At 50.6% G+C, this 70,115-nt stretch overlaps 1 protein-coding gene across 4 annotated transcripts; it reads left to right on the top strand.

Annotated features, from left to right (window-relative positions):
• The first annotated feature begins 15,334 nt into the window (after positions 1 to 15,334).
• Rps6ka1 (ribosomal protein S6 kinase A1) lies at positions 15,335 to 55,885 on the top strand. Of its 4 annotated transcripts, none has more exons than XM_085838868.1 (22): positions 15,335 to 15,508; positions 22,796 to 22,840; positions 31,819 to 31,935; positions 32,178 to 32,259; positions 34,256 to 34,336; positions 34,489 to 34,568; positions 36,237 to 36,343; positions 37,064 to 37,101; positions 37,754 to 37,896; positions 38,254 to 38,324; positions 38,572 to 38,660; positions 39,618 to 39,682; positions 39,938 to 40,040; positions 42,116 to 42,246; positions 42,899 to 43,024; positions 43,215 to 43,304; positions 43,827 to 43,985; positions 52,224 to 52,385; positions 52,536 to 52,612; positions 52,732 to 52,849; positions 54,518 to 54,655; positions 55,004 to 55,885. In XM_085838868.1, exons 4-22 carry the CDS (start codon positions 32,229 to 32,231, stop codon positions 55,124 to 55,126), a joined length of 1,932 nt encoding a protein of 643 aa, XP_085694994.1. In that variant the 5' UTR covers positions 15,335 to 15,508; positions 22,796 to 22,840; positions 31,819 to 31,935; positions 32,178 to 32,228; the 3' UTR covers positions 55,127 to 55,885. The 4 variants fall into 4 exon arrangements, with proteins under 4 accessions (XP_085694994.1, XP_085694992.1, XP_085694993.1 ...); XM_085838866.1 differs by lacking the exon at positions 15,335 to 15,508 and adding an exon at positions 15,688 to 15,908; XM_085838867.1 differs by lacking the exons at positions 15,335 to 15,508; positions 22,796 to 22,840 and adding an exon at positions 29,076 to 29,186.
• The last annotated feature ends 14,230 nt before the right edge of the window (positions 55,886 to 70,115 follow it).

A 70,115-nucleotide genomic window follows, 5' to 3' on the forward strand; every position in this document is an offset into this window, starting at 1 on the left:
CAAGACATATAAAAACATATTTATACTTTTGAAACTATTTAGAAACAAAAATGAAATGGCCGCATACATTTGCTCATTTAAACCAAACAAAATTCTTAATTTTTCTAGCTGTAATTTCAAGAGAGGAGCACCTTGTCACCTGATGAATCTAATTATCACAAGCACAGAGATTTTTGTAGAACTTGAGAAGCTGCTGGTCCCTATAAGAGCAGCGTTTATAATCAGCTCCTAGCAGGACTTCTCTAGCCACACTAGATTCCTAACTACAGGTGCAGGGCTCCAAAGACCAATTAATACTGTTTATTTTATTTTATTTTTTACCAAATTATCCCCAGATAGTCGGAGAGTACTGCTTTTCTCAAAACCCATTTTCTCACATCTCAGGTGTAAACTATCTCTAGTCAGGGTATAAAGCACCTATGAGAATTACCTTTGCTTTTCTAGATTTTCACATAGCTCTAAACACATACACAAAAACACATAAAACAGAAACCAACAGATCCAGACACATTCGACCCTTTCTTGTCCTCTACAAGCAGGCAAGAGAATTAGACGATTTTGGAGGGGGAAGCTTCCGCTTCAACAGAACTCGGTCCCTCTGACCGATCCGGAGACGGCCAGGCGTCCCTGGCTCTCCTTACCTCCCAGGGCGTCCCCCAGGGCCACAGCCTGTGGTCCTCCTAGCACGTCTGCCGACCACAGTCCTCCGGTCCTTACGGCCCAAAAGGACAGCTGCAAATACCGACCGCGCGCGCATTTCAGACCCCATCACCCCATCGTCTACAAACACCAGCATCCATTTCTACCTAGACGACCAAAACCAGAGAAGCACACTTGTTCCTCACTCTGCCAGGTGTAAAACCAAGGCACGAGGTGGGACTCGAACCCACGATCTCGCAACCCGAAAATCAAGACACAAATTTCACTCTGCCAGGTGTAAAACCAAGGCACGAGGTGGGACTCGAACCCACGATCTCGCAACCCGAAAACCAAGACACAAATTTTACTCTGCCAGGTGTAAAACCAAGGCACGAGGTGGGACTCGAACCCACGATCTCGCAACCCGAAAATCAAGACACAAATTTCACTCTGCCAGGTGTAAAACCAAGGCACGAGGTGGGACTCGAACCCACGATCTCGCAACCCGAAAACCAAGACACAAATTTCACTCTGCCAGGTGTAAAACCAAGGCACGAGGTGGGACTCGAACCCACAATCTCGCAACCCGAAAACCAAGACACAAATTTAATAAACTCAGATGGATCCGAACTCAGACTTCGCCATGCTTCAGAAACATAGGACAAGACACAAACAACCCAACACAACAAGCACATGTTCCAATGTTCGTTTCAGAAAACAGACACTCAAAACAGAGACACCGGCCGGCACACACACAAGAGGGGATCCCCATACCTCCAAGTCGGTTCTCGGGTGTGAGGGGTGGTCGCGTTTCCCGGCCAACGCACCAAATGAAAGACCCACAACGTGAGGACTCCCCCACGTTCTGACTCAGGAGAGGCGACACCCCAAAATCACCCACAAGAAACGGTCTTGCTGCAACTGCAAGAGGATTTTTATTCGAGAGCGTTCTCGGGCCCATGGTCATACACCACGCAGGGGTAGAGGACCATGGCGCGCCGAGTAGTTGAGTAAGGGGGTATTTAAAGGAAGAAACCACAATTCATGGAGGTGGGGAGGGCGTTGTTGGAAAATACCAAAAATACCAGTTAAGAGTCACAAGGAAGTATAAAGTCACAAGTGTCAGGTTATCTCTCAAGACAGTTTCTAAGAGCCCCTAACAATCTAAGAGCCCCTAAAGATAGCACATTTGCATTGCAGGTTCCAGTAATGGTCAGGGTGCCATTCTTTGAATTGAACCCAGGAAGCGGGTAGGTGGAGGAAGGAATGTCGCTATCTGTTTTATGACCAGTACCTGGAGCACTAAGCCACAAAGGCTACACTCCCAAGCCTGGGCCCAAAAGCCTCGAATTTTGTTTTTACTTTGCTATACTTTTTTAATACTTCTTCACAAACAAACGCCCAAAGAGTGCTGCCTCCTGAGCATCCAGGCCCGTGGCTCTCTCAGCTCTATGTTCTCTTTTTTAAATTTCACCATGATAACACAAATTGTTTCATCCAACAGAAAGATCTCTTTGGGGGCCAGTGAAATGGCTCAGTGGTTAAAGGTGCTTGCCACCAAGCCTGACAGCCTGAGTTTGACCCCTGGAACCCACATGGTAAAAGGGGATAGCCAACTCCCACAACATGTCCTCTGACCATTGTGGCATGCACTTGTGCACCCCTGCCCCAGTAAGAGGGCAAGTGGGGGGCGGGGGGGTAGATCTTAGAAATGACAATGGTTTTAGTAGTGTTGGGGGTTGAAACCAGGGTTGTGTTCATATAGAACACACAAGGCCACCACTGTGAGGTCACCCATGAAGAATGTTGTTTGGTTTTTTGAGACAGGATTTCTGTATGTAGCCCTGGCTATCCTGGAACTCATTGTGTAGACCGGGCTGGCCTTAAACTCACAGGGATTCGGCTGCCTTTGCCTCCCAAAGTGCTAGAATTAAAGGCGGGAGGTACTCTGCCCTGCTCAGAGAAAGGTCAGGTTTTTTTTTTTTTGGTTTGGTTTGGTTTTTTTGTTGTTGTTTTTTGTTTTGTTTTGGTTTTTGGTTTTTTGAGACAGTGTTTCTCTGCATAGCCCTGGTTGTCCTGGAACTCACTCTGTAGACCAGGCTGACTTCGAACTCAGATGTCCGCCTGCCTCTGCCTCCCAAGTGCTGGGATTAAAGGCATGCGCCACCACGCCCTTCAAGAAAGGACAATTTTATCACTAACCTTATTTAGAATTGCCGGAATGTGGAGACAATAAAAGGCCTACCCATTGCCATTACAATGTCTTAAAAGTCTTACAGATAATGCATGCCTCAGTGTTTGTGCAGAGCTAACTGGCCACCACCCTCAGCAGATTCTGCCCTAGGCCACCAGTTTCCAAGCTCTGACTAAGGAGATCCCAGAGGTACCTCCCAAAGCTAACTTTCCAGTTCTGACACCACAGGGCTGGTAGCAAGTCAGCGGCTGATGTAAGTCTTAGTTTCTTCAGAAACAAATCCACAATCCACACCTGCCCCTTCCAGGCAGGGGAATAAAGGCAGTGCCCAGAGATCACCTGCTCACATGGCGGGCAACGACAGTGCCACAAAGGGATAGAGGCAACCCTATCCCTCTCCACAGACTAGATGTGATGGCTTATCCCTATAATTCCATCACTTGAGACATCGAGGCAACAGGACTCTGTCTGGTTTGAAGCCACTCTGGTCTACATAGTAAGTTCTAGACTAGCCTGGGCTAGAGAGTAAGATACTGTCTCAAAAACATCAACAACAAACCCACAAAAGGGTGATGAGTTCTTCTGTCGTCCCCCCCCAAAGCGGCTCCTGAATTCACATTCTGGGATAAGGGAAGGGGATCTGGGTGGATCCTATTAGCTCAGATCCTATTGGCTGGTCACAAGGATGGGATGCTGAGCTGTTAGGTGGCACCTGGTGGGTGGAACATTTCCCTTCCCCGGGGTTGGGGCTCCAAAGAAGCAGCCTGAAAGGAAATACTCCACTCGGACAGGCCTGACCTGCTTGTTTGACTCTCTGTCTCCTTCTCTAAGATCGTAAGTTCCTAGAGCCCGCCACACACTGTTTCCCAAGAGACTGCTTGTAAATATTTCAGACTTCGCAGGCCATATGGTCTCTGTTGCAACTACTTAACGTGGTGAGAAGGAAGCACAGAGGAGCCACAAATGGAGCCACATGGCTGTGTTCCAATAAAACTTTATTTACGCGTGTTCAAATCTGAATTTTGTACAACTGTCATGCATCGTCACTTTTTTTCTTCACTTAAAATTATTTCAAAATGTAAAAAAACCATCAGACTCAGTGGCCTACACCTGTACTCTCAGCGCTCAGGAAGCAGAGGCAGGTGGATGTCTGTGATGAGGCTTGCCTGCTCTAGACAGCCAGTGCTTTCCTAGGTAACAAATGCAAAGACTGAGGCTGGGAAAGGTTATCTTGAATACTCAAGGTCACTTGGCTAAGAGAGATGAGCTAAGAGCTCAGGTGTGCAGCGCTGGACTCCCAAGTATGATCTGTGGCCTGTGGCATTATCTTGCGTACCCATGCATACAGCAGGAAACAGGAGGCTGCAGCTTTTGTGTTTGATTTTATTGGTTTTACTTAGTATTTATTTATTTGGCTGGTCTCTCTGGAACAACCCTGGCTGGCCTGGCAGACCAGGCTGGTGGTTTTATTTATTTATTTATTTATTTATTTTTGGTTTTTCGAGACAGGGTTTCTCTGTGTAGCCCTGGCTGTCCTGGAACTCACTCTGTAGACCAGGCTGGCCTCGAACTCAGAAATCCGCCTGCCTCTGCCTCCCGAGTGCTGGGATTAAAGGCGTGCGCCACCACGCCCGGCTCGGTTTTATTTTATTTTATTTTATTTATTTATTTATTTATTTATTTTTTTTTTTTTGGTTTTTCGAGACAGGGTTTCTCTGTATAGCCCTGGCTGTCCTGGAACTCACTTTGTAGACCAGGCTGGCCTCGAACTCAGAAATCCACCTGCCTCTGCCTCCCGAGTGCTGGGATTAAAGGCGTGCGCCACCACGCCCGGCGGTTTTATTTTTTTTTATTTATTTATTTATTTTTTTTTGGTTTTTCGAGACAGGGTTTCTCTGTGTAGCCCTGGCTGTCCTGGCACTCACTTTGTAGACCAGGCTGGCCTCGAACTCAGAAATCCACCTGCCTCTGCCTCCCGAGTGCTGGGATTAAAGGCGTGCGCCACCACGCCCGGCGGTTTTATTTTTTTTTATTTATTTATTTATTTTTTTTTGGTTTTTCGAGACAGGGTTTCTCTGTGTAGCCCTGGCTGTCCTGGCACTCACTTTGTAGACCAGGCTGGCCTCGAACTCAGAAATCCGCCTGCCTCTGCCTCCCGAGTGCTGGGATTAAAGGCGTGCGCCACCACGCCCGGCTGGTTTTATTTATTTTTAAGATAAGCGTTTCAATGTGGGCTGGAACTCAGAGCCCTGTCTCAGCCTAAGGTGCAGATCCAGGAATGTCACCTGTCCCCTCCTGGAGCTTACTTCTCATGGGGAGGGCAGACAGATGAGCATGCAGTTGGATTACTATCGAGCCAGCAGCCACAGCATTTGGGCTACAGTTACTGTGCCAAGTCATTACAGCGGAGATTCGAGACGCGGATGAAGTGAAGGCATGACACACACCCCCCCACCCCCACCCCCAAAGCTGGGGAAAGAATGTTCCAGACAGAGGGCACAGCAAGGGTAACACGGGAGAGAGCTCACCAGGCATGCATGTGCAGTGAGCAGCAAGGACGGTGGCAGCAGGAGGGCAGAGAGCCAACACAAGTGGCACCGGGAAGATGCAGAGGGAGCATTCGTCCTTCCTGCGGGGCTCTGCAGGCAAAAGCCTGGGTTTTGTTTGACATGTCCTGGAGGAGGTGCAAGTGGGGTGTGATCCTGGCCCTACAGGAGAAGCACTTCTCTCCCCCCCAGCTGCTCCCTCCTTCCCTCCTTCCCAACACTGGGGTGCCTGTGAAATTACAGATGTTGGTTTTCAGGTTTCCAGTCCAGCTACAATACCCGATGTCTGGTTGTGGGCAACCCTCTCTCTCTCTGAGCCTCAATTTTCTTGTGATTTATGTCTTGAGACCTTGGTAGAAGTATCTGATGAGATCTTGCTTGCAAACTTCTCAGTTCCAGACAGGAGACATAGTTGTCCAACCTCAGGTCCCCAGGAGGCTTAGGATGTGGCTCAATGGTGGGGGCATTTGCCTAGCAAGCTCAGGGCCTAGGTTCTATTTCCAGTATAGATGGGGGGGGGGTAGAGGGAAGGAAGAAAAGAAGGGAGGGAAGAGAGGGCAGAAGGAAGGAGGAGGAGGAGGGACAAAGGGAGGAGGAGAGGGAGGGAGTCAGGCAGAAAGGGCGGCCATAAGCCCCCACCCCCTGCTTGTGCTGATTATGATGTAAATGGACAGACTGATCCCTTGGTAAAGGTGCAGTCACTACAGTAACCACCTCCTGCTGTTCCACCTGCTGCCCGCAGACACCAGTGCCAAGACAAGCCTCTACTCAGAGGCCAGGAGACAGTAACACAGAGGAGCCCCCTGGGGCAAGGCCCGTCCACACAAGGACCTCTTCAATGCCACAGCCCACATAACTCAGGCTACCACAGAGAGACCCACACCTAGGCCTCAGCCCGCACTCACTGCTAGAGTTAGTGCTTTGAGAAGGTACAGAGTGATGACCTCACTGTGCCCAGCGTGGCCTCTCACTCATGAGTCATTCGTTTAACAAACACCGCACGCAGCTTCCCAGAACAGCCTGTTCTAACCCTATATTATTACTCGCATTCATATACAGCACTGGCCATCATGGGGCATCTCAGAACATGGGTTAGACATGGGGTTTGGGTTACAAGAGTACCACGGCCATTTCATAGCTGGGCCAGGTGAGACATTACACTCTGAGATGGGGTGTCCTAGAAATGGTTATGCAGACATGATGGTCTGAAAGAGAAGTGTCCCCCAGAGTCCTTGGTATTTTAATGCTTGGCTCCCAGTTGGTGGTCCTGTTTGGGAAGGCTTAGGAGGTGTGGCCTCTCTGAGGGGAGTGTGTCACTTAGTGTGGGTTTTGAGAGCTTAAAAACTTCTGCCAGCCATTTAACTTTGCTCTTTGCTTCCTGCCATGAGACTTAAGCTCTCAGCAACTCCAGGTGCCTTTGCCTCCCGCCTGTTGTCACTCTTCCTTCCTTGGTGGTAATTGTCATGAACTAGAGTGAGGTGGCAGGCCCATGCCAAGGTGTCCCCTGAGAAATCACGCCATGCAACAGACCTGGTATAAAGGAGGTTTGGAGGGGGTGCGGGGGAGGAAGGGGAGTGAGGACCTGGAGAAGATGTAGAGGCAGACAACCAGAAATACAGCCATGAAGAAAAAAATGAGAAAAAGAGGCCAGCCTGGGATAGGTGGGAACAAGGAAAAAGAAAGAGAATCAGTAGGGGGTGGGGGAAGGAGAAGGGGAAGCAAGCAGTCCTTTTTATTTACTGCCTCACCTGGCCCTCACCTGGCTCTCTCCTGTCAGTGGCAGGCAATAACATAAGCCACTACTAGGTCCCTGGGAGGGGCCCAGTAGAATCCCTTGAAAGCCAACAGTCATGGACTCTCATTCCTTTGGAACTATAACCCCCAAATAAACTCATTCTTGTCTAAGTGGCCTCGATTGTACTGTTTTATCACAACAGAAAAGTAACTAAAACAGTAGACTAGGCCAGCCTCGAACTCCCAAGAATTTGCCTCTGCCTTCCAAGTTCTGAAATTAAAGGCATTTAAGGGAGAAGTGGAACCAAGTTTAAGCTGTGTGAGGCTGATGGCTACATGGGTGCTGGGGTTGGGGGCTGTAGTTCACTATAACTCTCTCTTGAATGACTGCTATTTCTACTCCAGGAACAGATGGGAAACTCACCTGACTGACCAAGTGCCCCTAGAGAGCCCATCTGTCCTCTGGGCTTCCCTCTTGCCACATGACACATGGCTCTCCAACACCTCCACAGAATGGAGACATGGGAGGTGAAATGAATTCATCAAAAGTTCAAGGAGGCTGGGCAGTGGTGGCGCACACCTTTAATCCTGGCACTCTGGAGGCAGAGGCAGGCAGATCTCTGAGTTTGAGGGCAGCTTGGTTTCCAGAGGGAGCTCCAGGACAGCCAGGGTTGCACAGAGAAACCCTGCCTGGAAAACCACAGACAATGAACAATGGGGGATGGGAGAGATGGCTCAGCACTTCAGAGCACCTCCTTCCTCTGCAGGTGGCAGCCCACAACCATCTGTCACTCGAGTTCCAGGGAATCTGATGCCCTCTTCCCGGTGTGGGCTTTGAGAGCTTGGTGTGGGTATCTCTACAGGCACCAGACAGAAACACAGTATACGTACCAACATATAGGCAATGTTGTGTGGCGGCATTTTCTTGGGGAAACAAAATACACTCAGCTACTCAACCCAGATAGAGAACCCAGACCAAAGTACAGATGCTACCAAAGTCCAACTTGGTGAACCAGTGAGTTTTATTGGGGTTACTTATAGGAAGATAGGTGAGGAGTTACTTACAGAAATGACTTAAAGACAATCATGTCTCCAAGGTCCACCCCAGCATGGGGGACAGTCCACAAACTCTGGGAAACCGGGAGCTCACTGCACAGCCTGCAGGCAGCTGTTGAGGTTGGACATTGTCCTTCCCGAGAGACTTAACTGGTCTAAGTCTCTCCCAGGCTGCTCTGTGGGGGTCTGCTTCTTCCAAAAGCCAGCTTTTTCTTCGTAGCTTTTCTCCCCAAATATGCATGAGTGTGCACGCATGAGCGTGCACATGTGCGCACTTGCACACACACACAAACACACACACACACATGATATATGTTTGACATTTAGTCTAGGCTCCACCCCACAGTTACCTGGCATTAGACAGGTGTGCCTGACTCACTATAAAAGGGGCTGCTCATCCCCTCCTCTCTCTCTTGCCCCTTCCCTCTCTCCATGTGCTCATGGCCGGCCTCTACTCCTCTACTCTCTGCCTTTCTCTGTCTGTACTACCCTCTCAACTCCCCTCCTCATACCCTGAATAAACTAACTTTCTCTCTCTCTCTCTCTCTCTCTCTCTCTCTCTCTCTCTCTCTCTCTCTATATATATATATATATATATATATATACACACATATATATATACATATATATATATGCACACACATATATGTATGTATGTATGTATTTGGGGGAGGGGAGGCTCTCAGCTTTTATTGTTTACTCTGCCGAAGAGAGCCAAGTGAATCCGGTCAGTTTCTGGAGTTCTTGCAGCTATTCTTTAGTTATTTACCTTCCTGTTTAAGAGCTCCCCTGAAGGATGAAATGTGGTGTTGTTGTTGTTTTGTTTCTTTCTAGTGGTTTGGTTTTGTTTTTTCTGTGTAGCCCTAGCTGCCCTAGAACTTACTCTTTAGACCAGGCTGACCTTGAACCCACAGGGATCCATCACAAGCCTCTACCTCCTGAGTGCTAGGATTAAAAGCATGTACCATTCACATGAAGGTAGCCTACCACTGCACTGGGTTTTTTTGGGTTTGTTTTGTTTTGTTTTGTTTTGTTCTTGGTTTTTCGAGACAGGGTTTCTCTATAGCCCTGGCTGTCCTGGAACTCACTTTGTAGACCAGGCTGGCCTCGAACTCAGAAATCCACCTGCCTCTGCCTCCCAAGTGCTGGGATTAAAAGCGTGCGCCACCATGCCCGGCTGCACTGGGGTTTTGATTCAATAACTTTATTTCTTCTGAGTATCCTTTTAGATTCCCCACCCCCATTCAATTAATTAACCCAGCCCCAGTAGGGCTGTAAGGCAGACTGAAGCCCCATTGTACCTGGTGGTGTCTCCAGTGGCTTTCCAAATTTGCAAAACATTCAGAGGTTAGCATTATATCATCTATGTAACAAACTGACTTCCTGCAGAAGGGCCACATCCCAAACCAGTGCTCTTTAACATGTAGCAGGGTTACAGAGAGAGAGCGTTGTTGAGACTCTCTGAGTCTGTCACCATCTCTCCTCAGTGTCATGGGACCCCAGAGGTTCACAGCTAAGATTAAATGGGACATCAGCATCCATGGACCAGTTCCATTCAGTTCTATCAGCAGCTTCCTCCACAGATCAAGGTTGGGTACAAAGCACGGTTAGGAGGCGCTAAGTTAATTAGCTCCCTACTGTAATCTTTCCTCTGAGCTGCCACACTTCCATATCCTGGAGCTCTTCCATGGATCCTCCCGATAAACTCAGAGGGCCCCACTTAACTTGCTCAGACCTACTTAGGGTCCTGTTCTTCCCAGCCGCACCAGGCTCCTCAGAAATCCACCTTCTCTGCCACCTGAGTGCTGGGATTAAAGGCACAGGCACGTATGACCACCTCCCGGCAAGTCAGATGCATTTCTAATTACACACAATGGAAGCCACTGCTTACCTAGAGTCTTGACTCATCAAGCAGGTGACAGGGCATCCCATATCACACAGACGAAAGAGACTGCCATCCCGGAATTCCTCCCACAGACACTGCTAATCCTGAGGGCGACTTAGTCGCATGTGTCACTGTGGATATTAAAACATGCAACTGCCGTCATAGGACAGAGGCACACTACCACACACCATAGAGGAAAGAAAACATTATTCTATTGGAATTTCCTCTGCGATGCTCTTCTGTCAGGCTTCTCGGCCTCAGGGCACATCTCCGCTACCATGGCCAGGACAACGCACTCACTCACTTCTTTCCAACTCTTCTTTGGTTCTGTCAGGTCTCTCCTTGGGTGCCAATTATGTAGTGTGATGAAACTTTTCCCGGGCTTGGCAGTGGTGGCACATGCCTTTAATCTCAGCATTCAGGAGCCAGAGGCAGGTGGACCCTTGAGTTTGAGGCCAGCCGGATCTAAAGAGCAAGTTCCAGGACGGCCAAGGCTATACAGAGAAACCCTGTCTCAAAACCAACCAACCAACCAACTTTTCCTGGGGAAATGAAACACACTTGTCTCTTCATCCCAGATAGGGAACCCACAAGACACCCAAATACAGATACCAGCAAAGTCTAACTTGGTAAACCACAAGAACTACTGGGATTACTTACAGGAGCAGAAATGACTTAAAGACAAGGGCACCACCAAGCGCCCCCCCCCCGCCCCCGCCCCAGCATGGGGACAGTGCAGCACACTGCAGAGTCTGTAGGCCACTTAACAGGTAAGACAGTGTCCTTTCCAGGAGTCTCTGTTGGTCTAAATCTCTTCCCTGCAGCTTACCTAGTTTCTGCTTCTTCCAGGCTACTGGTCTGGTCTCAGAGTCCTTCTTTTTACAGCTTAGCCAACAGGCAAGCATCGGGCACCTAAAACACAAAGAAACAAATCTTTATATGTTCAAATTATGGGCTGATGAGATGGCTCAGTGGCTAAAGGTGCTTGCTGCCAAGGCTGAATGGAGACCAGAGTAGGACTCCAAGATCCTGATCTCCACCTATTGCTGTTTTTTTGTTTTTGTTTTTGAGACAGGGTTTCACTGTGTAGTTCTGGCTGGCTTTGAACTCGCTATGTAGACCAGATAAATTTTAAGTTGAAAATGTAATCGCTGACTTGGCCCCTAAGTAAGACAATGTTCTGAAGAGGAAGAGCCCTGAGACAGGGAAGGAAGAGAGAGTCTACAGACAAAACCACTGCTACCTCCCTTCCTTTACTGTAGCCCAGTTCCCTGCCAGCAAGGCTGCAGCCCTCAGTGGGTCTTCCTCTGTAAATATCACTTAAATCTGTTTGACATTTGTCACCTGTGTGCAATTTCTTCTGAGCCCTGAGGAGGACGACCAGATTGAACAAGTCAAGACCCAGGATCCCCAGTTCAATTCAGGTGGCAGATAAATGACAGGTAATAATTTAATCAAGTGCACAGCAGAATTCGAAGCGTAGCCCTGAGCAGTCAGAGCTGGCGCATCACAAACTCATCCCAAACAGTTGACTCGGACCATGCTAACCCATGTTCATAATTGCTGCCATCTGGCACCAAGCTGTCCCCAATGTCCTCATCTAGTGCATCAGGTAAAATTGTCCCTGTCTCGTCAGGTTGACATGAATACCACAGAACAGATACAGAAAGATGCTCAAAAGAGCATGTTAGTGCTGTGTTAGCAAGAGCTGCGTTTGTTTGTGTGTATACAGTGTATGTGTGTGCTCACACAAATGTGTGTTCCTGTGTGTGTGTGTGAGCCCACTTTTTTGAGGTCAGGTCTCTCACTGAACCTGGAACTCATCGATTACAGCTGGGCTGAGTGGCCACCTTGCCCTGAGATCCTTTGTCTCTGCTCCTCCGATGTTGGGATTGCAGGAGGCCATCACGACTGCCTGCCTGGCTGCTTCATGGGCTCTGGAGATCTTAACTCCTATCCTCACCCTGGCACTGCTGCTTTATCCACAGTGCCATCTCTCCAACCTCACTCATTCATTCATTCACTCATTCATTTGCGGAGACAAGGTCTCTCTGTGTTACCCTGGCAGTCCTGGAACTCACTATGTACATCAGGCTGGACTTGGAACTCACTAGAATCTGTCTGCCTACTGTCTTCAGAGTGCTGAAATTAAAGGAGGGAATTTTTAAAAAAGATTTATTTATTTATTTATTTAATGCATATGAGTACACTGTAGCTGTCTTCAGACACAGCAGAAGAGGGCATCAGATCCCTTCACAGGTCATTGTGAGCCACCATGTGGTTGCTGAGAATTGAACTCAGGACCTCTAGAAGAGCAGTCAGTGCTCTTAACTGCTGAGCCAGCTCTCCAGCCCAAGGAGGGATTTTTTTTTTTTTTTAAAAAACACTTTAATTTATTTCTGTGTGTGCTTCCAAGTGCACAGGGCACATGTGGAAGTCAGAGGACAATCTGGGGCGTTAGTTTTCTCCCTCTACTCTGTGAATTCTGAAAATCCAACTCACATCTTCATGCTTGGTGGCAGGACCTTTTCCGGGATGAGTGATCTTGCCAGATGTTTTGAGGTGTGGTCTTCTGTAGCACAGGCTAGCGGGGAACTCAGTAAGCTGAGGATCCTTCTGCCTTCCACCTCCCAGGAGCTGCAATTATAGGCATAGATCATCACATCTGGCTGTATTTAGATTTATTTTCTTTTTCTAGGATACAGTCTCACTATATAACCCAGGATGATCTGCCCCAGACTCAAGGTGCTCTCGCCTTAGCCTCCTGAATGCTGGAATTTCAGGCTTGTTGCCACCATGCTGAGAGGACCTGGTGTGCTATTCATAACTCTATATATAGGGTCACAATGACTTTAGTCCTCACTGCAGACCTAAAAGATTGGAGTTATGCCAGGCGTGGTGGCGCACGCCTTTAATCCCAGCACTCGGGAGGCAGAGGCAGGCGGATTTCTGAGTTCGAGGCCAGCCTGGTCTACAAAGTGAGTTCCAGGACAGCCAGGGCTACACAGAGAAACCCTGTCTCGAAAAACCAAAAAAAAAAAAAAAAAAAAAGATTGGAGTTATAATTCCCAATTTTCAGATAAAGAAGCTGAACTTAAAGATAGGAGTTGTTGGCCGGGAGTGGTGGCACACACCTTTAATCCCAGCACTCAGGAGGCAGGTGGATTTCTGAGTTAGAGGCCAGCCTGGTCTACAGAGTGAGTTCCAGGACAGCCAGGGCTACACAGAGAAACCCTGTCTCGAAAAACAAAATAATAAAACAAAAAACCCAAAACAAACAAAAAAGACAGCAGTTGTCCAATGCTTAAAGAGAGGGCAGATCTGGAATTCAAACCTATGGTTTTTTTTTTTTTTTTTTGGATTCCAAAGTTTTTTCTACTCAAAATGCAGTTCAAGTCATCCATTCCAGTAAAGGGGAGACTCGGGATAAGGGGGCATGTAGGTTTAGGAGAAATCGGTGTCGACTTCATTGTGTGTGTGCGCACGTGTATCTGTATGCATATGTATGTACACATATGTGCATGTGTCTTTGTGCCTGTGCATGTATGCATATGCACATGTAAATGTGTGTGTTATATGTGCACGTGTCTGTGTACACATGTCTGCATGCATATGTGCATGTGTCTGTATGCATATGTCTGCATGTATATATGCATGAGTCTGTGTGCATGTGAGTGTATGCATGTGTGCACATGTCTGTGTGCATGTGTCTGCATGTATGTATGCATGGGTCTGTGTGCATGTGAGTGTATGCATGTGTGCACATGTCTGTGTGCATGTGTCCGCATGTATGTATGCATGTGTCTGTGTGTATGTATGCATGTGTCTGTGGTACCTGTGCACGTGGATGTCTGAGCATGTGCATGTGAGTGCCCATGTATGTCTAGGCTACAGGTTTATTTTTTAATTGTGTGAGTCTCTCTTTGAACCTGGAACTCACCTATTTGGCTAGCCTGGCTGACCAATGAGATCCCGTGTCAGCAGCCTCCGCAGTGAGATTACAAATGTTTACTGGGAAAACAGCATCTGTTTTTATTTCTTTTTTGATTTAATTTAATTTTTGATTTTTAGACAACATCTCTATTATGCAGTCCACGCTGGCCTCAAAATCACAATCCTCTGGCCTAAATCTCCTGGATTAAATTAATTTCTATTTATTCATTTATTTATTTACTTAGTTGGGTTTTTGGGGTTTGGGTTTTTTTGTTTGTTTGTTTTGTTTTGATACACCTGTGTAGCCCTGGCTGGCCTAGAACTGGCCAAGCTAGCCCTGAACAGAGATCCTCCTGCCTCTGCCTCCCTACTGCTAGGATTAAAGGCGTGACTTCTCTCCACTTAAAAATGTACTGCACTAAAATTTCTTTTTTTGTTTTTTTTTTTTTTTTTTTGGTTTTTCGAGACAGGGTTTCTCTGTGTAGCCCTGGCTGTCCTGGCACTCACTTTGTAAAATTTCTTTATCAGGGAAGGTTGTCCCTGTGCACATTTGTGGAGGTCAAAGGACAGCTTGTGCGTTAGTTCTCTTCCACCACATGGGGCTTGGGAATCAAACTCAGGGCAGGCAAGCTCATTTACCCATTGAGCCAACCCATGGACCCACCCTACACTCTTTTAAACACCAGTGTGCTCGGGACCTGCTGTGTGACTTCGGATAAATAGCTTAGGGTGTCTACTAGGAGTGGGTGGAGTCTCAAAAAAAATCACAAGCTGCCTGAAGGTGGAGGTCAGAGGTACATAGCACGACCAGGCCAGCAAAGCCTGGGTTCCATGCCCATAGCCGAGCAAGGAAACGTAACAAAAATTAAATTCCTATCAATGGCGCCTGGCTTCACTGGAGGCTTTTAATAAACGAGCCAGCTTGTCTCTCACCTGAGAGTAAGTCTCACGACACCTGGGGCCTACAATCTCCTTAAGAGCAGGCCAAATCTTACGGGAGAGAATCCTGATCCCATCAGAACTGGACTTTGCCTTCTTTCCAGGGACTCATGCTCAAGTCAGACCACAATCTGGTCTGCCACGGAAGAGGCGCGGACCTGGCCTGAAACCAGCGCCCTCAAGTGATAGGGCACAACAGACTAGGAAGGAGAAAAAATGCGTATTAGGAAATCACCCTGGGGGCGCTGTGGTTCCTGGCGCTGGCTGGCTTGGGACACGGGGATCACATGGAGACCCCAAAGTGTGGGCTCCCGTGATGTGCAGAAGCTTTCGGAAGGGGGCGATCCTAAGGGCTTGGCGAGCTGAGAGCCAGAGGACACAAGGCCCAGGCTCCTTCCACGCCTCAGTCGGGATCAGGCCCAGGACGTCCCATGTAAATGTGGGGTGGCAGCCCCTCCCCCTGGAGGGAGAAGGCACATCTGGGTTAACATCCCAAAGGCTGCTAGGACAGGACAACGGAGGCCCCAGCGAGGTCTGCAAAGCGGCACACAGCCTGGGAAGACGGAACCCGCGGAGCCTCCGGTGGGTAGGGCCGACAGTGGGCTGGGGTCTCTCGTGAAGGCGAGGCTGACTCCTGGCGCGTTGGGGGCGGGGGTCCGCGCCGGGAATGCCGCGCCGTGGGGGGACTGGGCGGGGCTATCCAGGCCCCGCCCCCGCGCAGGTAGCCAATGGGCGCGGCGGCGCCGGGTGACGGAGCGAGCCGAAGTGCGAGTGCCGCGGCGGCGGCGGACGGCCCAGCCAGAGCGCGAGGGGCTCAGGGGCGTGCGGGGGTCTCGGTGTAGCAGCAGGGACCCCGGGGCCCAGAGACAGCGCTGCCCGGGGCCGCCGGGAGGAGCGCGGGCGGTCCGGCGGCGGCGCGATGCCGCTCGCCCAGCTCAAGGAGCCCTGGCCGCTCATGGAGCTGGTGCCGCTGGACCCGGAGGTGAGTGAGAGGGGCGGGTGGTGGTGGGGGACAGGCGGCGGCGGCCGGCCAGCCCGGATCCGCACCGGGGCGGGGCGCGGACGGCCCGTGGCGTCTCTGCAGCCCCGCGGGGACGTGAGTGCCCTCCGGTCTCTAGCTCACTGTCCGGCTCCACCCCCTTGTGCTCCGGGTGTGCGTGTGTAGGGGATGGTTCTGCTGGGCTCTCAGTACCTCCCTGCGGTAGCCAGGAGAGGAATCTCCACGGTGTGTTGAGATCTGACCCCTAGGACCCATCCCGCTTATCATCTTTTAGTAGCTGTGGGAGTTGCCCCAATCAGTGCAGAAGGGAAAAAGGCTTGGGTCAGATGTCTGGGCTTCTACTAGAGACAAGGATCATGGGAATCCGGTTTCACACCATAACCTCTCCCCAAGACCTCTCTTCGTTCCTCCACTTCTGACCTTAGAAAGGTAGCCCTGCTGAATCCCAGGCAGTTATGGAACGTGGGACGATACCACCTCTGGAGTTGGAGCCTGCTTTCCTTTGCCCTAAAGCTAATGACACCGGGTCTTCCTACTTCAGATTATGCTGAAGACTGGGGAAAGCCCTTAGACCTTGTGAAGACTGCCTCTGTAGAAAGACTGTCTCCGTCTTCCTCTCTCCCTCCTTCTTCCTTTCCTGTAGAAAAGGCTGAGCCCTGGGGCAGTATGGCTTTTACCACCTAGCCTTTCCCAGAAGCAACTCCTGTCTTTTTGAGGGCTTTGTGGTCCAACCCTGAGCATGCAGGAGGCCACTTCTGTGCTGTCCTGGCACCCTGGGATCAAGGTCAAGTTTTGAACCAGCAACTTTAAAACTTTCCCTGCTCTCCTGCTGCGAAGGAGGCAGGCGAAACTCTGCCTTCCTTCACTGGAGCTGTTCTGGGGTACAGGAGACCTCACTTGATCCCAGAACCTAGATGATTTTTCTCCTGGCTTGTACCTCAGGTCAGTCACCGTGAGCCCTGTCTCTCAGGACCACGGGTAGAGAGAGGATCCACAGTGAGATCCTCAAGTCTCCAGGCACCCAGGGCATGCTGCCCCTTTAAAGGGATGGGCTACACTGGCTATTGGAGGGTGGGCGCGGCTGGATTAGGTAACCAACCTGAAGGCGCAATTTGGAGTAAATTGTTCTGGGATCCTTGCCACGGGGGTTTTACAGGCCCTACACAGGCGCTCAGAGGCTGTCTGGTTGACTCACCCTCCTAGGTGAGGAGCACTGCTCTCTGCAGCCCCTGGTGCTCCCCCCACACCCCCCAGGACTGGGGCACAAGGCCCGAGGGAAGGCTCAGAGGTGTACTCCTTGGCTTGGGCATGCCCCTGCCACCTGGGCCTCCAGAGAAGGGAGGCCTGAGCTGGGTATGGCTAGGGAGGGACTCAGCCTAGGGATTCACAGCTTTACTCTAGCAGGGAGAGTAGAGATCTAGGAGTGCTGGCCTCCTCCAGGGCAGCACTTCCTGCTTCCCTTTGGGAAATCCTGAGGCCAGAGGCAGCCTCGTGGGGGCCAGGTTAAACCGGAAACATCTTAGTTTGAATACTGTTGCACCTGAATTCAGGCGAGAGGAGACTGTCACATTTCCTGGGATGGGGGAAGAGGAGTTTTTTCATTGAGTTTCACTTCAGAAATGCTGTGTGGCCCTTAGTCCATCTTCAAGCTGTCTGGGCCTCTCCTTCCAGCACCACAGATGAGTTTCTAGCTCTACTTCCTGGGCCTGACAAGGTGCAAAACCCTGGGTCCTGCTGCCTGGGTCCCCTCCCCCAGGCCATGGAGGTGTCTGTGGACTGGGTGTTATTGTTTGGGTAACCAGAGCTTTGGGGCAGTGAGGGTGTGCATGCTCACTTGAGAACAGGGCCCTGCTGTTCTTCCGTGCAGATGACATGTAAGTGATACAGTGCCTAGCCTGCAGGTACTGGCGCCATTGTGGCCAGGAAGAAGGCAGGTAAGGGGGCTGGCAAGGGCATTTGGCAGAAGAGGTCTGGGATCTGAATTGCCCTGTCTTCCCATTGCTGTCACCAGAAATGGGCTGCTGGCAGGCAGTGCCCAGGTGGACTAAACCAACTGGACGTAGGGGTGAGGATGCTACCTGGGCTTTTCTTGGTTCTGCTGAAAGCAGCAGAGCTTTGTCTCCAGCTGCTATTTATTGATGTCATGCAACTTTAATTTTCACAATTTGTCAAGTTGGAAAAGATGACAACCCCCCCCCCCATTTTCAAATGGGAAGGCAGGACCCAGGGATGCTGGTGTGTGCATTAATATCAGGATTAGAACCCAGTGCTGTCGCTGTTTCCCTCCAAGCAAGAGAGACTCAAAAGATGAGTGTGGGGTGGGTTTAAACTGGCACAGGTGGCAGGTAGGCAGAGAGCAGCTCTGGATGTTGGCACACACTTCTCGGGCCGCAGGGCCTTTGTCCAGCCTTGGCTGAGGGCTAGCAGTGTCCTGGCACTTGGCCCCCAGGCTCCAGCAGTGCAACAGGGCTGCCAGTGCCAGGCTCAGAACCCAGTTCCTGGGGCTGCTTCCTGCCTGCAGGGCACGTGCTGTCTTTCCCCATCTGTTGTGCTCCTGAGCAAGAGAGGAGAATAGAGTGCTCCAAGAGGCCAGGGGGACTTCCCTGTCTCAGGCTTTTCTCCCTGGTTCCAGGGTCTGGTCTTCATGTCATTTGTCTCTCCCTTCCTTTCTCCTCGCCTTCCCTCCCCTCCCTTCTTCCATCCATCCAGGGCCTTATGTGTACTACGCAGGTACTCTACCTCTGAGTTAAATCTCCCCCTAGGCCTTTTTAAAAGTCAGTTTCCCCAGGGGCCAAAAGAGGGCATTGGATCCCCACCACCCCTCCAAGCTTCAGTTACAGGCAGTTGTGAGCTGTTCAACATGGGTGCTGGTATTTGAACTCATGTCCTCTGGAAGAGCAACAAGTGCCATTTACCATGGAGTCATCTCTCCAGCACCCCTTAGGCTTTTTAGACAGACTTCTTTCAGTCTCCTAGGTCATAGAGTGCAGCTCCTGACATGATAGACATGGAGTCATGGTGCAGAGGAAGAAACCAAGATGCTGAAAAGGGATGTGACAGCTCTCACTCAGAGCCACTCGTGCCGGTGGCTTTGTGGTTACACAGCTGTGTTCCTCCCGCTGTCCCACATGCCAGACCAAGAGGGCAGGTGACCTCTGCCGTCCTGTCTGTCCCTCCTGTCCTCTAGCAGGTGACCTCTGCCGTCCTGTCTGTCCCTCCTGTCCTCTAGCAGGTGACTTCTGCCGTCCTGTCTGTCCCTCCTGTCCTCTAGCAGGTGACTTCTGCCGTCCTGTCTGTTCCTCCTGTCCTCTAGCAGGTGACTTCTGCCGTCCTGTCTGTCCCTCCTGTCCTCTAGCAGGTGACCTCTGCCGTCCTGTCTGTCCCTCCTGTCCTCTAGCAGGTGACTTCTGCCGTCCTGTCTGTCCCTCCTGTCCTCTAGCAGGTGACCTCTGCCGTCCTGTCTGTCCCTCCTGTCCTCTAGCAGGTGACTTCTGCCGTCCTGTCTGTCCCTCCTGTCCTCTAGCAGGTGACTTCTGCCGTCCTGTCTGTCCCTCCTGTCCTCTAGCAGGTGACCTCTGCTGTCCTGTCTGTCCCTCCTGTCCTCTAGCAGGTGACCTCTGCCGTCCTGTCTGTCCCTCCTGTCCTCTAGCAGGTGACTTCTGCCGTCCTGTCTGTCCCTCCTGTCCTCTAGCAGGTGACCTCTGCCGTCCTGTCTGTCCCTCCTGTCCTCTAGCAGGTGACTTCTGCCGTCCTGTCTGTCCCTCCTGTCCTCTAGCAGGTGACCTCTGCCGTCCTGTCTGTCCCTCCTGTCCTCTAGCAGGTGACTTCTGCCGTCCTGTCTGTCCCTCCTGTCCTCTAGCAGGTGACCTTTGAGGTTCCTGAATTACCTAAAAACAACTTGACACCTCTTGCTATGCCTTCTTTCCTTCGTCAGGGATTTAGGCTCACAAACGCATGACTTTGAGTCATGGACCCATGGCTGCCACCTGCTAGCTGTGGTGAGCCCTTTTGCTGAACCTCGGTAACAAGAACCTACTCTGGCCGGGCAGTGGTGGCTCATGCCCTTAATCCCAGCACTTGAGAGGCAGAGGCAGGTGGATTTCTGAGTTCAAGGCCAGCCTGGTCCACAGAGTGAGATCCAGGTCAGCCAGGGCTATACAGAGAAACCCTGTCTCAAAAAAGAACCTATTTTGGCTTCCTTGTTGTCTTTGCTGGGTTGACCTTTCACCTTTCATTTGTCAAACTGTATGTTTGACCCTGGCTCAGAACTAAGGCGCCGATGAAAGACACAAGTCCTGCCCCCTCCTGAGTTTAGGTGTCTGCTCAGTGTTGTGACTGCAGAGGAGAGAGGGAAGAATTAGGGACTGGGTGGGCAGAGGAGGTAAAGTGTGAACGGAGCCCCAGTAGAAGGGTAGAAAGGGCTTCTTGTTAGGGTAAGCCACCGTATAAATGCTCAGTCACGTGGGACAGGTCTACTCAGTCTCAGATCACTTCAGTGGAAGCCCCAAAGAGCACCCAGGAGAGCTTGCTAAAACTGGAATGATACACGGAAGGAGCATGGACGGCCCATCGTTAAGATATTGTTAGTAGTTATTTTTGTGTGTATTTACACATGCCGTGTGCACATGGGCACGTGTGTGTGTGTGTGTGTGTGCACGCGTGTGTGCGTGGAGTCAGTTCTCTCTTTCCACACTTTTGTGCTTTTCAGGGATCGAACTCAGGTCTTCGGGCTTGGTGGCAAGCACCTCAGACTGATGAGCCGTCTCGTCGGTCTCGCAGTCCGTGTGTTTACAGCTTGAGAAAGGTTATTTTTGGCTGCCCTGAAATACTTTCAGGTGGATGAAAATGTCAGAATTCATCTCTTTTTATCAAGAGTGCCCTTCAGGTGAACGTGGTGTGAGTCTTCATGGCTGGCCACTTGGACAGACATTCTTGTGGTAAATGTTGTCTAACTTACTACTTTAATAGGCCAGAAGACAAAGGATTCTGTATGAGTTAATAAAAAGATGGGAACTGGGTAGGGGTGACAATAATACTGGCTCCAGTGGCTACTCTTTATGGGCCAGTCCCATGCCAGCTGTGTATTTATGACTTCATTTCATTGACATTAAACAGCGGCCCATTTAGTTCCATTCTACAGGTAAGAAGACTGAGCCATGAGAAGTATAATGACCTCTTTGGGGCCATGCAAATGGTAGAGGCCAAAATTTGAACACACAGTTTTTAGTCCTGGCGCTGGGTGGTTGGAGATGGTGACCTTGGGTTTCGAGCTGAGGCACTGGGACTCTGTTCTATCTAGCCTAGTCCCAGTGACAGAGGCTGGGAGGTTTTCAGTGGATGGAGACTGAATTGACTGAGCAGATGAGGGTCTAGAATAGCTCTGGAGGACTGCTGCAGGGGCTGGTAGGCAGGCTGTTTGTGCCTGTAGGTGGGACAGACAGTTCCTCTGTGACATCTAGACAGCTGAGTGAGCTGAACTCTGCAAGTGCATCTGTCTAGTCCTGCCCTTAGGCTCCGACCAACCTGTGCCTTCTGAAAGTGTCTGTGTGTGTGTGTGTGTGTGTGTGTGTGTACACCTGTATAATAACACTTGGCTCTTGGGGAGGACTAGGGGCATTAAGGGGGCTCAGGGCAGGAAGGATGTCCTGGCAGGCAAGGGACAGCTACTCCAGGCGCAGGAGGTTACATAATAGGCAGAACCCAGCTTTACCTGCTGCCGCCAAGCAAGACCAAAGCTGCCCTATGAACCTGACCCTTGGCTCTGACCCTTGGCTCCAAAGTCCCAGCCTTTGGAAACCTCCTGTCTGTCTCACTGTACTCAGTCATGCCAGGAAGGGTAGGGACAGCTTCCTCAGGTGGGTTTCAAGCTTCCTAGCATGTAGGAATAGAGAGGCCAGCTGTGCTATACCCCTGGGAATGTCAATTCCATCTGGCGTAAAAGTCAGGAAGAAACTGGATCTCAGAGCTGGGCTGTGCCCCTGCCTCTCCCTGCAGGCAGCTCCCTGGCTGAGGTGGAGGTCTTTCATCAGCAGACCCTTCCCACATTTGAGGACACATTTCAGATCCCTGCTTTTCAAATGTGTGAGGGTTCTATCTTTAGTCCCCTCTGAGCTCTGGTGTCCTCCTCTACTTAGAGAGCCAAGGCCTAACTCCTAGGCTGTCAGAAAGATTAAACAGTGCCACAGGTGTGGGGCAGAGAGCCCAGCCTTGACATGCGGCAGGCACTCACAGAGCAGCTGTGGTACAGGTCCTCGTGTCTGCTCGCCCGCCCAGGTCTCTCTGCTTATGGGAAAAAGTGAGTCTGTATGTGACCAGCAGTATGGAGAAATGCAAAGACATGGTGGATACAGCCATCACTTTCACAAAGTAGAGCAGGGCCGGGGAAGCCACCAGCAGGGGACACCTACCTGCCCCATCCTTAGAGCAATTTAGGGAAGCTAGAGTATCTATTCCAGTGGTCCAGTTGGGACACAGGTCTCTCATGGGTAGTTTGCAGAAGGTTGCACCATCTATATGGCAGAGCTTGGCTGTGTGTGAGCCCCTTCCTTCTCCCTAGGAAGAGGTAATATTTGAGCTGAGACTTTGAAGATAGATGGGATGTTTGGTAGGCAGAAGAGGAGGGTGGGTATCCTGGGTCCTAGGTCTATCCTTCTGGGGTTGGGAGGGGCTGCTGCCGAGAGCTTGATTCTTGCATCGAGAAGCAGGGGTGGAGGGGACCCGTGTAGAATGGATTGGTCGCCCCTGCCTCCCTGGCTATTGGAAGCAGCCAAAGATGGAGTGTCTCAGGGTGTGTGTGTGTGTGTGTCTGTCTGTCTCTCTCTCTGCAGGTAAACTGTGACGTTCTCCTTCCTTTTGTTTCTCTTTTTCAGAATGGCCAGGCTTCAGGGGAAGAAGCTGGACTTCAGCCATCCAAGGTGAGGACTGGAGACTTCAGTGAAGTCTGGATTAGAAAGGAGAGAGGAGATGTGGAGGCCCCGACCTCTCATCCCTCTGCCTAGCTCGGCTCTCTTCCTCTGACTCTGTCTCTGCTCAGGACAGAGACCGCTGCTTTCAGCTTTCCTTCCTCAAAGGTGAGGGAGCTTTCACTCCTGGGCTCAAAGGTGTGGTCCAGGAAGGGCCAGGAGCAGATTCAGGACCCAGGAGTTCTGGCTGGCTGTGACCTATACACACCACAGCACTTCCTGGGTTTATTATGTCCTCTCAGTTTGTGCCTGCGGAATGATTGGTGAGCTCTGTGTGTCCTGCTGAGCTCCTTGGTGGGAGCGGGTGCCACAGGGGCTTGGTAGCATTTGGCTCTCTGAATTGGAGTGGTAGGACCGGGAACCTGGTGGCTTTTCTAGCCTGACAGTGCCCAGTGCCTCTCAGATGGCTTCTTGAGCTCCCAGAACAAGGTGTAGCCATTTATCCCAGCTGTCTCTGCTTCCCCGGGCGACCTGCCAGTCCTTTACCCCTTCCTAGTTTTTATTTAAAAACAACAAAAAATTAGTACTTTTTTTGTTGTTTTTTGTTTTTGTTTTTTCGGTTTTTTGAGACAGGGTTTCTCTGTGTAGCCTTGGCTGTCCTGGAACTCACTCTGTAGACCAGGTTGGCCTCAAACTCAGAAATCCACCTGCCTCTGCCTCCCAAGTGCTGGGATTAAAGGCGTGCACCACCACCACCTGGCCTGTTGTTCTTTTTTAAATTAATTTTTTTTTAGACAGGGTCTTGGCGTGTAACTCTGGCTGGCCTCAAACTCAGAGATCCATTTGCCTTGCGTGGCCTCCCAAGTGCTAGAATTAAAGGTGTATACCGCCATGTCCAGCCCAAAACCAGCACTATACTTTGATTTAATAATTTCGTGTATGCTTTTGTGTGTATGTGTACACGCATGCATGTCCCTAGGCATGTGTGGAGGTCAGAGGACAACTTGCTGAGGTCGGTTCTCTCCTTCTGTCAGGCAGATGCCAGGGATCAAAGGCAGTTTGTCAGGCTTGGCAGTCACTGCCTTTACCCACTGAGCTATCTCACCTGTCCGCCTTGCTGTTATACATTGCCAAAAGCTCCTGTGCGACCTTCGTTGGGTACCTTGTCCTCTCTGAGCCCTGCCTTTCTCACCTCTGTAGTAGGAAGAACTACGCCTAAGTCACACACAGAGATAGAGAGAGAGAGAGAGATAGAGAGAGAGAGAGAGAGAGAGAGCGAGCTGTTAAGTCACAGAGATAATGCTGTTGAGAGGCTTTGAAAGCCCTCTGGGCAGGGTCTCTGCAAACCCAGATTCCAGGTACCCTGCCCCACCAAAGAGCTTTTCCGTCTCTGTCCTCATCTGAAAGTTGGGGAGTAACCCAGGACTGAAGTGAAGGACCTGACATGGTAACCGCTGGCTCATGCTGGAACTACCCTGGTGTGTTGCTCTGTTTAACTTCCTGCCCAAGGCCCCGCCTTCCAGGCCTAGGTCAGCCCAGCTGTAAGTGTGACCTTTGATTTAGAGTCAGGCTTGGCTCTGAGGTTTACATCGACTTAGTTTCCTAACATAAGGTAGCTGAGCTGGGTGTGGTGGGGCGTGTGTAGAAGTAGGCCCTTGCCCACTCCTGCTGTTAGTTACTGTGGCAACGGAGCCATGGGGACTGGTAAGCCTTGTAGCTTGGACTTTGTTATCTCTGACCATGTCTGGAGACTGAGCTCTAGGAGCTGCTCCTAGTTTCCTTGTAATAAAATGGGGGAGGAGCTGGGGAGTGGTAGTGCAGGCCTTTTACTCTCTGTGCTCTGTGAGGCTAGCCTATGCTCTGTGAGGCCAGCCTGGTGTACAGGGTGAGTTCAGGATAGCCACAGCTACACAGAGAAACCCTGTCTCAGGAAAACAAACAAACAAACAAACAAAAACCCCACAGTGATCCATTGTGTCCCTATTGGAGACCAAGGCACTCAGATCTTAGGTTTGAAGATTCAAGGGGTCACAGTAGAGGTTTGGGGGGAACCTAGTAGTGAGCTCTACTTGGTATCTCAAGGGTCAAAAGAGCCAGGTCTGGAGATAGGCGGTAATCCCAGTTCTAGGGAGGTAGAAAGAGGAGAAAAAAGTTCAAAATCATCTCTGGTGTATAGTGAGTTTTGGACTAGCCTGAGCTATGTAGTACAGAGTGCATTTTGGACTAGCCTGAGCTACTTGAGCCTCTGTCTCAAAACCAAACCAAGAGAGGGGCAGGAAGTTTGTTGAAGCCCAAACCTGTGCTCATTCCACAGTCTAAGGCCCTGCTCTGAGGTGGAAGGTCCCGGGGTGGAGAGAGTATGACTTGGGGCGGGCAGTGCTCAGATGCCACACAGTGGAAAAAGCTGAACTGTGCCTGGCATCAAACAAGAAGCTCGTTTATTTATTGTTTCAGATTTATTTTTATTTTATCGTATATGTGTCTTGCTTTCATGCATGTCTGTGCCTCACGTGTGTGGTGCCCAAGGAGACCAGAAGAGGGTGTCAGGTCCTCTGGAATTGGAATTAGAGATGAGTGGTAGTGGCTAAGGAGGTGTTGGGAATCAAACCTGGGTCCTCAGGAAGAACAATGTTCTTAATGAAAGAGCAATCTCTCCTGCCCTGTGCACAATTTCAGAGGTAGAACATTTTTCCCAGGTGAGAAAAATGAAGCCTTATGTCACCTGGTGATGGGGGTCAAGCTTTGTTTGACCGCAGCAACATTCCTCCCTGGCTGCTGAGTTCCTGAAGAGGAAGAACAGTGGGTATCTACCACCCCAGGTGCCAGCTAGCTCTGAGTGCAAACTCAGCCCTGACTGTGGCTCAAGGGTCCTCACTGGCTACTTCTGTGCTTAGTACACTAGGGGGCGCTCAACCTGCTGTGGGACCTCATTGTTGTGTAGTGGATGGAACAGGCCAACTGTCCTTCAGCGCATACTTGGTGCATTATATTGTTTCACTGAGAGACGCAACCTCACCCAGGGGCACTGGACACCACACAGCCTCAGAGAGCACCCAGGCATGGAGGGAGGGCGGAGGCAGGAACACTGCAGTTGGTGCTAAGATGGGAAGATCACATGGGCACGGGCACACAGCTTCTGGATCCCCACATTCCTCTCTGGAGAGTGATGAGGGGTCCAGGCATCTTCAACCAGTGTCACCTGAGCTCATGGCTGAATGTGGAGCAGAGAGGTGGTCTCTGCTGTGTGTGGCAAGCAAAGGAAGGTTGGGTGGGCTCTGGGCCACCGGCCTACCTTCCCTGGGGAGTTAGTAGTTTCCTGGGCTTTGAGTAGCCAGAGATGGACGCAGGCCTTCCATGTGAAGATGAGACTTGGGAGCCAGGCAATCTGGGCTCTCTTCCTGTTCTCTGTTTGCCTAGCCAGGGACAAGTTGCTCCTTCAAAGGACAGAACAGAGGCTATCTTGCTGGGCATGATGACACAGGCCCTTAATCACAGCATTTGGAGGCTGAGGCAGGTGGATATCTGTGAGTTCTAGGCTAGCCTGGTCTACATAGCAAGTTCCAGGCCAGTAAGGCTACTTATCAAGACCTTGCCACAAAACAAGGAAAAAAAAAAAAAAAGAATCTAGCTCTTAGGGCCACCTGGAAGAGAGATTGTGCTGTGTACACATTAACAGTATCCATCAAGGGGCTGGAGAGATGGCTTAGCGGTTAAAAGCACTGACTACTCTTCCAAAGGTCCTGAGTTCAAATCCCAGCAACCTCATGGTGGCTCACAACCATCTGTAATGGGATCTGATGCCCTCTTCTGGTGCATCTGAAGACAGTTACAGTGCACTTAACACAATCAATAAGTAAACCTTAAAAACAAACAAACAAACACAGTATTCCTCAAGGTCTGTCTGTACCCAGTGTTGCTATCTAATGCTGGCTCCTTTATCCATTACAGATGGAAAGAGAGTTGGGGTTTAGCATTGATGGTGTAGGGCAAACACTCTTTGGATACTCAGAAATATCAGGGTTCCACTTACACTCCCCCTCCCCTCCTGGGAGCAGCCTGGGAAAGCCAGGCCCCCTCCTCTGGCTATCTCCGGAGCTGGACCCCTTTGAAGTGCCTGCAGGTCTATTTTGAGAGCGGAGTATCTCCCGCCTCCCCTCTTCTCTTCCTGTTTATGAAACCCTGATCCCTCGGATCCCTTATGCTCCCCCTGGCCTGGGCAGGATGTGACTCTGGGCTATGGGGAGCCTCAGGCAGCCTCAGGGATTGAGACACTTCTGTGGATGACCGGAACTGGCCACACTACCTGCTTAGCGCCTGGGATGCATGAAGGGCCCTCTTCCTTCAGCCTGCCCTGGGGAGCGCCTGTGGTCTAAATAGAAAGAGGTTTTATTTACAGTGTCCTTTCTCCATGGCCCATTTGGCGCCCGGAGACATCCTTCCAAGGGGATGGTTTGAAGCTTCATCTTGGCAGGGGAGAGGCAGATATTGAGGTAGGCATTTTGCCTGGGAGCAGGCGACTTGCACAGAGCCATTACCCCACTTCCCATGGGCCTTGCTCACACCGCTCATTCTCAGCGGGGACCCTTTCTGTCTATCCCATGCCTGTTCATCTTCAAGACCCAGCTGGACTGTCTTCATCCAGAAGGTCTTCACCCTCAACCGTCTCTGCACCTCTGGGCAGCGACAGCATCTTAACTGCAGCTCTGTAGCAGGACAGTTGTCTCCCACCTGAATAAAGCAGGGGCCAGGAGCTGTCAGCCGTGTCCCAAGGAGAGACCAGTGTCTAACGCTTGCAGGAAAGTTTTGATGGGTAGGGGGAGTCAGTGATGAAATGTGGGAAAGCTTTGGCTTCTCCTGCAGGTGCAGGTTTTTCAGTTTAACCTTTACTGTCCCCTGTTCCGTCCTCATGGCTTGGGGCTGGTCACTTTCTTTCTGAGTCCTGTCTCCTTATCACTGAAATTGGGAAATGGTCCTTCCGTGGGTGCTGTGCCAAGCCCAGGCCTGGTGGACCTACATCAGCAAAGGCTGAAGGACTGAGTGCTTCCATGTTCATGTGACAGGAGGCTTAATGCTCAGTGCTTCTTCCCTGGCCTGACCTGGTGCCTGGGACCAGCCCCTCCCTAGGATGCCTAGGCACAGCCATCCTGCTGAGGACACACTGGGAGACACACCTGGGAGGTCCTGCAGATGTTGCCAGCTGGGGAAGGGGGTGCTAGTGACTCTTAGGATGAGCAGCTGACAAGTAGGCTTGACCGTAGCAAGAGGCCCTGCGTGGAGGCCTGAGAGGACAAAGATCAGATGGTGTGGAGATAGGCTTTTCCTCCTGCTGCTCTGGGGAGGGCCAGGAATATAAGTGGGTCCCTCCCTCCCCTCATCAGAGGCTTCAGGTCGTCACGCAGTTCAACTAAGGAAATCCTGAGTGCGTTTTCTTCTTCCCGTCCCTTCTGGTAGCTACAGTGCTTCTTTCCCTGTTAATGGGGACTGGTGGGTTGAGGGAATCCTGGCAGAAGAACTTGTGGAGAGTCTTCGGGCTGGCTGCCCCTGTCTGAAGAAGCAGTCAGCGCTTTGGTCTCGGGGAGGCGTCTTTCACAATCCCACAGGCCATCTACCACAGACTGTTATCAGAGCCCTGTGAGGACAGGGAAGGGGAAATGTGGGGTGCGTGAGGGGGCATGTGTTTCTACACTGGACTGTCACCAGGCAGAGTGAATCTGTCAGTTCTGTGAGTGTGTTAGCATCAGAGGAGCTGAAGCCCTGGAGAAAGGGGTAGACCTGGTCCACTCCTGCTCTCAGTAGCCTCTTCATCTTCTTCTTGGATCCTGACTTCTTGTCTATCCCAGGACTTAGGATGTGTCTGAACAGAAACAGGACCAGGCAGGGTGCTGCCTGCTCTGTTGGGGAAGGGTTGTCTAAGTTCTTGGCTGGGTCAACCAGACCTGCCTTGCAGACTTCTGACCCATATGTCCTCGGGAAGCCCCCGGGGTATATTTTCAAGTTCTGAATGCCTGTTGTGTGGGCATCGTGACCTTGTGACTTGGGTCTCCTTTCCTGTCTTCACTCCCTGGGGGTCAGGAGACAAAAAGGTATGCACCTTTGGGCTCTCCCTGAGTCCTAGCATGGGGTCTGCAGTGTCCGCTCCTTAGCAAGGGAGCTTAACCCATCTTGAGTTCCTCCTTCCTGCTGAGAGGGAAGTGAGAAGGAGGGGAGCCAGAGACCCTGCCTTCTAGGCTAAGAAGGCTAAAAAAAGCAGAAGTTATAGGAGTCACAGGCCCCTCTGGTCACCGGCCTGAGCCCCACCATGCAAACACCCGCTGATTTCCCCAGGGTTGAAAGAGACTCCGGCGTCTATCCCAGAAAGGTGAGGAGAGGGGTGGTTCATCTCCAGAAGTGTCTGTCAGAACGACTCTGCACAGAATAGGTTTGGGGGAAGCTTTTTGACCCCTGGAGTTTCCGGGTAGCTGCATCTGTCCCAAACGGGTCTACTCAGGCAGACTGCTCGGGGTTGAGGAGCAGATCTCAGGGTGGGATGAGCAAGAATTGCTGTGTGGCCTTGGCCTATGCACACTCACTCTCTGGGCCTTGCCTTCTGCCTGTTCCACCAGATTACTCTCTGGGGATTGGCTGGCCCTCAGTGTTCAGGAGTTTGATGGTGCAGCGGAGAACCTCTGAGTTCCGGAGTGAGGGTTTGGAATGGGAAGTCCTGGAGTGCTGTTAGGACAGAGAGAGAGGGACGGGCTTGGGAGGGCAGGAAGTGGGCTCTGGCTGACTTACCTGCCCACCCTTTCCTGGCACTGACTGTAGGCTGCCGACTACAGTCAGACAGAACCCAGAGGAGGGACTTGGCTCGGGACAGCACTGTCATTGGTTTGCCTTGAACCTGAACCACAGTTTCCTGTCCCCCCCAGAGGGGTGAGAAGTTTTAGGGATATTTGGATGAGAGTCCAGTTAAGAGATGGCTCTTTCAACCTCTTCGTCAGCCCTGGGGCTCCCTAGGAACTCTCTGAAAAAGTTTGGAAGACCTCACTTTGGGACTGACCACTGACCCAGTGCAGCTGCTAGGTACTGAGGCTGGTGGCATAGGTTCCCTGCTCTTTCCCTACCCCGAGGACTCAAGAAGAGACTCAAGAATCTGCAACTCTGCCCTGCTCTGTCCTTCCCTGGGGGATCCCTGCCCTGCTACCTGCCTGAGTCTGCCCTGGCCCCCTGTCAGTCTGTGGAGGTCTCAAATTCTGCCTGGCTCCCTGCTGCCAGCTCTTTCTCTCTTGTTGGGTTCCAGAATCTGTCTCTAGTTGATAAGTGCCAGTCTTCATGAATTGGGTACATGATAAGTGTTGAGTGGCTTCTTCCTTCTGTCTCTGCGTGTCCAGATGAGTCTCTATCACAGAGTCATGCGTTCCCTTCTGTACAGTGGATGTGTATTCCCGCTTTTGCCACTGGGTACAGGTCTCCCAGCACCTCTGTGTGTTCATTGTATGTGCCTGTCCGTTTCTGTCTGTCGGGTAATGGCTCCAGACTATCTATCTCTTGCTGGTTGCCAATACATCCTCCCTGCCTGTTGGATATATATATATATACACATATATATATATGTATATATATATATAAAACGTGTATATACATACATACGTATATACACGTTGTATATGTATGTCTGTCTTGTCTGATGGGTATCTGTCCTTGGCTGCCATTACGTGGTAGATGCCTGTCTCTGTCTACTGGGTACCTTGTCAGGTCCCTGTTATCTAGGACTTATCTCCTCAGCAGCTGGGTTGATATGGGGCGTTCTCTTTGTAGGAGGATGGAGGGGAGGGCCAGAGGGCAGACCTCAGGCCCCGAGGAGTGGGGGGAGAGAGAAGGGAACAGAGTGAGGGTGGATGGCTGGAGCCAGGAAACCACAGGCCCCGTCTGATTGGCTGTCTTGAGCCTGGCCCAGCCCCCACGCCTTCACCCTGCACATCCGCCTCTGGCCCAGCCACCTCCTTGGCAGCCCCAGTGGGTTGTTGCTTACCCTTGCCATGGTGCTGTGGCCCTGCCGGGCGGATGGAGCAGGACCCCAAGCTGCCCCGTCTGCGGCTCAGGACCCTGCTCCCTTGGCTGCTCGGGAAACAGCGGTCCAGGATCAGCCAGACTTTGCCTGGCCCTGGCCCTGGTCCCCAGCAGGACTCGGTAAGTGGACCCGGATATCTGCTCGTGGCTTGGCAGTAGCCTCTAGAACAGGTGTTTGGGCAGCCAGTTTGGTCTAAGTTAGCTTTGGACTCTTCTGGCCCTGCTAGATGAAGACTGGACCTCGCCTGGACTTACTTCCTGGGGAAGTGAGGAGGCACCTCAGTGCTTCAGCGCAAGGCAGGCAGATTGGAGGGGCGGAGAGGTCCTAAAACAGCAGTGACCCAATGCTTATCAAGGGAAGTTCGGTAGGGTACAGGGTTGCTCCAGATAGGCACTGAGTGGGTTGGGGGATGTCTGGCTGACTCTTGGGTCTCTGTGTACTTCAGTCTCATCCATACAATCAGAGAGTTTATCTCATCTTATCCAACCTAGCCAAAAAAAAAAAAAAAAAAAAAAAAAAGACCCAGCTCTACCTCATTATGAGCTCAGATCTTACTTCCTATTGTGGCAAAAGCCTAATAGCTGGGGGAGGGGAGCCTTGAGGGAGGGCCTGCCTTCCTAGGTCCCTGCACCAGACCCAAGCCTTGGTCAACTCATCCTGGCCATGTCTGTACCTCCCTTCGTGTCTGAGCAGGCTGGAGCATCCATGCCACAGGAACTGGGCCTCACCTGAGTTGACACACTCTGGTGGTTGGCCTTTGAGACACTGTTGGTACCTGTGAGCCTGACGGCTGTTGAGGGAGTGGTCTCCTGGGCCTGGTTCCATCTGGTGGATGGCTTGGATAAGCTATATGCCATGTTGCCCGGGAAGGGCCCCACGTCTACAGAGGGGCCCACACACCACACACCACACACCACACCTACCAGCTCTGTCCCTCTGTCAGGAGGAGGCCATCCTCAAGGAGATCTCCATCACACACCACGTCAAGGCTGGCTCTGAGAAGGCCGATCCATCCCAGTTTGAGCTCCTCAAGGTTCTGGGCCAAGGATCCTTTGGCAAAGTAAGTTCAAGCCCCTTATTGGGAGGGTCTCACAGGTTGTGTCTGAGGTGGAATGTCAGGGGTTACCTTGGAATGCACCAAAGGATCAGAGGGCAAGGGGGGGGTCAGGTCCCCTTGATCTACTGAGGGAGAGCTGAAGGTCCACTTGGGGCCCCAGGGATCATCTAAGTCACTGTGGCAGCTGGGAGCCAGTTGGGCCAGCCAGCCACCTCCCACCTCCCTCCCACCCTCTGCCTTCTCAGGTCTTCCTGGTACGCAAGGTCACCCGGCCTGACAGTGGGCACTTGTATGCCATGAAAGTATTAAAGAAGGCCACACTGAAAGGTGAGTTAGAGTGCTTCCCTGGAAAGAACTGAGGCTGGGCTTAGGATGAGGGAGAAGCCCAGGCTGCAGGATGACAGAGCCGGTGAGGGAGGTACCTCGTTCTCAGGAGTCTCTGGCATGGAGGTGGAAAACAAGCTGCCCTTGCCTCTCCTTCCCCCTCCTCTAAAACCTAGTAAAGAGGTGCTTAGACGGGAGTGCTGGGGGTGTGAGATAATCTAAGGGAGACCCCCCCTTCCCTGGGAGATTCAGACCATAGAGGGATAATGTGAGAGCCGGGCAGTGGTGGCGTGTGCGTGTGCCTGTGATCTCAGTACTCAGGAGGCAGAGGCAGGTGGATCTTTGTGAGTTCAAGGCCAGCCTGGTCTACAGATTGAGTTCCAGGACAGCCAGGGCTACACAGAAAAACCCTGTCTCAAAAAAGCCAAGAGAGGAGGAGGAAGAGGAGGAGAAGGGCTTGAGAGAAGAGGCAGGCAGCCTGAGAATGTAGAACCTGGGATCCATGAGAGGGTTAGTGGGGGACAGGGCCACAGAGTTGGATGACCGAGGGGTTCAGATGGATCCCCGAGCTGAAGTCAAGGATTCTTAGAAAGTAGACGAGGACGGTTAGTAGTTGGCTGAGGGTCAGTTGGCTCTGATTGGTCTGGGAACCAATATAGCCAGAAATCAGGTGGAGCCCATGCTGACCCCTAGCTGCGGGTGTAACAGGGAGAAAGGAGGGGCCAGCCTTAAGGTCTGATCTGTCCTTAGCCTATCAAAGGATGTCTGCTGGATGATGGTAGTTTTAGTGTAGGCTAATAGTAGGATTGTCCCTCAGGAGAGATTGTGGGAGTCGCAGGGGAGGAGAAAGATGCAAAGATGTGGCCCTGCTGTGAGGGGTTCATGGACTGGCGGGAGAGTCTTTACCTGGCCTGGCAGTTGGGTATAGCAATACCAGGCTGTGTGCATGGATATCCAGGCCAAGGAGTTGAGGGGTGGGCTGTGGATTCATAGGGGTCAGATGAGGAGTCTGGGGGACACTTTGGGGGCCAGGGCAGGACCTATGCCTTTGAAGGATGTTAGGAATTTACCAGAACAAGATGGTAAAGTAAGGAAGGACTCTCCCAGAAAGGAGGAACCATGTCTCTGCGGTGGCTGAAATGTGAGGTGTGTCTGAAAGTGCCTAGATTAGTTAAAACCACACATGGCCCCTGCCACATCTAGCGAAAGAAATTCAAGAATTAAAACAAAATAAAACGTATCCTGACGGGAAACGCCAGCCTTGTGGGAGCCCAGAGATCTCAGCCTTGCCTGCAGGGTAGATACTTCCTGGAGGTTGTGGGGTCTGAACTTAGTCAACCAAAAACCTGTTGGTGGTCAGAATTTGCTTGCTATCTTTGTTTATCCCCACCCCCAACCAGACATTCATTAAGTCCTGTCATTGAAACGCATGGTAGAGATGGAGGCAGAAGGATCAGAAGTTCAAGGCCAGTGTTGGCTACACCCTGACCAACTTGAGAATCAAGCCTGGCCAACTTGAGAGCTTGTCTCAAATGATCCTCCCTAGCAGCAAAGCAAAAGGAAAAGGAAACTGATAGAGCCCGTGAAGATCTGTGTAGACCCAGAATCACATTTTAGTATTGAACTTAGGGATTGTGACGGGGGATAAACAGGGACTTGATAGTGTGTGCTAAAGGGGTGCAGAGTCAAAGGCTGGGGACCTCGGAAAATAAGGCACCTGGGGCACATGGTGCTCCATGGCTACAGAGGGCCTGGTGGTAGGTGAGGCTAGACAACTGGGCGAGACACAAGGACCTGCCTGGACGTCTCCAGGAGACCAAAAGCTGCCTGAGGACCCAGAATATTCTGGGGAAGAAAAAACCAGCTGACTGTCCCAAGGGTGAGAGCACCCTAAGAGTGCTTGGAAAGGCTGGGGAGCCTTGGAAGGCTGAGTGTGAAACCTCACCCAGAGGTGGGCTTTTCAGGTGGGTTTTAGTGACTTCTTTTCTCCTCTGGCCAGTGCGCGACCGTGTTCGGACCAAGATGGAGAGAGACATCCTTGCTGACGTGAACCACCCATTCGTGGTGAAGCTGCATTATGGTGAGGCCACCGACCCCACCCAAGTGCCACTTGTCCCCTCAGTGTCCACCCTTGCCTGCTGCCTTCCTCGTTCCTTGTCCCACCTCTCAGGCCTGGTTGACACAAGCTAGCACTGACCCAGCTGATTCCACAGTGGCTTTCTCCTCTCTTAGCCTTCCAGACTGAGGGCAAGCTCTATCTTATTCTGGACTTCCTGCGTGGTGGAGACCTGTTCACACGACTCTCAAAGGAGGTAAGCTAGCATCCCACTGCTGGGATGTGGCAGAGTCCCATCCTGAGGCCGATGAAGAGCAATGTGGTGCAGGCCTGTAACTTCCCGGCTCTGTTGAACAATCTAGAAACGTCACCTGCCTCTGGGAGTTTCTCTCAGGATGTGCTGAGGATGACTGGGCCTAAATGTGGCCCTGCTGTAACTTCTGGTTGCTAAGGGATCCCTCAAATGCCTGAGAGAGAGTGGCGAGGGTGTACTGGCCAAGGGGAAGAGGCCCAAACCCACCCAGGACGCTACAAAAAGATACAATACAAAGGACCCAGTAGAAAGAAAGGGATCCTAACCTCATTTCTTTTTTTTTTTTTTTAAAGATTTATTTATTTATTATATGTAAGTACACTGTACTTCAGACATTCCAGAAGAGGGCACCAGATCTCGTTACGGATGGTTGTGAGCCACCATGTGGTTGCTGGGAGTTGAACTCTGGACCTTCGGAAGAGCAGTCGGGTGCTCTTACCCACTGAGCCATCTCACCAGCCCCTAACCTCATTTCTAAAAGACAAGATCATGAATACAATCCAACCTGTGGGAAGAACCAAGCTTGGTCAGGCATTGTGACACAGGGCCTGTGCCTGTTGTTACAGCTACTTGGGAGGCTGAGGCAGGTGGATTACAAGATTCAGGCCTGCCTGAGCAACTGAAAAAATATATGGTAGGGATGTAAGTCATTGGTAGAGTGTATGTCTAGAATATACAAACACTTGACTCAGTCCCTGGGCTCAGGGGAGACTCACACTTTCTAAAACAGCAACAACAACAGGGACACACAGACAGACACGTAAACACATAAGTGTGCATTCAAAGATCAGAGGACAACTTGTAAGAATAGATTCTCTGCTTCCACCATAGGGGTTCCAAGACTTGGTGACAAGAGTCTACCCACGGAATGTCACTCTCTCAGAACCATACTTTCAGTATTTAAAACTCTAATGCTTAGCTGGGCGTGGTGGCGCACGCCTTTAATCCCAGCGCTTGGGAGGCAGAGGCAGGCGGATTTCTGAGTTCCAGAACAGCCTGGTCTACAAAGTGAGTTCCAGGACAGCCAGGGCTACACAAAGAAACCTTGTCTCGAAAAATAATTAATGCTTAATTAGGCAATCCATTTCTATGATCCAAAAGACAGATACTCATGGTAAAGTCTCCTCACTACACAGTCCCTCTACCCCTGCAAATAAACATTTTTCTTATTAGTTTCTATTTTAACCTTCCAATGTTCCTTTCTGTGTATTCGTTCTGTCCCATGTTCTGTATACATGTCTACCCCTCCTTTCTTATATGAGACATAATAGTTTCTGCCCGCTGTTCTGTGCCTGGCCTCTAGTGTCAGTGTGTCTCAGACTGTTCTACATCAGGATGTGAGCAAACTCCTTATTCTGCGTTAAGGCTGCAGAGCTGCCCATTTCCCCCGGGGGGAAGCAGTTTATTCCAGTCTTTTATTCCTGGGTGTTTCCATTCTTTGCTGTTTCCAAACTGTAGCACAGGCAGTGACTTGTGCATTAGAGAAAGATGTGTTGCATTGACTGTGTCCCCAGGGTAGACCCTCCACACCAAGAGGCCCTGACTGCTCAGTAGGCCGGCTCATGGGGAACGGGGTCGGCCAGCTGACGGGTGTGTCTTTCCCTGTTGCAGGTCATGTTTACAGAGGAGGATGTGAAGTTTTACCTGGCTGAGCTGGCACTGGGCCTGGACCACCTGCACAGCTTGGGCATTATTTACAGAGACCTCAAGCCTGAGAAGTGAGCAGAGCCCCTGCCATACTGCTGATCTCTCCCAGGCACAGGGACTGCTCTTGGGCCCTTTTAGAACAGGGCCATTTAGGAGATGGCGTGGCGCTCCCAGGAATTTCTCTCTTTGGGGCTGTCAGAGGGATGGGTGGTTGTCGCAGGTTGTGGCCAACAGCAGGTTCACTTTAGGTAATTAGGAATTGCCTGGTCGGTACTGCTATTACTAAAGGTTGCAGGGCAGCTGTGGCCCTACTCCATTCCCCTTCCTTTTGGTTTTTTGAAACAAGTGCTTTAATCCCAAGTGCTGGGATTAAAGGCCTGCGTTACTATCACCCAGCTCTAAAGGTCATTTCTCCATCCGCTTATCCTGGGGGTTTCGTATGCACTGCCTTCTGGTGCTATGTTGAGAGCTGGGATAGATTCTGGTGGAAGAGTTAGACACACCCCAAGTCAGGCATTGCGGTACTCAGCTGTAGTACCAGCTGCTAAAGAGGCCGAGTCCAGGAGTTCGAAGCCAGCCTGTACAATGTAGTGAAATTGAAAGAAAGACAAGTTCCCCAGCCATTCTAAAGGAGTTACTTTCCCGAGCCTCCATCCTTCCACTTTTCGTTGGGTAGAGTTGGACCATACCCTTCTTCTGGTCAGGCCCAAGTCTCTCCACCCCAAGGTTACTGCTAGAACCTGCACAGAGCCTGCAGCTAAGGATTCCTGACTCCTGTCTCTCTGTTACAGTATCCTTTTGGATGAGGAGGGCCACATCAAACTCACTGGTGAGTGAAGGGCACCTGCTCCTTTGGGCTCTGGGGAGGATGACCAGGCTCCATCTGATAGGTCTCAGCTGATGGCTGTGTTTCCTGGGAGACGATGCCAGTTACATACATGCCAAAAACCTAGGCCTTGTTACTTAGTTATTTTTTTGTGTGTGTATGGGAGTTTTGCCTATATTTGTATCTGTACCTCATGCATGTGTTGCCCAAAGAAGCTAGAGTCGCCTGCACCTGGTTGTTTGTTTGTTTGTTTGTTTTTATTATATGTAAGTACACTGTAGCTGTCCTCAGACACACCAGAAGAGGGCGTCAGACCTCATTTTGGGTGGTTGTGAGCCACCATGTGGTTGCTGGGATTTGAACTCTGGACCTTCGGAAGAGCAGTCGGGTGCTCTTACCCACTGAGCCATCTCACCAGCCCTGCACCTGGTTGTTAACCATCATGTGGGAGCTGGGAATGGAACCTGGGTTGTCTGGAAGAACAGCCAATATTCTTAACTGCTGAGCCATCTCTTGAGGCTCCCTAGGTCTCAGTTCAGACGGAGCTCCCACTGACAACCTTGGTGATACCTGGCTCCAGTCAGAGGAGCTAAGTGTGGTAGCCGTGGGCGTGGCAGGGATCCTAGAAGTGACTTCTCTACCCTCCATGCTGCAGACTTTGGCCTGAGCAAGGAGGCCATAGACCATGAGAAGAAGGCTTACTCCTTCTGCGGGACAGTGGAGTACATGGCGCCCGAGGTTGTCAACCGCCAGGGTCACACTCACAGTGCGGACTGGTGGTCCTATGGCGTTCTGATGGTGAGTGTCCAGGCTCTAGACTCAGTTTCCCCTTGTCTCTCAGCTGCACACTGTTGTACTTTGTTTCCTTGAAAGAGCTGCGGGCTTTAGTCCACCTGCCTGAAGTACCACCCCTCAGCTAACTTGGGGACTCTCCTCCGCTTCCTTCCTCCGGCTTTAGTGCTGCTCCTGGATTCTAGGTTGGGATGGGGGCAGAGGCAGGTACAGGCCTTGCTGCAGCTAGACTTAGACTGTAAAGTCTTACCAGGCCAGCAAGAATCCCCGGACTGCAGCAGGGTAGCCTGGGAAGGAGGGGGAGGGACGTGTGGGAGACAGAGAACAAGGCCACACCTATATGTTTCCTTTCCCCCCCCGAAGTTTGAGATGCTGACGGGCTCCCTGCCCTTCCAGGGGAAGGACCGGAAGGAGACCATGACCTTGATTTTGAAGTAAGTACCAACACTGCCTGGCCCTCCAAGTTCTCCCTAATCCCACCCCAGTTGCAGGGCCAGTGAATTGCTTTTTCCCTGTCTGCAGACCCTTGCTGTCTGCCAGGGCCAGTGGGAAGTGTCCTTAATGTCTCTGGGAGGTGAGTTAGTGGCTGGCTTCTCTGGACTGAGCTGGAAAAGAGAAAGGGAAGGGGCTCTGGGATTCCTGGGTGGGGCTCAGCCCTGATGAGACCTGTGGCTGTTCCAGGGCGAAGCTAGGCATGCCCCAGTTTCTGAGCACGGAAGCCCAGAGCCTCCTGCGGGCCCTGTTCAAGAGGAATCCTGCCAATCGGCTTGGTAAGCAACCCCAGCTCAGAGGAAGGGACATGGCAGTGGGGATCAGGGTACAGCTGCAGCCTAGGCCACGGGGCCACATCTGGGACTGAAAGGAGCTGTTGTCCTTTGTATGAGCAGACAATGCTGCTGGCCACCCTATTTTCTGGTTCCATGTATGGTGCTGGGAGGGTGACCTGTGTGGGGGGAAGGCAGGAACTGAGTCATTCATACCCCCTCAGGGACAAGGACACAGGCCCCCACACAGCTTCTCTGCCAAGGTTGCTGGCTCAAGGGAAGGCGCAGGAGCTTAGGAGCGAGAAAGGTCTCAGGCCTAGCTGTGGCTGTCCCCGCTGCCCGGCACCCAGCAGTACTGTAAACATTTGCTGAGTGATTGAATACGGTTTATGAGCCTGCGCTATGGCAGGGGACCCCACCTTTCTGAGCCCCAGGTTCCTTGTGTCAGTGGAGACAGTGATCCTGCCCTGGCTCCCAGGGATCTTTGATCAGAGGACGTTCCTGTTGTTCAGTGAAGTATACAGTATTTGCCGAGTTTTTTGGATGCTGGCTTTATCTGGATCACAACCAGCTAAGGTCCAGTCCAGGTCCCTGGGTTGAATCGAATGAGCGTTTGTCTCAGGGATAAAGAAGAGAGGTCGAGAGGTCGTAGGAAGAAAAGGGCAGAGAGGAGGGGGGGCCTGTGGTCGGAGTGGATGAAGGCCCTTGTTAGATCTCAAAAGAAGTCCAGCTTCTGTCAGGATTGATGCTTGGACAAGTTTCCCATCCTGCCCAACCCCTCCTTCCTCAGTACACCAGCAGAAGCTCCATAACGTAGAAAATACTGAGCAGGCTCCAGACTTCAGGGTAGTGGGTACTGACGCAGGACAGGGTGAACCCATGCTGCCCTCCACGGTAGCAGCTGGTCCAGAGCCTGGAAGACAGAATGGGTGTCTGAGGTTGGCTTCATTTGGCTTCTTTCAGGCTCGGGCCCTGATGGGGCAGAGGAAATCAAGAGACATATCTTCTACTCCACCATTGACTGGAATGTGAGTGCCCGTGCCTGTGCCCTGTGATGGACGCAGGAAGGGTGAGGGAGGGGCCCCTGCCAACCGTGGCCTCAGCTGTGGGAGGTAGAAGGCGAGCAGCCCTTAACATGCCCTTGGAGGGGTGATTTCAAGCCCTTGAAGACTGCTCTCCCTTGCTGTTATCCACTGAGCAGCATAGCTTCTACTCTTCCTGTCGGGGCTGCTAGCAGGCTGTGGGGTCACCATGGTGACCAGAGCATACACCCCACCTTGCAGAAGCTCTACCGGCGTGAGATCAAGCCCCCTTTCAAGCCGGCTGTGGCCCAGCCCGATGACACCTTCTACTTTGATACCGAGTTCACGTCACGCACACCCAGGGGTACGTTCCTGACCTGACTTGTCTGTCTTGGGCAGGGTAGCAGATCTTTGGGGGAACCCTGGGCTACAGAGGTGACCGAGGATTCTGGAAGCCCAGGTGTGTGGGTAGATAGGCAGTATCTGGCCCCGTGGGCTTCATGCTCCATCCTGACTTCATGCGACCCGACTACTTCCCTGGGCTTCTGTGGACTGCTTTGTTTCTCAGTGAGGAACTGAAGTGTGGGGGTGGTTTAGGCCACAACAGGAAAGTCAGGACCCCCTGCCCCAGGCATCTTCCAGCCCACTGGGACCACTAAACACACAAGGCCTGCGCTTGCATCAGGCATGAGGAATCTGACCTGGCAGACCTATGATGGAGAGGCTCCGGCAGCGCAGAGGGGACAGTGCCCGCAGGCTGGATGAGCTGGGAAACCTGACGTCCAGCCAGATACTGCCAGTGGGTGGGGAGGTGTGTGTTACTTCTGAGGCCTCTTCTTAGAGGGTGATTGTTCCCTCTGTGTAGCTTGCACACCATTGTTGACAGGAAGCGCATCACTTCACAGCTGTCTTGTCTTCTCCTTATTTATCTGCCAAGTCCATACCAGGTCCCTGCTCTATGCCAGCCGTAGTGAGAATGGTGGATTGTGAACAAGACAGAACCGTGTAGCTCAGGTGTCGGTGGGAAGGATTATAGAGGGTCAGAGGAGCGACATCAGGTAGCTTTCTCAGGGAAGGGAATATAGCTAAGACTTGAATGATGGACAAAGGGTGGGTTATCTAATCCAGGAGAACGGCGTGTGTAGTGACACCGAGACACTCTTGAGTGTGTGGAGTTCATCGGGACTGAGTTCCCAGAGGGGAGAAATGAGGCTGAGGCCACGTGGATCTCACATGCCAGACTTGGGGGTGGGGGGTGGGGTGAGCAGTCCCTTGATGAGTGTAGAGCACAGGTGGCCCCAGACTTCTTGGTTGGAACTGTCCCTCTAGCTGTGCTGAGAATAGGCCTAAGAGGGGGATGGACCTGAGGTGAGAGGGTGGGAAGAGGCATCCTGGGCCTGGCCTGAGCAGGAGGCTGGGTGTGGGGCTCTTACAATCTTCACGTGACAGGTCTGGACCAGTCTAAGCACGTGTTGGTTTGCTTATATTGTGTTCGTTAATTGATTATTTGGAGTTTTTAAAGATTTATTGATTGATTGATTGATTGTATCAGAAGAGGGCATCAGATCTCATTACGGGTGGTTGTGAGTCACCATGTGGTTGCTGGGATTTGAACTTCGGACCTCCGGAAGAGCAGTCGGGTGCTCTTACCCACTGAGCCATCTCACCAGCCCTATTTGGAGTTTTTAAGACAGGGTTTCTTTCTGTGGCTCAGGCTGGCTTAGAACTCTCTGTGTAACCCAGTCTGGCCTCCATCTGGAGCAATCCTGACTCTGCCTTCTGCGGGCTGAGATTGCAGGCCCGTGCCGTCATGCACAGCTAAGCATTCGTTTAGTATGTGGATGAAAAATGAAGTCAGAGGAGACCATGGCTCCTCCCAAAGCACAGAGGGGACTTTTATTGTAGATAAAGGGGAGAAGGCAGGCAGAGGGGAGAGTCCTAATGGAACATGGCCGGCAGACTGAACTGCACCATGAGAGGGGTAGGGGGGAAAACAAGAGAGGAGCCGGTGACCAAGGGGGTGGTCTGGGTCAAGAGACCAGAATAGCCAAAATAGCTGAGTTATTTATCAGGCTGAGGAACGAGAAGAGGAAGCCCGGTTCTGGGAGGGAGAGGTTTAGGGTGAGGGCCTGCGTGGAGAGCCCTGGGAGGAACCACAGGTCCTAAGAGTTTTCCCAGGTTTCTTGGAGATCTAACAGTGAATGTGTTTGTGGTTTTTTCCCTGATGCTGGAAATCAAACCTACATTATATGATGTAGGCAGGTGCTATACCACTGAGCCACACATGTTAACAGACAGGCCAAGGCCTGGGGTAGATGAGCCTTAAACATGCTCCCTCCAGGGCTGCCTGCTGAAGCAGGCCCCGGCCCCGGCAGTCTCCCTGTCCTGGACTGCAGGCATCAAGAGTACCCCCTCACGCCCATGTCCTCTATTTTACAGATTCACCAGGCATCCCTCCCAGTGCTGGTGCCCATCAGCTGTTCCGTGGCTTCAGCTTCGTGGCCACTGGTCTGATGGAGGACGACGGCAAGCCTCGGACCACTCAGGCCCCCCTACACTCGGTGGTACAGGTGAGGGTGGTGGGCCCTGCTGCTCAGTTGCCTTAAACAGAAGAGCTAAGAACACAGGCTATGGAGCTGGCAGGTCACGCCTCTGGGACCCAGATGACCTCCAGTCTCTTGGACCCTCATGGTCTTCATATGTAAACCCACTAGTGATTGATAACACAATTCTTTTTTTTTTTTTTTTTTTTTTTGGTTTTTCGAGACAGGGTTTCTCTGTATAGCCCTGGCTGTCCTGGAACTCATTTTGTAGACCAGGCTGGCCTCGAACTCAGAAATCCGCCTGCCTCTGCCTCCCGAGTGCTGGGATTAAAGGCGTGCGCCACCACGCCCGGCTCCTGATAACACAATTCTTGATACCTGTCTCTGAATGGCCCTGACTATTGGCTTAAAACAGATAGGAACTTCTTAACATCAGAGCTCATGGCCTGGGCTTAGCTTACAAGTTGGCCAGACTCTAGAGACACTTGGCCCGTTGCAGAGTAAAAACGGAGGCTCAGAGAGGGGCAGACTCCTGACTGAAGCCACACAGGTCAGATGACACTCAGGTCTTGTGGCTGTTTCTCTTTTGCCATGCCACCTCTACCGAGCCAAGGCCTGATGTTAGGGATGACCTCTGCACCGTAGCATCCAGGGTCAGGCTGACTCGTGTCTCCTGCAGCAACTCCACGGGAAGAACTTGGTTTTCAGTGACGGCTACGTAGTAAAGGAGACGATTGGCGTGGGCTCCTACTCTGTGTGTAAGCGCTGTGTCCACAAGGCCACCAACATGGAGTATGCTGTCAAGGTGAGCCTCCAAACCATAGCTCTGCTGAGGCTGCTGGGTTGGGGTATGATGGGGAGTGTCTGTGGACAATGACAGGTGAACGGCTGCTTGGTTCTTCCTGGCTCTGTAGTATGGCCTCCATAACAATACAAAGAGGCTCGCTCCATGGGTCTTTGCCCCTGACGTTGCTATGGCCTCCCGTTCTCTTCAGGTCATCGACAAGAGCAAAAGAGATCCCTCAGAAGAGATTGAGATTCTTCTGCGGTATGGCCAGCACCCCAACATCATCACCCTGAAAGATGTGAGTGGGGACGGAATCGTAGAAGCCAGGTTGGGGCTGGGATTTGACTGAGAGACCCCATGTTTTTGACTTTGGGGCCTCCTCCCAGCACACATGAGAGGAGACAGGGGTCCCTGAGCCCTCCCCTGAGGGCTTTTTTTTGTGGTTTTTTCCCTGATGCTGGAAATCAAACCTACATTATACAATGTAGGCAGGTGCTATACCACTGAGCCACACATGTTAACAGACAGGCCAAGGCCTGGGGTAGATGAGCCTTAAACATGCTCCCTCCAGGGCTGCCTGCTGAAGCAGGCCCCGGCCCCGGCAGTCTCCCTGTCCTGGACTTCAGGCATCAAGAGTACCCCCTCGCCGGGCGTGGTGGCGTTTTCTAACCGTCACCAATGATGTCAGCACCCACTGTCCAGCAAGATGGAAGCCCAGATGGGTGGTGGGCCACGGACACGTGGCAGAGCCCAGCCCTGAGCCTGCTTGTCTGGAGAGCTGGCGATAAGGGCCGCAGGCTGATGGCGCGGTCTCTGGCAGGTGTACGATGACGGTAAGCATGTCTACCTGGTGACAGAGCTGATGAGGGGCGGCGAGCTGCTGGATAAGATCCTACGGCAGAAATTCTTCTCAGAGCGGGAGGCCAGCTTCGTCCTGCACACGATCAGCAAGACTGTGGAATACCTACACTCTCAAGGGGTGAGGCTCCGTGAGACCGGGGGTGGGGGTGGGGGGTTGTCCCAGGTCACAACCTGGGCAGAATGCAAGAACTGGCTGCCTCAGGACTGGCAGCCTCCACATTGCCAGTCAAAGGGGATTACGGTGGGTAGGTGGTTGGCTGTAAGAAGAGAAATGAGGCCAGACTCAAGACCATTTGTCCAGTACCTACTGTGTGCAGCACACCAGGCCAAGTTTAATTTAAGAGAAAGTCTCCTTTGTTCTTTCATTGGGATTTCCACAAAATCCTGAGTAAGATGTTTAATTGATTGAATGACCTGTCAAGTCACTGGCACTTGACAGGCCAAAAGTCTGAAGGTTGGAGCTGTGCCGTCTTTTCCCCTAGGATCACACAACCGGGGAAAATGGTGACTGGAAGTTGTAAGGAGGGGTAGATTTCTGTTTGGAAGGTGCAGGGTATTCGAGAGAGTGACCCAGGTGCTGAGAGAGAGAGAGTGGGTAGGGCCGAAGAGCAGGGTGTAGCTTTCTTTGTTGATGTTGCCCTGGTGGGTAAACTGAGTGGGGGGCTAAGGTTCCTTATGGTTGTGAGTTTCCTTGTGGCGCTCTATGACTGAGGTGATGTTTTGGGGAGCATCTGGTCAGACAGTGAAGGGTTAAGAGCGATGGCAGCCTGGTATCACGTGCCATCAATCCTAGCACTCAGGAGGCACATGACATGAGATGAATGTTCGAGGCCAGCCTGGTCTAACTAGTGAGACCTTATCTCCAAAGAGGAGAAAAAGTATCGGAAGTCAGACATGGCTGTAATCCCAGCACTTGAGAGGCCAAGGGAGGAGGGAGCATCCCAAGTTGGAGGACAGCCTTGGGTATGTGCCACCAACATGTCACACATGCATGCGTATGTGTGTATGTGTGGTCTTGCATTTGTATAGGCAAGTATGTGGGCAGGTATGCGTACACGTGTGCCAGCATGTAGAGATCAGAGGTTGACGTTGGATGTTGTCCTTAATCACGTGGCTGCACTGTATGTATTGAGGTAGAATCTCTCATTGATCCGGGATTGTGCTGACTAGCCAAGCAATTTATTTTAGGATCCCTGACTCTGCTTCCTAAGTGGTAGGATTACAGGTAGCCTGCCCTATCTGCCCAGTGTTTACATGGATGCTAAAGATCTGAACTGTGGGGCTGGAGAGATGGCTCAGTGGTTAAGAGCACTGACTGCTCTTCCAGAGGTCCTGAGTTCAATTCCCAGCAACCACATGGTGGCTCACAACCATCTGTAATGAGATCCGATGCCCTCTTCTGGTATGTCTGAAGACACCAATGGTGTACTCATATACATAATAGAAATAAATAAATCTTGAAAAAAAAAGAAAAAAAGCAAAAAGATCTTAACTATGGTTTGAAGGTCACATGCTGCCCTGTTTTGCTCTCTATTGCTGTGGCAAAACATACAACTAAAAGCGGCTCAGGGAGGAAAAGGTTTAACTTGGGTTATACTTCCCAGGCCGCAGTCCAATTGAGGGAAATCGAGGCAGGAATCTGGAGGCAGGAACTGAAGTAGAGACCACGGAGAAGTACTACTGACTGATTTGCTTACTGTGGCTTGTTCAAATTGCACGCACACACACTCCATCTATCTATCTATCTATCTATCTATCTATCTATCTATCTAATGTATGTGGGGTGTTTTGCTTGTACACCACATTGAGTTCCCTAGTGCCTGCATTGGCCAGAAGAGGGCATTGGCTTTCCTGGAGCTAGATTACAGACAGTTGTGAGCTACCCCATGGGTGTGGGAATCAAACCTGGGTCCTCTGGAAGAGCAGGCAGTGCTCTTAACTGCTGAGCCATCTCTCCATCCCCAGCTTCCTTTCTTTATGTAACCCAGGACTCTGTGCCAAGTGGGCTACAAAGAGAAGTCCTGTCTCCAAAAAAAAAACCAAAAAACAAAAACCAAAAAAGTAGTATGTTCATGGGCACACAGATGCACATTGAGGGCCAGAAGAGGGCAGGTGTGAGCCACCAGGCGTGGGGCTGGGAAGCAGACTTAGTCCTCTAGAAGGGCACAAGCGCTCTTAACAGTCTCCTCAGCGCTGGCCTGTTTGAACTGCCTCAAAACAAACACATGTAACAAGAGTCCCTTGCAGTCCGCTTCCCTCTGAATAGCCACATGGAATAGTATATGACCCTTGACTTGTAAATACCAATAGCTAAGGACTTTTTGTTTTTGAGACAGGGCTTTAATTCTAGCACTGAAGAGGCAGGGGCAGACAAATCTGTGAGATTGAGGACAGGATGGTCTACCTAGCAGGACCTCATCTTCAAACGCATGTGACCTCATCCACCTGGGCCCTGTTTCTGAACTGAATTACAATTTGCATAAAATGTACACCAATGTCATCTGCCGTGTGACACTTTCCTGTGGTGAGCCACTTCTGTACATAAGAGATCTGTAGTTCCCTTGGAATATCTCAGGTTTAAATCTCCTGTTTCCTGGTAGCATGATTGGTGTTGTGTGTTGTAACAAACACCACATCTGTGTTTCCCGTAAGCTAAAGCTGGTTGCAGCTCCTCTAACCCTTGCAGTGCTGTGCCTTGCCTCTGACTCCATTCTGTGCTTTATTGATCAGCGGGAGAAAGGGTCTTTTTAAATTTTTACTATTGTTGTGATTGTTCTTACTAGTTTGTTTTTCAAGTTGGGGGTTTCTCTGTGTATCCCTGACCACTCTGTGGACCAGGCTGGCCTCGAACTCAGATCCATCTGCCTCTGCCTCCTGAGTGCTGGGATGAGAGGTGTGCTGTATCACAGCCTGCTTTTGTTTTTATTAGTTTGGAGATAAGGTCTTATAACCTAGGCTAGCCTAAAACTTGCTATGTAGCCCAGGATAGTTGTAAAGTCATCCTGCAGCCTTGCTAGGCTGGCTTGTAACTTACAGAGATCCACCTGCCTCAACCTTCCCAGAGCTGGGATTATAGACACTATAGCTCCAGTACCCAGATGGAATACTTAGCTATTACAGGCCACTGAACTTCAAGGAATTCTAGTTTTCTTTTGTTGTTGTTGTTGTTTGTTGGTTGGTTGGTTTTTTTTTCGAGGCAGGGTTTCTCTGTATAGCCCTGGCTATCCTGGAACTCACTCTGTAGACCAGGCTGGCCTCGAACTCAGAAATCCGCCTGCCTCTGCCTCCCGAGTGCTGGGATTAAAGGCGTGCGCCACCACGCCCAGCGGTTTTCTTGGTTTTAAACTGACTATATCCATAGAGGAAGAATTAGAAAGAGGGCTTATGACCATGTCTAACCATGGCATCCATTTCCATGTTTTAGTGATGGGGTGGAAGTGGAGGGTCATAATGTCCTCTGCTCATACCTAGGGACAAAGCTCATAGTGCCTGAGATAGTTCTGTAGAACAGTTGGGCTCTCATTTGTACTTAAGAACGGGTACTTTCACAGGACCATTTGGTGAGAAGGTCTGTGTCGGACATTCTGCTACAAAGCAATAAAGTGGGTTGGGGGCTGGGACAGCCAGCCAGAATCACTTGTCTACTCAGTGGGACATTGTACTTGATCCTGCGTGGCATCCACAGACACAGACTCATATTGCCCTAATAACTCAGGCCAGATGGGAGCCACCCCATCTCCTCACTGGGAGACCCTCATGTTGAGGATTTATCTTTTCAGAGTATTTGAATCTATTGTTTTACTAAACTAGGCAAAAAATTGTCAGTGTTAGGTTGCATATAACTTACTAAGGGAATTCTTACACATTTGTTACTTGATTTAGTATGTATGGGAGTGTATGCCACGGTGCGTGTCAGAGGATAACTTGTGGAAGACAGTTACCCGCTTTTGACATGTAGGGATCGAACTCAGGTCATCAGACTTGGCTGCAAGTGCCCAGCCCTCTCCGAGGCCCAGAATCCTTTTATAAGAGGGAACTTTACCTTATAAGCAAAGCTTAAGTTTGCTTGCCATGTGGGTTTTGAATGGTTGTGTTTGAAGTGGCTTTGGTCTCTTATGTGGTCAATGCAGGCAGACTAATGTTTAACCGTATCAGGTCAGAGCATTAATGTTTCCTTCTCCTGTCTTGGTAATACTGGTTAAAGATCCCCCTTAGCAGCTCTGGCTCAATTATAGAATGCTTGTCTGGTGTGCTGGAGGTCCCGGGTTCCATCCACAGTACTAAACAAACACACACGCACACACACACACACACACACACACATGCACACGCACATGACTGTAACTCCAGCTTTCAGGAAGCTGAAACAGGAGGATCATGAATTTGAAGACAGTCTGGGCTGCTCTGTAGCAAGGCGGCCTGGACTATATAAAAAGACCTTGTCTCAAAAACCAGAAAGGATAGCGCCATTAATCCCAACACTCAGGAGGCAGAGACAGGCAGGTCTCTGTAGGTTTGAGGCCAGCCTGGTCTACAGAGTAAGTTCCAAGACAGCCAGGGGTATGAGAAGGCAGAGTTGAGCTAGTGAATAATCAGTGGGGAGTCTGAAGCTTAGACAAGGAACTGAGTTCAGAACAAGAGTCTCCCAAAGCACCGGGCCCTGAAGACGCGGCATTTGGGAAACAGCTTCTTTCCCAAGGCCAGTTTATCGGTCACCAGGGTTTCGTTTCTGGCCTTTTCCAGATTCTAGGGGCTGCTGATGCGGACCCAGATACTTTTTTTTTGAGGTGTTTGCAGGGGCTCTGTGGGTTGGTTTGGTGTCTGAAGCTGAGAATCTACAAAAGCTGAAAGGGTTGACGAGGGGCCAGATCCAAAACACCTGCTTGTTTAATAGCATCTGTTTATTGAAATGTCTCATAAACACAACATGACGCACCAGTCACAATGCTGGTCCATTTCCTGGCAGTGAACACACCCCGTTCCAACTCTGACATCAATACATAAAGCCTTTCCCATCTCCCTGCCCGCTCACTTCTCTTTTCTTCTTCATCTTTTTTTTTTTTTTTTTTTTTTGGCTGTTGTAGTTTGGGTAGTGATTTGGGGGGGTTGGTTTGGGGGTTGTTTGGGGGGGGTTGTTTGTTTGTTTGTTGTTGGGTTTTTGGTATGAAGCAGGAAAGAGCCTTACTGCGTACCCAGGTTGGGGGGTAGTGGCATTGCAGCCTTGTGTGGCCACTCCAAGCTAGGCTCATTTTGCCTGCCTTCCTTCCCGTCATTCATCTTGTTGTGGGCCGCAGTTTCTGTTGCTGGTTTGAGTTCCACAGTATGGGTGGTCCAGTGAACTCTCCTTACCTGTTAGTAGACACTGGGTAGTTGCCGGGCGTCTGCCCCAGATGATATTGCCATGACAAGCTAGGGCGTGGGGTTTGGGAGATATGTTTTGCATCTCGTGTTTTGTTCTTTGGTTTGTTACTGCTTTACCCCGACAGGGTTTCTCTGTGTAGCCCTGGCTGTTTCTCTGTGTAGCCCTGGATGTCCTGGAACTCACTGTGTAGACCAGGCTGGCCTCAAACTGAGAGCTGTGCCACCACTGGCTTGTCTTAAGTGTTTATGTGAGTGTGAGTGTTTGAGTGTGAGTGTTTATGTGAGTGTGTGGAAGCAGAGGCCAGCTGAGCATTGTCCCCTCCCTCTGCCCTCATTCCTTCCAGGAAAGGTTTCTCCTTGAATTTTGGGCTTATATTTTCTCAGACTGGAAGCCAGGAAACCACAGCAATTCTCCTGCCTCATCCCTGTCAAAACTGGGCTTCCATCTGAAACCACTATGAGGTTACCGTGACAAACACCCACCGTTGTCCCAAGCCCTGAGTTAAACATCCCAGACCATCCCATGACCCTGGGCCCTGTACACATGTGTCAGTCCCATTTTATAGGCAAGAGAGCTGAAGGCCACACAGCTGTGGAGGTGAGGCCAGGCTTCCCTCCCTGGTTTGCAGGAGGGGTGGGCTTTCGTTCTGAGGTTGGCTGCCTTTGTGAAAACGGCCTGAGTTACTGCGTGGTGACTGTCCCCTCATCCCCAGAGCCGTGTTTAGTCTGGTTGCTATGGTTCCCCCTCTGTCTTCCCACTCACGCCTTCCCAGCCTACTGTGTCTTTCGGTGACAGTGTGCACACCTGGTGGCCAGGCAGCAGTGACTGGAGCATTTCTGAGCTGTGCTCCGCCCCACTCTGTGCCAGCTGTGTCCAGACTCGATTTCCGTCAATGTTGCTAGGGCAGGGTCGGATCACAAACTTCCCTAATGTCTGTTCCCCCAATGTGTCCTTTGTGCACAGTAAAACTGGGAAGGTCCCGAAATGGTTAGGACTGAGTTCAAGTCCTGCCCCTGTTTCTTACAAGTCAGAGTTTCTCTTGGGGTCTCCATCTCCTCCTCTGTAAAATGCCACCTGCCTACTTACTGAGGTGTGGTGAGTGGCCCCAGTGTCACCGTGATTGTGAAGTGACATTTTTGAAAAGGCTTATCTCTATACGTGTCCGTGAGATTATATGTCGGTGGTGGTGGTGGTGCGTACGTGAGTGTACCTCTGGCGGCCAGGACAGGATGTCAAGTGTCCTCTTACTTGGCACCTGTTCTGATAAGATAGGATCTTTCCCTTAGCCTGGAGCTCACATTTTCTTGGCTAGGTTGGAAGGCAGGAAGCCCCAGCAATCAGTGATCCTCCCCTCTCTCCACTTGGAGGCGGGGCTACTGGCACAGGGCATGAGTTTGTACTGTAGGTTTTGGGGTTCAAATTCTGCTCTGATCTTCATGATAACTTAGCTAAAAAAATTTTTTTTTTTTTTGTGGTTGTGGTGGTGGGTGGGGTTGTTCAAGACAGGGTTTCTCTGTGTAGCTCTGTCTCTCCTGCAACTCCCTCTGTAGACCAGGCTGACCTTGAACTCTCAGAGATCCTCCTGCCTCTCTCTAGAGTGCTCAGCCAGGGTTCCTAACTGCCAGGCCACCTTTCTAGCTCTGCCCTTGTTGGCTAGGTAGGTGATTGGGTTTTTTTTTTTTTTTTTTTTGACAAGAACGGTGTATCTCAGGTTGGCCTCTCACTTACCACGTTAGTCATAGATGGATTTGGACTTCCTGCAAGGGGACTCTACCACTGAGATACTCAGCACCTCCATCTTTTTTTAACATTTTTGAGAGAGTGTGTGACTGAGTTTGTGTATATTTGTCTGTGTTTGTATATATTTGTGTATGTGTGTGTGTGTGTGTCTTAGTTAGGGTTTTACCTGCTGTGAACAGACACCATGACCAAGGCAACTCTTAGACGGACAACATTTAATTGGGGCTGGCTTACAGGTTCAGAGGTTCAGTCCATTATCATCAAGGCAGGAGCATGGCAGTGTCCAGGCAGGCATGGTGCAGGAGGAGCTGAGAGTTCTACATCTTCATCTGAAGGCTGCTAGCAGAATACTGGCTTCCAGGCAGCTAGGATGAGGGTCATAAAGCCCACATCCACAGTGACACACCTACTCCAACAGGGTCACACCTAATAGTGCCACTCCCTCCCTGGGCCCAGCATCTACAAACCATCACTCTGTGTGTCTGTGTGTCTGTGTGCACTTGTGCTGTGGTATATGCATGTGGAAGTCAGGGGAAAATGTAGGTTCTCTCCTTTAACCTTGCGGATTCTGTTGACCAAACTCAGGTATCAGACTTGACTGTGAGTGCTTACCCCTACTCAACCATCTTGCTGACCCCTTGACTTAACGTTTAAGGGACTTGCTCTGTCAGCTGCAGAATCTAGATGGCATTGGGGACAGAATTCCTGATCAGGAGGAGCCGAGAGGAGCTGGGCTCTGGGCGTTTTAATGGTAGAACCAGCAGCACGGGGGTGGGAGGTGGGGTTGAGAAGTACAGGGGGAAAAATCTTTTAAAAGAGAGGAAGAAGAGAAAGAGAAGGACCAATACTGCAGGGGGTGGGGGCTGCCTTAGGAGAGAACGGGTGATGGGCAGGTCAGAGGGAGAAACTGGGGCAGGTGCAGGGCTGCTGCCGTCTTCACAGAGACTTCATGAAGGCGATGCAGAGCCCGTGAGATGCTCCAGCTTGCACAGGTGCTTGCTGCCAAGCCGGACAACCCAGATGTGGTCCCCTGAGCACACACGGTGGGAGAATCGACCCCCCCTCTCAAATTGTACGCCTTGGCACACACATACACAGTTTTTTCAAAGGCAGTATACCAATATAGGGCCCCGTTTCAATACCTTCCCCACTTCTAGAGGTCTGTGTGCCAGTCTGTGTGGCTTTTTCAATTCTGACCATTGGCATAGGTCACTACTCCTGCACCATATACCAACCCAAGCCCTCTGCCCGCAGGTTGTTCACAGAGATCTCAAACCCAGTAATATTCTCTATGTGGATGAGTCTGGGAACCCCGAGTGCCTGCGCATCTGTGACTTTGGCTTTGCCAAGCAGCTGCGGGCCGAGAACGGACTCCTCATGACACCTTGCTACACAGCCAACTTTGTGGCACCTGAGGTAAGTGGAAGCGTCAGGTGGCCCTGTGCCTGCTCTCAATCATCCTATATTGTCCAGACCTTGACCCAGGTCCCAAGGGAAGACATATAGCCATGGTGTGACTGTTTCCTGTGCCCCTCAGCCTGACCGCCCTCCCCTGCCTCCTGCCAGGTGCTGAAGCGCCAGGGCTACGATGAAGGCTGTGACATATGGAGCCTGGGCATTCTGCTGTACACGATGCTGGCAGGGTATGTGTGAAGTCTGGGCCCCTGGCCCTGCCTTTGGGAGCTTCCAAGCTCCTGACCTAACCCCCTAGTGCCAGGATGGAGGTCAGAGGCTAAAGCTGGATCTGGGGATGTCTCTCTAGATACACTCCATTCGCCAATGGGCCCAGTGACACCCCAGAGGAGATCCTCACCCGGATCGGCAGCGGGAAGTTCACCCTCAGTGGGGGAAACTGGAACACGGTTTCAGAGACAGCCAAGGTGAGTCTGTGAGGTTTGAAGGGCAGAGCCGGGCTGATATCAGTGCCTTTCCACAGTTCTAGGACAGGTTTCCTACAGCCTCCCTCTCCCAAGTAGCATGTTCCACAAATCCCCACTGCAGTGTTATCCCAAATAAAAGATTCCCAGACACACGCACCTCCCCTGTTTGTCTGGATAACTTCACACCCCTTCTGTGTTCTGGGCCCTAAGGGATGCAGAGGGCTGCCTAACCCTGTCTCTCTCTATGGAGAGTTGATGTGGTAGAGAATACGCCAACCCTTTGAAGCTAGCTCTCTGGTCAGGTGTGTGGATCCCAGCTCTGTGGATCCCAGCCCTGTGGATCCAAGCCCTGTGGAATGCCATCCCAAAGGAGGCTGGGCTTGAACATGCATTATTGGGACATTTCTATTCATCTAGAACATCTCGTAGCACAGTTGAACCCTTGGCGAATGGCACCACCTGTACTGGTTGTTGTCACCTCTGTTTCTCAGAGGGACAACTGAGGCTCATAAGTAACAGCTCTCCGAGAGGGAAGAGCTAAGTTCAGGGTTTTTATTATTTGAGGCTCTGTTACTATTTCCGGGTTGGTTGGTTTGCCTTTGGTTTTTGTTGGTCTCACTGTGTATCCTAGGCTGTCTGTCCGAGAGTTGGTCTGTAGACCAGGCTGCCATTAAACTCACCAGCATTCACCCTCCTCTGGCTCTTCAGTACTGGGTTTAAAGGTGTACAGCACCACACCCAGCACTATATTATAACTGTGGGGGGGTGGGGGGAGGCAGGGGCAGGGAAACATGTGAGGGCAGGTGACCTCAGGGGCCAGAAGGCATAGGGCACGCTGGAGCTGGTGGTGTTACATCTGGGTGAGCCTCCTACCCTGTGTACGGGAGTGCCGGGCCTGGCGGTGATGGTGCACACCTTAAATCCAGGAGACAGAAGCAGGCAGATCTCTGAGTTTTGGTTTCAGCCTGGATCACTGAGTTCTGGTTTCAGCCTGGTCTACAGAGCAAGTGCCAGGACAGTTAAAAGGCTACATAAGGAAACCCTGTCTGGAAAAAACAAAAAGAATTAGAGTGCGGGAAACTGAACTCTGGTCTTCTGGGAGAGCAGTAAGCACTGAGCCTGCTTGCTTTGGTTTCACTTTGAAGTTAAGGTCTCTCTCTCCCAGCCCTGGCTGCCCTTCAAGGCCTATGTAGCCGAGGCTGGTTTTGAACTGGTGGTCCCCCCTGGCTCTGCCTCCCAAGTGCTGGGATTAAATACCTGGCATGGATTTCTCTTTTCATTTTTGTTCTTCACTGAGCCCAGCACCTCCTGCCCACCAGGCCAGCTCTCAGGCTCTTACCCCAAGAAGGGTCAAATTCAAGCTTCCTCTACCTGCCTCCCCACCCCCAGTCTTCAGGTGACCCCACCTTTCCTCATGGCTTTTCTGAAGGAGAAAGAAAAAGATGTCCCTCACATACCTGGAGCAGCAAGGAGGGAAGAAAGAGATCCTGGGATGGGGCGGGGGAGGAGGGCTTTGGTGTATAAAGAACGAACTGCAGGGGCTTTTGTAAGGGCTCAAGCCAAAAACGACTGGACACAGTTGGCCTTCCAGTCACTGGCCATCAGTGGCCCATGGCTCTCTGCTTCCTCGGTGCCCCACCCGTCACCTCCTTGTTCATATGTGTCCAGGACTTGGTATCTAAGATGCTGCATGTGGACCCCCACCAGCGCCTCACAGCCAAGCAGGTCCTGCAGCACCCATGGATCACCCAGAAAGACAAGCTTCCCCAGAGCCAGTTGTCCCACCAAGACCTGCAGCTCGTCAAGGTCGGCATGAACACCTGGGGCTGCCAAGTGTCTGGGGTGGTTGTGTGGGGTTGGTCTCAGACCGGTGGGTTATGGCAGGACTTGAAGTTCTAGGACTGCCTAAAACCAGGGGATGTGGCAAAAGCCAAAGCCCTGCCCCTAAGGAAGTTCATCCCAGACTTAGCATCGATGCATTCTTGTGCCCCAGGGAGAAACCCTGGTCATAAAGCAATAAGTACCCAGGCTAGAAGCACGGGGCTGGATGGACTGGGGAAGCTTGGGAGGGGTGGGCCAGACCCTGGGGGACGTGTGTTTTGATGCCCACTACCCACCCTCCTTCATGGTCTGATCTCCTACCTCTTCTCTTAGGGAGCCATGGCGGCTACGTACTCTGCTCTCAATAGCTCCAAACCCACCCCTCAGCTCAAGCCAATTGAGTCGTCTATCCTGGCCCAGCGGCGGGTGAGGAAGCTGCCATCCACCACCCTGTGAGCCGCAGTGCAGACGAACTCCTCAGAGGCAGAGGCCTTCCCAGAGAGAGCAAGCCTGGGTCACAGGAATGGAGTTCTAAAGGAAGTAACCAGCCCAGATCTCCCGTGAGCGTGTGAAGTGCCTTCCTCCCCGGGACGGGCTCTTCTGGGCTCGGGCTCCACCGTGTGAAAGCCACTCACTGTACAAACTATTTTTTAAGAAAAAAAAAAAAAAATGGCATCATCTCCCATGAATTTTTTACAAGATCCATTTGCCTTCTTGGCCATCGCAGTCCCAGGAGGAACAACGAGTCACATGTGTGGCCGAGACTCCCTTGGTAGCTTTGGGGCCCTCCCCGCTGTTGGCCGTGGGGCCATCTGCACATGACTTCGAGAAGGTCCAGCGTCGCCTCTCAGAGCTGTCTCCTGGCTCCTCAGCAGAACTTGGTCCCCAGCCGTCTCTTTTTCCGTTCTGTTCTGGGGTTCTAGAACCACTTTCTGCTAGAGCAAGGGACCCCCCCACACCCTGTCAGCTCTTGGCTCCAGGCACCAGCATCCACAACACCCATCCTCGGTGGGTCCCTGCGGTGGGATCGGACAACCCCATGGAGAGGAAGCAGAAAGCACTTTTGGGGAAACCTGCTGTCTGCCGCTAGACAGAGTTCACAGGAGACCAGGGAGGCGGTCCCCGGGCGATGAGGGCTTTTTCATTTCCTCCTCAGCTGGTAACTCAGGGTTCATCTGTCCAAGGCCTTTCTAATAAACTTACAATCCAGTCAAAGCACCCGCTCTTCCTTCTGCTCTTTATCCTCCTTGAAGACTTCAACGGTGACAGGAAACCGGCTAGGGACAGGTTAGCCCACTTGCTTGAAGCACACGTCATTGAGAACCCCTCTGGTTCTGTGCATATATGTGCTCCTATGGGAGGATTCTCTTCACGGTATGGGTGAACACTAACGACATTACCAACCAGCAACGGCCGCTGGCCCTTAGTGATAAATATGCAACCCAAGACCTTAAACACCCCAGACAGGTAGTCTGCCACCATCCCCCCCTCCTCTCTTTTTGGTGGTGCTTACAATTGAACTCAGAACCCTGCACAGTGCTGTGTCACTAAACTATGCCCCTGTCTCATTTAATCTTAACCCTGTCAAGTAGACATTCCATTTTATGGGTGGAAAACAGGCTCAGAGAGGGAATGACTTTTTTTTTTTTAAGATTTATTCATTTATTATATGTAAGTACACTGTAGCTGTCTTCAGACACTCCAGAAGAGGGCATCAGATCTTATTACAGATGGTTGTGAGCCACCATGTGGTTGCTGGGAATTGAACTCAGGACCTCTGGAAGAGCAGTCAGTGCTCTTAGCCGCTGAGCTCCAGCCCGACTTTTCTTATGTAGCACACAGTAGGTATTTTCTGTTGGGCCAGGTAGAAAATAAGGTCCTAGAACCTTACCCCCGGCCAGCCAGACTTAGTAGAGCACAACTTTAATCCCAACACTGTGGAGTCAGACTCAGGTGGATCTCTGTATGTTTGAGGCCGGCCTGGACTACAAAGCAGAGTTCAGGAAAGCCAGAGAGAAACCCTGTCCAACAACCAAAGAAAGAAGAGAGTATTTTATGGCTTTGGTTTTGCAGATAGCATGTTTGCATGCAGGCAGGCATTCTCAGATCAAGTCCCAGAACCCACAGTAGAAAGCCCTGGGCCTACTGAGTGCTCCTGGCCTTCACACGCACGCTGTGGTGTGTGTGCCCACACTCACATGCATACATGAGACACAGTAAGGGAATGAAGAATCCTGAGCTGCTGGGGTTGGCTCCCATTTGTAATCCCAGCACCTGAGGTGGAGGGAGGGGGATCAAGGTCTTGATTTTGTTTGCTTTTGGTTTGGGGCAGTCTCAAATTCAACCCAGGATGAACCTCAGTGACAGGTGTTCCAAGACAGCACAAGTTACATGAGATGAGACCCTCCCTAAAAATATCTAGGTTTGGGGCTGGTGAGATGGCTCAGTGGTTAAGAGCACTGACTGCTCTTCCGAAGGTCCTGAGTTCAAATCCCAGCCCCAGCAACCACATGGTGGCTCACAACCATCCATAATGAAATCTGACATCCTCTTCTGGTGCATCTGAAGACAGCTACAGTGTACTTAGTTATAATAATAAATAAATCTTAAAAAAAAAAAAAAAAAAGCCGGGCATGGTGGCACACACCTTTAATCCCAGCACTTGGGAGGCAGGCAGATTTCTGAGTTCGAGGCCAGCCTGGTCTACAAAAGTGAGTTCCAGGGCTATACAGAGAAACCCTGTCTCCAAAAAAACAAGAAACAAAAAAACAAACAAACAGACACCATCATCAAGGCAACTCTTTTTTTGTTTGTTTGTTTTCGAGACAGGGTTTCTCTGTGTAGTCCTGGTTATCCTGGAACTCACTCTATATACCAGGCTGGCCTCAAACTCAGAAATCCGCCTGCCTCTGCCTCTCAAGTGCTGAGATTAAAGGTGTGCACCACCACACCCGGCCCAAGGCAACTCTTTAAGGACATTTAATTGGGGCTGGCTTACAGGTTCAGAGGTTCAGTCCATTATGATGGTGGGAAGCATGGCAGCATCCAGGCAGGCATGGTGCAGGAGGAGCTGAGAGTTTCACATCTTGTTCCTAAGGCAGACCAGAGAAGTCTGGCTTCTAGGAGGCTAAGAGAAGGATCTCAAAGCCACCCCCAAGTGACAGACTTTCTCCAACAAGGCCACACCTCCTAATAGTGCCAATCCCGGGGCCGCGCATATTCAAACCACCACACTACTGTATCCCTGACCTGGCACACATTGTCTTGGTCCTCAGCTAGTGTTTATAAATAAATGAAAACATGCAGAACTGGGCATGGTGGTACTGGAAGAGGCATAGCCATGAGCCATGAGACCCCCAGGACTACACTGCTCCGTGCCTCAGTTTCCCACTTGCTAAAAAGGAATCATGGGCTGGAAAGATGGCTCAGCATTTAAGAGCACTGGCTGCTCTTCCTGAGGACCAAGGTTTATTTTCCAGCAAACCAATGGGTCTGATGCCTTCCGACTTCCATGGGCACCAGGTACCATGTGTACAGACATACATGCAGATAAAACACCCTACCACATTAACAAAAAAAAAAAAAAAAATCAAGAATTAATGAATGAATCATTTCCGTCCATCTCAGTATCACTTGAAAATCGAGTAAGGAGATATGAATAAGGAAGGAAATGTTTGTGTGACATTTGCTCTCCTTTTGACTAGATCAGGACAGCACCCCGACCCCAACCCCTAACTTACCAGACTCTAGAAACCCAGCTCTCAACCACCAGCATCTCTGACAGGAATGACTCTCTGATCACTGATTCTCTGGGCTGAACCTACTAATGGTGGCCAGAGTGGGGAAGACCCATCAACGCCTCAGCTGCCCTCAGCTGCTTTCTGTTGCTGTCACAAAATGCCTGAGACCACATTATCCATGAGGGATAAAGGTCGCAGCTCTCACCGACAGTGCCCAGCACAGGGCACCGACTGGTTTCCATGTTTTGTTGTTTTATATCCTCTAGTAAGCAAGATGCGATCAATCCAATTTCACACAGAGCTTGACTCAGCTCAGGTTGCAGAGCAGAATTCACCACTGGGTGTGAATCAGAGCACCTCTGTGCTTCCCAGTATGTGGGAGAGACTCCGCATTATACAGACCTGTCCCACTCTCTCCCTTAGTCTCAGCCAGCCACACAGTCACAAATTTTTTTAAAAGATTTATTTATTATTATATCTAAGTATACAATGTAGCTGTCTTCAGACACACCAGAAGAGGGTGTCAGATCTCGTTACGGATGGTTGTGAGCCACCCTGTGGTTACTGGGATTTGAACTCAGGACCTTCGGAAGAGCAGTCGGTGATCTTAACTGCTGAGCCATCTATCCAGTCACAAAATTCTTACTGGGGTCTCCTGCCAAATTGTTAGAAAGTTCCCCTCCTTGGCAAATGGTGGAAAGCAAGTTGGAAATTGGGGCACTTCCTAGTGGTAAGAAAATAGAAAGTTTCCCAACCCTCGGGGGCACACACTGAGGATGGCTCTGTAAGGTCCAGGAGATTTCTGTTCCTACCGAGGGACGCTGGGAGGAGCTGACATTTTCCCTTTGGGTCAGAGACTCTGCTCTCAATACTGCCCTACACACCAGGGTCTCTCAGCATCCTGTCTGTCTGTCTGTCTGTCTGTCTGTCTGTTTTTGTTGGTGGTGGGGGTGTGGTTTCAATACACGGTATCCCAGGCTGTCTTTGAACTCATGCTGTAGACCAGACTGGCCTTGAACTTACGGATATCCACCTGCCTCCCTGTCTCTGACTCTATTTATTTATTTTTAATGTGCATGCATAGTCAGGTAGTCGGTGGCAGGTGGATTTCTGTGAGTTCAAGGCCACCAGTCTGGTATACAGATCAAATTCCAAGACAGCCAGCTCTCCACAGAAAACACCTGTCTCAAACAAACAACCAACAACAACAAAGTATATGTACAGTGCTTGTGTATACCTCACGTGTGCTGGTGCCCATGGAGGGCACAGGAAGGCATTAGATTCCATAGAACTGGAGTTACTGCTGTTAGTGAGCCATCTGATGTGGGCGCTCGAAGCCAAATTCAGGCCTTCAGGACGAGCAGGACAAGCTCTTAACTGCTGAGCCATCTCCTGCCCTGTGCGAGCCTCCTGAGCGTTTCTGGCTTTTTGCCCATTTATGTATCCTGCTGTCTAGGATTACCTCAAAGACAGTGTCCTTGTCAGAGGCAGGTCTGACTCCCTGCCCACGTTAAGTATTCAAACATTCGGGACCTCAGCCCATGAATTTAAACCCTCCCCTCAACTCTGGAATGACAGGTCAGCAGAAGATCCGTTCAGCCTTTTTGTTGAGGATCAGAGGTTGGAGGTCAGCCTCGGTGACATAGCACGTCTGAGGCCTGTGTAGTCTCATGAGGTAGGCATTTTTGGTTTTACAGGAAGGAAATTGAAGACGAATGTACCCACAAGTGTCCAAGCAAGGAAGTGGCTAGACCACTTTAAAAAAAAAAAAAGTGGGGCTGGTGAGGTAGTTCAGCGGTTAAGAGCACCGACTGCTCTTCCAAAGTTCAAATCCCAGCAACCACATGGTGGCTCCCAACCATCCATAACGAAATCTGATGCCCTCTTCTGGAGTGTCTGAAGATAGCTACAGTGTACTTACATATAATAAATAATTTTTTTTTTAAAGTGCCGGGCGTGGTGGCCCACACCTTTAATCCCAGCACTCGGGAGGCAGAGGCAGGCAGATTTCTGAGTTCGAGGCCAGCCTGGTCTACAGAGTGAGATCCAGGACAGCCAGGGCTATAGAGAGAAACCCTGTCTCGAAAAACCAAAAAGGAAAAACCTTATTTGTTGTGTATGATGTTCATGTGTGTGGGCACACGTGACAGCGCATGTAGGCAGAGATCAGAGGGCATAGTGCTGAAGTTGGGTCTCTTCTAGCTGGGGATCAAACTCAGGTCCTTAGGCTGGGTGGCATTGTCTTTACTCGATGAACCATCTCAGCAGGCCTGTCTCCTTTTGGTTTTGAAAAAAGGGAATATTTCCTATTGCCCAGGCAAGCCTCTGTTGCCTTGAGCTCCTCCCTTCAACCCACCCCCCCTCCTGTCTCAGGCATGTATGCGCCAGGCAGGCTGGGTTTGAGTCTATCTTACGCCTATATATGTCCTGTATCTGACCCTCATGTAAAGGCTAAATTTCAACTCATAATGACTAATAAAAGCTTACAGTTAAAGAGCCTCAAAGGCTTACACCCAACCCCTGCCTCCTACAGGAAAGCCCTTCAGTTGGGCACCCAGCCCTCCATTAAAAATCACCAGCAGTGGAGAATCCACCCCACCACAGGGTAGTCCCCCACACCCATGGAAAGTTCCTCCACTCTGAGCTGAGATTTTCAGAATAGCAATACTTTATTTCTAGAAACAGAGAGAGGGATTCCCCACGAACTCTGGGGGAGTGGGGCGGGGATGACTCAACAAAGAGAGAGGCCTCACTGGGTGCTGCACCTTCAGGGATGGAAGCAGCCACAGCCATGGGCAAAGGGGTGGAACTAAACTGTGGGAGGACTCAGCCCAGAAACACCCACACACACACCCACACCCACACCCCCACACCCCCACACACACCCGCAGTGCTCCTTTCTGTTCCCCTCCTGCCCGGTGCACCTGGGAAGGCAACAGTGGATGGACACAGCCCAGACACCAAGTCAGCGGGATTTGTGGTTTTTCATGGCCTCAAATGCCAAACGTAAGTATACTTTATTATCTTAGTCTCTCTCTCCCTCCCTCCCCCTCTCTGTCTCTGTCTCTCTCTCTCTCTTGTGTGTGTGTGTGTGTGTGTGTGTGTGTGTGTGTCTGTGCATGTTCAAAAAGCCAGAGAAAGCCAGGCATAGTGGTGCACGCCTTTAATCCCAGCACTTGGCAGGCAGAGGCAGGTGGATTTCTGAGTTCGAGGCCAGCCTGGTCTACAAAGTGAGTTCCAGACAGCCAGGGCTACACAGAGAAAACCTGTCTCGAAAAAAAGAAAGAAAGAAAGAAAGAAAGAAAGAAAGAAAGAAAGAAAGAAAGAAAGAAAGAAAGAAAGAAAGAAAGAAAGGAGATGGTGAAATGGCTCAGCAGATAAGAGCACTGACTGCTCCTGAGTTCAATCCCGGCAACCAAATGGTGGCTCACAACCATTTGTAATGAGATCTGATGCCCTCTTCTGGTGTGTCTGAAGACAGCTACAGTGTACTTACATATAATAAATAAATTAACTAATTAAATAAATAAATAAAGAAATCGAAAGAAAGAAAGAAAGAAAGAAAGAAAGAAAGAAAGAAAGAAAGAAAGAAAGAAAGAAAGAAAAAGAAAGAAAGGAAGGAAGGAAGGAAGGAAGGAAGGAAGGAAGGAAGGAAGGAAGGCGGGCAGTCGTGGTTTACTGTTCAGCTCTAGGTACTGGTCAGCAGGCCTTGGGTAAATCCTCAACTTCTTTGCCTTGCCGTCTACCGACACTTTTCTTGTTTGTTTTGTTTTTCCAGACAGGGTTTCACTATGTAGTTCTGACTATCCTGGAACTCACTCTGGCCTTGAACTCTGAGATCCACCTGCCTCTAACTTCCAAGTACTAAGGGTGTATGCCACTGCCGGGGGTGGGCGATGGGGGTGGGGTGGGGTGAAAGGAGTAGGAAATGTGGGGGTGGAAGGGTGTGGGGTGGGAGGAGCAGGCATGCTGGGGAGGCAGAGGCAAGCAGATCTCTGTGAGTTCCAGGCCACCCTGGTCTAAAAAACTAATCCAGGACAGCCAGTGTTGTGTTACACAAAGAAACCCTGTCTTGAAAAGCCACCATCTCTCTGAGAGTTCGTATCTTTTTAAACATGAGTTCAGAGTGGCCCTTGGTTTGTGGTGCTGTCATTGTTTTGGGGGTTTGGTTTGAGTTTTATACAGGTGACACAAAGATGGCAGAGGAGAAGTAGCTCAGGCTAACACATACCCACGGGCCCCTCCCTTCCTCCCAGATCACAGGCTCCAGCCTCCTAGGTCAGGACCTCTCCTCATTCTCTTTTTGGGGAAACAAAACCAAAGCCGTCTGTAAAACCTGGAGAGGAGGGGGCCTCGGTAAAGTCTTACCCCAGGGAGCAGAGGGAGCCTTTCACAAGGCCTTCGCTCCCCCCTTCCTGCCCCCAAACCGCTCTCTGAGCTCCAGCTCCCCGGCGTGACTCAACCAGAGACTGCTTTTTATAAGTCACTTCCTCTGCCGCTTCTCTGCTGTGGCTCCACACCTGCCCCCAAGGCTGTGGGCGGAGTTGAGAAATCAAGAGGCAGATTACACACAGGTCTGACCCGAGCCTGAAGCTTGTATCTGGGAAGGGCCTGTGGCCACTCACCCCTGGCAGGAAATGCTCCCTGGGGCTGGATTTAGCTGGGTCCAGTCCCTCTGACTGTTGCTAAGGAGCATTAACTACAGGACCTCTGTTGGGGCTTCGGAGGGAGGGGCATTCAAGTAGAGACTAACTTTAAGACTTGAGTGGGGGGGGGGGGGTCTTTGTTTTTTGTTTTGTTTTGTTTGTTTTTTCGAGACAGGGTTTCACTGTGTAGCCCTGGCTGTCCTGGCACTCACTTTGTAGACTTTGTAGACCTTGAACTCAGAAATCTGCCTGCCTCTGCCTCCCGGGTGCTGGGATTAAAGGTGTGCGCCACCGTGCCCGGCTAGTGGGGGTTCTTAAGCAGTCTTCTGTTCTTACAGCTAGCTGCAGAGCATCCTCAGAGTGTGTTGGGTCAGTACTGGAATTCCAGCTTCCTGGGAGGCCGAGACAGGAGGATCCAAATTCAATGTTAACTAGAGCAACTTACTGTGACTATCTTAAACTAAAAAGCAAAAACAGGCCTGAGGACATTGCTTAGGGGTATGGCACTTGCTTAGCATAGGTAAGGACCTAGGTTCGATCCCCACTGTGGAATTAGCAGAATGAGAGTTGGGTCAAGGCTCTGCTAGTGACCATGAGCAGAAGAAACGGGAACACGGCACAGAGACTTCCTAACCCAGGCATAGAATGGGTGCTATCATCCTAATTTGGGAGGTAGAGGCGGAAGGGTCAGGAGTTCCAGGCTGTCCTTGCCTAGGTAATTTAAGATCCTGTTTCTAAACCACACAAACAAATTACCAAACAATGAAGAAAGTCTGCCAGGAGCCATGGCGCACGCCTTGAATCCCAGCACCCAGGAGACAGAGGCAGGGGGATCTCCATGACTTTGAGGCCAGCCAGATTATAATTTCCTTGTAGACCAGGCTTGCCTTGAACTCACAGGGATCCACCTACGTTTCCAAGGTCATCACAGGACATCTATGCCTGCGAAGTTTTCTTCCATTTTCAGGGGTCTGAAATATACTACCATAGCCCATGCTGACCTTGAACCTGTTATGAAGGTCAGCCTGGCCTCGAACTCACAGTCCTCTTGCCTCCTTCTCCTGAGTGCTGGAATCACAGGCATGTGTCACCATGCCCAGGTAAGATCACAGAGTTCTAAAGGTAGCCTGCTATCAGTTGCTCACCTCAGAGCAGTGCTCTGCCAGGAATTTGGGCTGTGCTGACGTTTTACCTCCAGGGGGCGCAGTGTCCAGGTTTTCCAGCCGACTGGGACAAAGGATTCCCTCCCTAAACGCTGACTCAGCCTAATAGATCAGAAAAGCATTTCACACCTGTGTCTACATTGATTATGTTGTGTTTACAGCCAAGAAAAAAAACTGCACAGGGTTTTAGCATACTATTGGATATTTAACAAACGTAATGCCTATGAAACGCACACCAGTCTCACAAGCCAGAGTAGAGGTAGATCTGAGACTGTGTTGTGGCTACAAAATGACTAAGAAACCAGTGGGGGATGACCCAGGGTTGTTTGTGTAAGACCCTGGCTCACCACCATCTGCTCTGCTTTCCCCAGCTTGCTGATGAGACGCTATGATACTGACCCAGGGGTCTGGGGCAAGTGGAAATGAGTCTTTTAGGATGATGTCTGGTGGCCTCCAAGTCAGTAAATCATGTCCTCTTTAAAAAAGATTATAGAAAGCCGGGTGGTGGTGGCACACGTCTTTAATCCCAGCACTTGGGAGGCAGAGGCAGGCGGATTTCTGAGTTTGAGGCCAGCCTGGACTACAAAGTGAGTTCCAGGACAGCCAGGGCTACACAGAGAAACCCTGTCTCAAAAAAGGCCATCAAAAAACCAAAAAAAAAAATTATAGATAGATAGAATTGAACTCAGGACCTCTGGAAGAGCAGTCATGCTCTTAACTGCTGTAAATCATGTCTAAGAATGTGATTCTTTTTTTTTTTTTAATATTTTTTATTATGTATTTTCCTCAATTACATTTCCAATGCTATCCCAAAAGTCCCCCATGCCCTCCCCCCCCCACTCCCCTACCCACCCATTCCCACTTTTTGGCCCTGGCATTCCGTTCCCCTGTACTGGGGCATATAAAGTTTGCATGTCCAATGGGCTTCTCTTTCCAGTGATGGCCGACTAGGCCACCTTTTGATACATAAGCAGCTAGAGTCAAGAGCTCCGGGGTACTGGTTAGTTCATAATGTTGTTGCACCTACAGGGTTGCAGATCTCTTTAGCTCCTTGGATACTTTCTCTAGCTCCTCCATTGGGAGCCCTGTGATCCATCCAATAGCTGACTGTGAGCATCCACTTATGTGTTTGCAAGGCCCCGGAAGAATGTGATTCTTTAAAAAAAAAAAAAAAAAAGTCAGGCAGTGGTGGCACATGCCTATAATCCCAGCACTTGGGAGGCAGAGGCAGACAGATTTCTGAGTTCGAGGCCAGCCTGGTCTACAGAGTGAGTTCCAGGACAGTCAGGGCTATACAGAGAAACCCTGTCTTCAAAAAACAAAAAAGAAGAGGAAGAGGAAGAAGAAGAAGAAACAAAAAAGACTACTGAAAGACCAGTGTTGTCAGCCCAGCATGGTGGTCCACATCTGTAATTCTAACACTTTACAGATGGGGGCAGAATTGTCATGAGCTTGAACCAACTTGAGCCTCAAAGTGTGTCCCTCAGTCAACAAAGAAACAAAAGTCCCCCTCCCCCCCCCAAAAAAAAGGAAAAAAAGAAAGAAGAGAAAAGAAAAAAAGAAAAAGCCTGGCAGTGGTGGCACACACGCCTTTAATCCCAGCACTCCAGAGGCAGAGGCAGAGGCAGGTGGATCTCTGAGTTCAAGACCAGCCTGGTCTACAGAGTGAGTTCCAGGGCAGCCAGGGCTACACAGAGAAATTCATATATATAATTTTTTCCAAAGTGACCACTTTCCTTTCCTACCAGGAATGCATGAACTTCAGGTGTCTCTAACTGGCTACAGGGGTCCAAGGCAGGCTATGAACAAGGCCCAACACACTTGTGGATGACAAAACCAGGTTGAAGTGTCACATGGTTGGACACCTGGGCTTGGACTGTGGTATCAGTTGCTTTAAATATAGTCACACTGGTGGGTGTGGAGTAACGGTTTCTCTTTGTGAGTTTAGTATTCACTTCCTGGTGATGAGCATTAGTGAGCCTTTCTCACAAACTCACTATTTCTATGTGCTTCTGCTCTCAGGAACCTTTTGTCACATCTTTGGTTTTGGGTTTTTTGTTTTTTGTTTTTTTTTTTTGGTTTTTCGAGACAGGGTTTCTCTGTATAGCCCTGGCTGTCCTGGAACTCACTTTGTAGACCAGGCTGGTCTTGAACTCAGAAATCTGCCTGCCTCTGCCTCCGGAGTGCTGGAATTAAAGGCCCGAGATCGTGGCCACTGCCTGGAGAAATTTTTAAAATTTTGTGTATATGGGTGCTTTGCCTGTATGTATGTCATTGTACCAAATGTAGTGCCCTAGGAGGCCAGAAGGTGGCGACAGATCCCCTGTCCTCTACAAGAGCGCTCTGTGCTCTTCACTGCTGAGCCGCCTCTCCAGCCCACCTGCCTCATTTTTATGACCTTTAATTTTGTTTTGTTTTGTTTTGTTTTCATTTAAAAGTTTTGAGGGAGGGCTGGGGAGGTAGCTCAGTTGGCAAAGTGTTTTCTCTGAAAGTATGAAGACCTGAGTTCAGTTATAGAGAGATGCTGTTTTGAAAAACAAACAGAATAATATAATAATAATAATAACAATAACAATAATAATAATAATAATTCAAAGCAGGATATTATAGAAAGATGACATTTGTCCACTGACAGCCCTTTGCAGTGATGTTGGCGCCTGCTTGTCTGGCAGCAGACGTTTCCTGAGCTCCCCCTGCAGGCCACGTCACGTCACGTCACGTCACGTCATCATTTATTTGTTTGTTTCTTCTTCTCAGTCCGGCCCTGCTCACTCAGGCCGCCACACTTGTATGTTAGCTTTTAGCGAGGGGTCTCAAACTCACTCTGAGGCCCTGATCCTCTTCCCTCTACCTCGCAAGCGCTGGGATTACAGGCTCCGGTCACCATGCCTGGTTTCTGTGGTGCTGAGATGAGATTCAGATCAGATCGCTCTGTGTCAGGCAAGCGCTCTAACACCTGGGTACATCTTCAGCCCCTCCTTTGTCTTACAATTATTATTATTATTATTATTTAAACCTGAATACATAACCGGGTAGGCCTGGATCTCACTGTGCAAACCAGGCTGATCTAGATTCTCCTACCGCGGCCTTCAGAGTGCAGAAGTTATGGGTGTGGGTTGCTACACCCAATAGCGTGTCGTTTTGTTTTGTTCTTTTTTTTTTTTTTTTTTTTTTAAAGATTTATTTATTATATGTAAGTACACTGTGGCTGTCTTCAGACACTCCAGAAGAGGGCGCCAGATCTCATTGCAGATGGTTGTGAGCCACCATGTGGTTGCTGGGATTTGAACTCTGGACCTTCGGAAGAGCAGTCGGGTGCTCTTACCCACTGAGCCATCTCACCAGCCCCTGTTTTGTTCTTTTTTAATATTTATAGATGCTTTGCCTGCGTGGTGTACGTCCGGGTACTCTGCACATGCCGTCCCCCAGAGGCTAGAAGGGGACATGGGTTTCCTAGAACTGGAGTTATGAGTTGCCATGCAGTTGCTGGGAATTGAACCTGGGTCTTCGGGAAGAGCAGCCAGTGTTCTTCTTTTTTTTTTTTTTTTTTTTCGAGACAGGGTTTCTCTGTGTAGCCCTGGCTGTCCTGGCACTCACTTTGTAGACCAGGCTGGCCTCGAACTCAGAAATTCGCCTGCCCCTGCCTCCCGAGTGCTGGGATTAAAGGCTTGCTCCACCACGCCCGGCTGCCAGTGTTCTTTTTGTTTGTTTGTTTTATTTTGTTTTTCGAGACAGGGTTTCTCTGTGTAGCCCTGGCTTCCTGGAACTCACTTTGTAGACCAGGCTGGCCTCAAATCAGAAATCCGCCTGCCCCTGCCTCCCAAGTGCTGGGATTAAAGGCATGTGCCACCCCCTCCACCTCCCACCCCCCCAACCCCCCCCACCCCCGCTTGCAACCACTGTTCTTAACTGCTGAGTCACTTCTCCAGCTCCTGTTCCAACCCCTCCCCCAGAAAAAAAGTTCTAACTTTTAGTGTTAGGTCTGTTCCTTCCTTTCGAGTTTAGCACACCTAAGCACTTCCCCAGGATGTTTAAAGCAAAGCATCCCAGCCCTAAGGTAACATTCTGAAACCTGAGGTTTGTCTCTGTCTCTCCCTACCCTACCCTACACTACACTGTTCTTACTATGTGCGCAGTGCTGTGGAGGACTGAGTGGCTGCAGCTAGGCGTTCTTGTCTGTCTCCTGACCTCTGCTTCTGCCTTCAGAGAGCTCAGTGTGCTTTTAATTTACATTTCCCTCCTGACTCTTGATGGGGGTTCTTGCTTTTCTTGTATGCTACAGAGAAGAGTCTACACAAATCTTTTGCCTGTTTCTTGTTGGCTTGTCTCACTATTGAGCAGACTCATTCTTCTTTATGTTGTCTTAGTTGGGTTTTTACTGCTGTGAAGAGACACCATGACGAAGGCAACTCTTATAAAGGACAACATTTCACTGGGGCTGGCTAACAGGTTTTTTTTTCTTTGTTTTTGTTGTTGTTTGCTTGTTTGTTTTTTAAGATTTATTTATTTTGCTGGGTGTGGTAGCACACGCCTTTAATCCCGGCAGAGGCAGGCGGATTTCTGAGTTTGAGGCCAGCCTGGTCTACAGAGTGAATTCCAGGACAGCCAGGGCTATACAGAGAAACCCTGTCTCAAAAAACCAAAACAAACAAACAAACAAAAAGAATTATTTATTATTATATCTAAGTATACTTTAGTGGTCTTCAGATGCACCAGAAGAGGGTGTCAGATGGTTGTGAGCCACCACGTGGTTGCTGGGATTTGAACTCGGGACCTTTGGAAGAGCAGTCAGTGCTCTTAACTGCTGAGCTATCTCTCCAGCCCTGGCTTACATTCATTCATTCAGTCAGTCAGTCAGTCCATTACCATCATGGTGGGAAGCATGGCATCATGCCACAGACTTGATGCTGGAGAACAGAGTTCCACATCTTTATCAGAAAGCAGCTAGGAAACGCCGGGCGGTGGTGGCGCACGCCTTTAATCCCAGCACTCGGGAGGCAGAGGCAGGCGGATTTCTGAGTTCGAGGCCAGCCTGGTCTACAAAGTGAGTTCCAGGACAGCCAGGGCTATACAGAGAAACCCTGTCTCGAAAAACCAAAAAAAAAAAAAAAAAAAAAAAAAAGAAAGCAGCTAGGAGACTGTCTTCTTCTACAGGCAGCTAGGAGGATGTCTCCCAAACCGGGCAGAGCTTGACCATAGTGCCTGAAAGCCCCCTACCACAATGACACACTTCTTCCAGTAATGCCAAGCGTCCTAATTGTCCTAGTTGTGCCACTCCCTATGGGCCAAGCAGAATTTACTTATTTTTATTTTATGTGCATCAGTGTTTTGTCTGTATGTCTGTGTGAGGGTGTCTGATGCCCTGGACTTGGAATTACAGACAGTTGCAAGCTGCCATGTGGGTGCTGGGAATTGAACTTGGGTCCTCTGAAAGAGCAGCCAGTGCGCTTAACCACAGAGCCATCTCTCCAGTCCCACAGAGCAGATTCATTCTTTTTTTTTTTAAGATTTATTTATTTATTATATGTAAGTTCACTGTAGCTGTCTTCAGACACTCCAGAAGAGGGAGTCAGATCTCGTTACGGATGGTTGTGAGCCACCATGTGGTTGCTGGGATTTGAACTCTGGATCTTTGGAGGAGCAGTCTGGTGCTCTTACCCACTGAGCCATCTCTCCAGCCCTAGGTCCGTAATTTCTATGGTAATGGTAATTCTCAGACTCACCACAAGGGGGAAAGAGAATTTACTCCCAAGGCTAGGGAGAATGATTCCTTAACATTTTCACACTACCGGCTTGGAAATAAGACGCATGTTAGAGGCATGGCCCTTTTCCAGTGAATACATCAGTGCGGGGGAACCCAACCCAGGTCCTCTGCTGAGCCCTCTCTAGTCCTATT

Source organism: Mus caroli, unplaced genomic scaffold (assembly GCF_978045245.1).
Source record: "Mus caroli unplaced genomic scaffold, Mus_caroli_1 scaffold_6, whole genome shotgun sequence".
Taxonomy (NCBI): Eukaryota; Metazoa; Chordata; class Mammalia; order Rodentia; family Muridae; genus Mus; species Mus caroli.

What these genes read in the sequence shown, in the direction of transcription:
- Rps6ka1 (XM_085838865.1), top strand. Translation starts at nt 30,869, where the DNA reads ATGGAGCAGGACCCCAAGCTGCCCCGTCTGCGGCTCAGGACCCTGCTC. An exon ending in CGTGGTGAAGCTGCATTATG is followed by an intron (nt 34,337 to 34,488) that starts GTGAGGCCACCG and finishes CTCCTCTCTTAG; the next exon opens with CCTTCCAGACTGAGGGCAAG. An exon ending in ACTCCACCATTGACTGGAAT is followed by an intron (nt 39,683 to 39,937) that starts GTGAGTGCCCGT and finishes CCCACCTTGCAG; the next exon opens with AAGCTCTACCGGCGTGAGAT.